This window comes from Castor canadensis, chromosome 4, assembly GCF_047511655.1.
Source record: "Castor canadensis chromosome 4, mCasCan1.hap1v2, whole genome shotgun sequence".
Lineage (NCBI taxonomy): Eukaryota > Metazoa > Chordata > Mammalia > Rodentia > Castoridae > Castor > Castor canadensis.
The window spans coordinates 6230467-6302555 of record NC_133389.1 but is presented as its reverse complement, the minus strand read 5'-3'; the positions used below and the strand labels follow the sequence as shown (position 1 = coordinate 6302555).

Here is a 72089-nt window from a genome sequence, read left to right as displayed (position 1 = left end):
TTTGTACTGTGAAGTTAATACTCACTCGTAGATAATAAAAAATAAGCAGATTGGTGACAGGTTACTATCTTGGGAAGGATTCTTTTTTGTGGTACTGGGGTTTGAACTCAGGGCTTTCTGCTTGCTCTACTCATGAGCTGTGCCCTAGCACTTTACTCTTTGGTTATTTTGTGATAAAGTCTCAAGGTAAGGCCAGAACCAGTCTGGATTTCCATATTCCTACTTACACTTCCCAGGAAGCTAGAAAGACAGTGCAAACCACCATACCCAGCTTTTATTATTAACATGTGGTGTCACAGACTTTGTGCCTAAGCTGTCCTCAAACCTCAATCTTCCAAATTAATCTCTGCCTCATGAGCAGGTAGAATTACAGACCTGAGCCACCACACCCAACCATGGGAGGGACTCTCTGAGCTTCCTTCTCTCTTTCCCCATGTTTCTGAATTCTTTTTCAGGACTTCATGCATTTCTACAAGGTCCTGAGCTGCTAACAAGTTGTAAAGTATAGAACAGGGAAGGGATAATGAGTAGTCAGGAACTGAGGTACTCTTTTTACTCCCACACATCCTTTTCCACTGAGCAATGTTTTGATTTGTATTTCTTTGCTCTGTTTGTCTTCTTTCTTTGAAGGTCTTCTCACCCTAAGCTCAGACTTTATAGGGAGATCTCACTGCCCTTCCCTAAGGAGAAGAAACTCTAATAATATACAAAACTGTTAGAATATCTTAATGCTATCATTTCTAGGTTTGATAATGCATTTTTCCACTTTTCCTAAAATGTTGCTCATCTTACTCTGACAAAAAAGCAGGAGAATCCTGTTTTCAGAAAGTTGTAGCAATGCTCTCCAGTCATGCTGACTCTTCTTTGGGGCCCAGTTGGACATCCCAACAGCCCTCAGCCTAATCATGCACCAGCTTGGGTTTCCTTTAGCATCTGTTTCCTCTTAAAGGGGTATGCCCTCGCCGTGGATTCTAGTCCCTTTGGCAGCTAGCAAAGCCATACTCATTTTGATTAAATGAATTGCCTTACATCATATGCTTACTTTTTATAGAGCTTTGCAAATGAGAACATTCAATGTGATTCTCACTGATGTCTTTCTCACCCATAGGCTCCAATAAATGCACAGTGACAGGAAGTTCCAAAGCTGAGAAAGCTCCCTGTCCACTCTACCCATCAATACTATGCACAATGCCTTATTAGCAAACATGAACCAATATCAGAGAAACTTAACATATGTTGTCTTTGTGATCTGGATGCTTAGGATAACTTGTGTTACACATTTCTTTCCTATTCCTTCCAACTTCTTTCTCAAATCCACTAAAAAAGCACACCTGTCTTTTTTCCAATGTACCCTAAGAAGCTAATAGTGAGTTATATCTTCTTTTCTTATTTTCCTCTTGTAATTCATCAACTTTTTTACAACATAATATATGTACAGTACTGTGTATAATGATTGACTAATTGGCAGGCCAAAATTAAATACATTGTTGCATCATTTATTTTATACTAAGTATGGTAACATCTTAACATCTTCTCAAGTGCACTTTACCATAGCTTTATACATAGAAAAGCAATTCAGCCAGCTAGCTGCAGTTTTAATTTTGCCTCTTGTGGCAAAACTAGGATTATTAAATAAATAACTTGCTAGCTTAGAATGGAAATTATAGTCAGCAGTTTATATTTCAATACGTGGACACGATAAATAACAAGACTGCATGGTCAAAGTCTTTTGATAATGAACTTTTATGACCAATAAACTCTATACTTGTGTAAAGTATTAGAAAATTCTGAGTGATTAACCATTAAAGTGCACATGGTGTAGGAGCAACACTGAATTAACCACTGTTTTTAGTGAAGGGCTTTATGGTTTCTGTGGTAGTTCAGGACAAATCAAGATTCAATTTACAATTTATTGTTTTAAATAAAAATTGATACACTGATTTAAAATTGTGCCAAGTAAGTCTTATTAAATTGAAGTAATGTAATTAAAAATGCAATTATTAAATTGTTTTTGTCAGAGGACTTTATATACCTATATGAAACAGAACTAAAAAACCTCTTGCAATTGCTTTAAGTGGGGTGGGGAGGGGTTGAGAGGGAGAGACAATGGGGGCAGTGCGAATAATGTACAATATAAGACTAATCAGAATTGTCACTGTGAATCTCCTCCCCGTACAATCAATGTATCCTAATTTTAAAATTTAGAATAAAAAATAAAGTTAAACAGGATAAAAAAGTCAAAAAATTAAATAAAATATATGACCACATTATTTTTAAGAGTTTAATGTCTAAAGAATAACATTGAGAAATATTTAATACCCAAATGACAAAATATTATTTTACAAATGAAAACTCTTTACCCAATATATTAATATACAAAATGAATAAGGATAGTTTTTTGTTGTTTATATTTTTGGTCATACTGAGGTTTGAACTCAGGGCTTAACACTTGCTAGGCAGGTGCTCTACATCTTGAGGCATGAAGTAGTCCTTATTACTCTGGTTGTTTTGGGGATCAGGCCTCACTTTTTGCCCAGGCCAGCATAGACTGAGATCCTCCTATATTAAGCTTCCTGCTGTGATGATAGGCAGTTGTCACAATGCCCAGCTATTGGTTGAGATGGGTCCTTGCCAACTCCTGCCCAGGCTAGCCTTAAACAAAGATCCTACTGATCTCAGCCTGCCAAGTGGCTAGGATTACAGATGTAATCCGCTACTCCTGACTAGGTTGTTTTTTAAAAAATACTTGTCTTTATTAATGTTATCTTGAAGTAACACATAAGGTTTTCTAGGTCCAAGACAGATTCATTAATAATAAGTTCATTACACATATACACACAATCACACAGGCACACACACACACACACACATACTGGGTCTTTGCCAGGAGAGTCAGGTCAACTGTGCTAAGGAAATAATAAGGAACTCCACACATAAGGACAAAGAATAATGATATTTTTCTCATAGCAGAGGGTATGGAGGCAGGAATACCCTTTCTTCTTGAAGGGGGTATACTTGGAAATAGAAGCGGTTTGAATTCTAGCCCTAGACCTCTGATGCTAATAAAGTCTGTTCAGGTTCAGATAGTCCCAGGTGCTCAGCTTCAAAACCTGAACATTCAGGGTGCTATCTTTGAACCTTCATCCACCAAGCATGAAAATGCTGTGCTCTGTGGTCTGCTGGCACTTGGTTCAAGCTGAACAAATTTGACTATATGTAGGGAAAAAGCGTTCGGCTACATATCCTGAGTTCAGAGCAATTAATTGTCCACATGGCTGCAGATAAAGTTCCAGTAATAAAGCAGCCTTGGAAGGTTGAGAACTTCTCAGGAGAAGTGAGAAACCAAGAGAGGTTTTATTTCCCCACAATATCCCTCCATATTAACTAATTCTACTTAACAGATCAAACTACATGGAAAGAAATAGAATGACAGCTCTTTAAAGTACTTCTTATATACAAAGAAGGTCAAATAGTTAGATATAAATTGCATACAGTATTTTCACTGAGTAGTCATTCACACATTTTAAGCAGCTGACATAGGTTTAAATCATACAAATATAACCAGACAACAGATTTTAAACATTACCTTGTTTTTCCTAAGTAAAAAACCTACTCCCGTTTTCTTTATTCATAATTCTATAGTTTTAAAGAAAGAACACAGATAACTATGTGGTGGGTGCAGATTAAGTGGAGTGCATTTAATTTCTCTGTGCTTTCTATATTAATGATTGAGATCATGCAATTATAATTTAAAATGAATGCTACCACAGGTATGCAGAAGTGCTTTTATGCTCAGGGTTCCTATCATTTGTTGACTAGCTATGTAAGTCTCCAATGACATGCCATAGAGAGCCATAATTTAGAATTTAGACATAGGCTGATGTCATAGATTTACCTAATATGCCCCTCACTAATTTCAAACTTTAGCACCAAATAGTCTATTTTAGCAGTCTTATGATGCTTCATCACTAGAGATAACATGTGTGGAGTAGCTGCACCTTGTCTGTTATATCATTAACACATAATAAATTGCAGCATTTGTTCAGGTATTGTTTACACAGGTCTTTTGCAAATCGAAGGGGAAAGTAAACCCATGTGTAGAGAAAGGAAAGTTTCTTTGTGGAAAAACATAGCTCAGGGTCTTAATGATATATCATCTAATTGGGTGAGTCATTAACACCTCATGATTCTAAGGCTTACCTACCTAAGTGTTGCATTTTTAAAAAGTAAGGCTGTTTTCTTCTATAGTAAGGTATGATAAGGAAGAAAATAGTTTAGAATTACCACATGCCAAAGTTGTCCTTAGTTGCTGAGTAGGATGCAGAAAATAACCTGGACATTCAGTACTGTATATCTGCAAACAAGCTCAATGAAAAGTCATCAGAGGGATTTAGATGTCATGTTTATGTTTTTAAGCTCATAACTGTCTACAGAACTGCAATTTGCCATTTGACAGGCACCTTTTTTGATATTAGACTGTCCTCCCTACTCCTGCTGCCATTTATCTGTTCTAGAAGTAGATGTTTAAAACTCCAAGGAGTTCTATTGGTTCTCTATTAACTGGCATTTTCAACAGAGTACATATTTTCAATTAACTCTTAAAAAATGTCTACTTATTAACCCCTAAACATGGATTATGTTTCTCAAATATAGAATTAGATACAAGAACATTTAGAGGTGCCTTTGAAGCTTTTTGAAATACTCAGCACACTCTCATTTTATCCCCCAAGTTGGCTATTGAACAGTTGGCCTAAATGCATCTGTCATGAAATTTGGGTTTTCTCACAGAGGACATGTCAAGGCAAGACCAACTGCAGATGTGGGCTTCACACCAGTGTGAAGTCATTATACCTGATGATTTTCTGCAGAATATTGCACACATTGGCACTGCTAGCTTCTATCTTGCCCACATCAATTGTTTTCAAAGATTGGGGAGAAAGATTTATTTTTAACAGGTGGATTTGCAGAGGCCTAGGAATAAAACACTAGTGGGTGCAACTCTACTAGTTATTCCAAGAAAATATTCTCAGTAGTTTTCTGAAACTACACACACACACACACACACACACACACACCCCTTATACCTTTTCTCCTGGGTCTTTGCCAGGAAGTCAGGTCAACTATGCTAAGGAAATAATAAGGAACTCCACACATAAGGGACAAAGAATAACGATATTTTTTTCATAGCAGAGGGTATGGAGGCAGGTATACCCTTTCTTCCTGAAAGGGGTAAACTTGGAAATAAAAGGGGTTTGAATTCTAATCCTAGCTGATCCTAAGATAATAAAATGACATTAACTGATACCTAGAAATTTTAATTAGCTGGCTAAATAGCACCATGTACTCCCAAAGGTAAAATCTGAACACAAAAGGGACCTCAAAGAAGGCAGAACATTCTTAAACACAACACCAAAAGTGTGATACATAGAAAGGAAAAATATCAAAAATGCATCCCTGGGATAAATTCCACTTGATCTTGGGGAATAATGCTTTTGAGGGACTGTTGGTTTTGATTTGCTAGTGTTTTGTTAAAAATTCTCATCATCAGGGAAAAATGAATCAAAACCACAATGAGATATCATCTTAGCCCAGCCACAATGCCAATTATCAATGAGATAAAAAATAATATATGCTGGAAAGGTTGAGGAGAAGGGGCTATGATACAGTGATAGTAGGAATGTAAATAGTACAGCCATTGTAAAAAACACGTGGATCACATGATAAGGGGAGAGCACACATGGGAGGTGTGGGGATAGGTAAGAAACCCAAAACATGAAAGTGTCTGATGTCCCCACAGCAGGGGAACTAATACAGAAACCTTAAAGTGACAAAGGTCAACAGAGAAGGGGATCAGGAACTGGTGTAAAGATCAGTTAGAGATGAATCAACTTGTATCATAACACGTTTGTACATGAAAGCAATGCTAGGAATCTCTCAGTATAGCTGTCCTTAACTTAACTACCAAAAATGCTTTGTCTTCCTTATTATGCTTATGTCTTCTTTTCAACAAAATTAGAGATAAGGGCAGAACAGGTTCTGCCTGGAAGCAAGGGGGAGGGGAGGAAGAGAAGGAGGTGGGGGTGGGGTGCAGGGGGGAGAAATGACCCAAACAATGTAAGCACATGTGAATAAATGAATTTAAAAAAAAAAAAAAAGAACACTATGGAGGTTTGTCAAAAAACTAAAAATAGATCTTCCATACAATCCTGCTATCCTAGTTCTGGGTGTATAAGAGGAAATGAAACCCGCAAACAATAGAAATACCTGAAACCCATGTTTATTGCAGCACTACTACAGAATCAACCTTCAAGCCCATCAAAGGGAGAATAGGATTAAGAGGAAAGGATAAAGAAAGTACTTTTATAAACAAAATGGAATATCATCTAACCACTAAAAAATCTTGCCAGATACAGTAAAATGAATGAAGCCAGAGGACTTTATATTCAGTGAAATAAGTCAGACCTAGAAAGATGAACATTGAACCTTCTCTTCCTTCTACAGAAGCTAAGGAAAAAGTCAATCAATGTAGAATAGTGATCACTGGAGGAAGGATTTGAGGGAAAGAGAATGGTGAATGGGTGCTAAAATGCAGTTAAGAGAGAATTAATAAGTTTCCACACTTTCTGCCATTGTGAACTACAGTTCACAATAACTTTTTACATATGTACAAAGAGCTCGGACAGAGGAGACCCAACCTCCACACACATAGAAATAAGGAGTTGGAAATGCTCATTACCTTGATTGATTATTACATGTTTATACATGTATCAAAATATCACACAGTACCCCATGATTATTTAAATTATTACATACTAATAAATATTCTAAAAAAAGAAATGAGCACTGATACACAGTGGTGTAGAAGAACCTTGAATACATTAAGCAAAGTGAACGAAGCCAGACTCAAAAGGCTACTTGTTGGAAGTTTCCATTCACACAATATTCTAGAAAAGGCAGAACTGTAAGACTGTGAAGAAATCCACCATGTCCAGAAGCTAAGCATGAAGGCAAGTCAACCATGCAAAGACATGAAGGATGGGGTGGGAGGCTGAACAGCTCTGCAGTGTCTTGACTGTAACAGTGGCTGAATTTGGAACTTGATCAAAGCTCAAAATTCTTCCCTGAGTGAGTGGGTTCTATTGTATGCAAATTATTTCTTAAAAATGGGAAGAGATTGAAATGCTCTGAGTATTTTAATGTCAACAAATCAAACATAAATCAAAATTCAACACGTAATGCATGCATTCATTTGCAAAAGTATTAGTTTATGCATTACTTCCAAGTTGTCTTAAAAATCAGGATATATTTGTGCCTTTCATAACATGGCCACATTTTCATTGAAAACTTTACATACTGTAGGTGAGAAACTACAGAAAGAGGGGAATGGTCATTGGGCATCTCTGTATGCTTCTGTGACAAATCAGCGTTCAATCACGGCACCATTTACTGATTTCTACAAGGAACTATGGTAAAAATATTGAAAAGGTTAAGTGTCAAAATCATATGATCCTGTTTCTCTCTGAAAGGTTTTATATGCATGGAATAGCAGTCACATCAGAGAGAGTTATGCTTAATCACACTTCCTAAAACTGTAGAAATTGACATTCAAATGAAATTAAACATTTTTCTTCACATTTGTTATGGTTTGAATGTCCCCACCTCAACTCACGTTGAAATTTACTCTCCATTATGAGGTATTCAAGGTGAAAGGAGTGAGACCGTTAAGAGATGGTCAAGCCAGGAACTGGTGACTCACACCTGTAATCCTAGCTACTCAGGAGGCAAAGATCAGGAGGATCATGATTCAGAGACAGCCCAGACAAATAGTTGGCAAGACCCTATCTCAAAAAAACCTTTACAAAAATAAGGCTGGTGGAGTGGCTTAAGGTGAAGCCCTGAGTTCAAACCCCAGTACCACAAAAAAAAGAGGTGGTCATGTCATGAGGGCTCTGCCCTCAGGGATGGATTAATCCATTCATGGACTATTAGGTTACATGTATTAATAGGCTACTTGAAGAGTGCAACAGTTATAAAAGTCTGTTTGGGCATGTCACTTGTATGTGCCTTTCTCACCACATGATGCTCTAGGCTGCCGCTGGACTCTGAAGAAAGTTTCCTTCATCTTATGCCCAGGGGTTACCTGTGGTGAAGACTCTTACCATAGTGATGCCTTGACCTCCAAGCCTCCTGAACCTCGAGCTGAATAAACCCTTATTCTTTACAAATTACACAGTCTGTATTGCAGTAATAGCAACAGAAAACAGACAAAAACCAACTCCTAACATGGTACTTCTTTTCCAACACCTCTACCTCTTCTTCTTTATCTCTGCTTCCTCCTTACAGACATATCCCTCCCAACTTTTGAGGAGTTTACCCTTCCTTCCCTCTCTAGTCTCCCCTAGGGCCAGGGCTTAGATATCTCTTGTGCATCTCTGCTCTGGAGACCTCTGAAGTCCCAACACCTTTGTACAGCATGGTAGTTCCAATATGTTTATCAATATCCCCCCCAAATTGCATGCTTGGTGAACTGGGATTATTTATGTCTTCACATCCCCAGCATCTAACCATAATTAATAAATGAGTAAACTAAGTCTTCTTGGAATATATATTAAGTCGTCAAGATAAGTATGTCAGTGCTTGGATTTAATTTAGCATTGCATACTCAGCCAAAAATATTATTAAATACATAAATTAAGTTCAACCTCAGAAATATTTGAAATTGCAAATGCAATGAATAATTGATTTATGAAGTAAAAAGGAAAACTTTTGCAAGATATGCATCTGGCCACAATGGCCAATTAGAAAAAAAAAGCTTTCAGTCTTTATTGAAATTTTTTGATGCTAGCGCTCAACACTGTATGATGTCATGATCTATTATTGCAAGGATTCCCGGCCAGTCAGGCTGGGCTCAGGAAAGCCAGCCTTGGGAGCGGGAACTAAACAGCTCATCTCTTGCTTCAGTTTCCTCAGCTGTAGTCTCTACAAAATGATAGTGTGTGGGTGAATAATTGAGGTAATATGAGTCAATGGCTTAGAATGGCACCTGGTTCATGGTCAGACTTCAGTAAGTATTAGTCATTTCTACCAGTGGCTGTTAATTAGCCTTGAAGTAACAGAATTCTGATATAGAAGTCAACACAAGTAAATCTCACTGTTAACACTTTGCTTTTATTTCCATACCTTTTAGGTATAGTCTGAAACCATTTTAGAATCTTATAAATGGAGGAAAACTTGAGATATGATCATTAGATTAAGATTTTAAAAGTGTTTTAATGCCATAAACAACCTATAGTCTCCATTTGTCTCTTAAGCATGGTATTAGAGGTTTCCTAGAAATGCATTTCATGAAACTTGATAGCTCCCTAGTTCCAAGATAGGGGCTCACAATCAGTCCTATCAATCATCAGATTAGCATCAAATTAGATTTGACAAGGAATATTAAATCCTCACTGTAGCCGATGCAGATTTATGTTGTGCATCTAAAATAGTAGTTAGTTAAATGCAAAAGCAAAACCCAGTAAGCATACATAATGGTTTAAAACCAAGTTGTCTTGACAGATGAAATTTGTTCATTTTGAATGCTTCACACAGAAAACCTAGATAAACCTCTTCTCTTTGCCTCCTCCAGCCACAGTGTCCACGGATTTGCCACCTGCTAGAGATGCCTCTTCCACACATCAGAACTTAAATATCACTAAAAAAAATTAGAAGACAAATTTTACTATCGAATAAATCACACAACACTCTGAATTTCCCCAATTTGTCAAAAGTACCATTATTTTGCAGTCATCTAAATCTACAAACTGTCCGCATCAGTCACCAAGATGTCCCCTTGCCCCGGGTCTCTTGCTTTGATCACTTTTTCTTATTCCCAGATTTTCTGTGTTCTTTTTGGGATGTCAGCCATCTGGAGACCTGCAGACATCTGCCATCCAGCCTCCTTTTCTTTGCGTTCTCTTGTTGCACACTTGCTGCACTCCACTGATGAATCGACTAGTCTACAACTCCATTTTTATTGTGTTTTTCATGGGAAATCATCCCCATTTGTTGATAGACTCTTCTCTGCACTTGCAAAAAAATAGAAAACTGAAGAGTGGCAGATGGCAGGGACGAGGAGGTATAGAGAACCCTTGTGCATTCTTGGAGGGCGCAGACTGGCATGGTTGCTCTGGACAAAAGACTTGTGCTAAATTAAATTTAGCATATCCATACACTGATCATGGGCATGCTAGCATATGTGTGTGTGTGTGTGCACATGGGGTGAGTACACATGCATATTTCTAGAATAATCTTATTCATGTATTCACCTAACTGAATTACACCCTTTCTATAATTCTTACCAGTTACTGGCTACTTAACTTTCAGAAAGCTGTTAATATCTTTATCTGAAAAAAGTAGAGAAAATGCCCAACCTGAAAACTTATTGGGATTATTATTTTAAGGATAAAAATACTTCAACATCATTGTTGTGGCTTTATAGACAATCATTGAAAACTGGAAGCAGCCTAAGATCCTTGAGCTGGCAAACAGTTAGCAAGTTGTGACTGGTCACAGGCCACTGCTCACGGGAAACAGGAAGAGAGGATTCACACCAGCAGTCACATGGAGGAATCTCAAATCTCAGCACACTGTGCTGAGGGCAACAGCCAGACTCAAGAGATCATATGTGGTTTACTCTGTACATGGTGCTCTGGAAATGTAGAACAGATTCCAAAATGTCAGGACTGGAAACAGTGGAGTTCAGTGATGGAGAGGTAGATAGAAACTTGACCTTCTTTGTGGTGGTGCCAATTGACTTCCTTGCGTAGCTTACTTTATCTCAAACAAGCAAAAATGGCATATTTTCTTTTTCCTCTACAAAATCGGAGAGCAGCTGGCCAAAACAGGTCCTGCAGGGTGAGAAAGGAGAGTTGGTACCTGTGGAAGGGGGAGGTGTTAGGAAAAGGGGGCAGAGGGGTGAACACTGTGCAAAAACTGTGTACACATGTATGTAAATGCAAAAATGATACCAGTGAAACTGCTCCAGGAATGGGGAGAGAGAGGGATAAAGGGGAGTGGTGGAGAGGGTGAACTCAAGTATGATGTATTTGATACATTGTAAGAACTTTTTGTTGTTGTTCATTTATTCACATGCGCATACATTGTTTGGTTCATTTCTCCACCCTGGCCACCTCCCCCACCCTTAACCCCCTCCCCTCCTCAGTTTCAGGCAGGTCCTGTTCTGCCCTTGTGACTGATTTTGTTGAAGAAAAGACATAAACATAATAAGAAAGACAAAGCGTTTTTGCTACTTAAGGATAGCTATACAGAAAGATTCCTACTATGATACATTGTAAGAACTTTTGTAAATGCTACAATGTACCCCAACCCAGCACAACAGCTGTAATAATAATAAACCCCAAGAACACAAAACAGGGCAACATTCAGTACATGGTATGTCTTGGTAAACCTGATAAAACAGGAAGTTAATTGAGCAGAATGTATAAAGTAAAACTTAAAGAAGTAAATAAGGCCAGGCACCAGTGGCTCGCACTGCTATCCTACCTACTCAGGAGGCAGAAATCATGGAGGATTGCAGTTCAAAGCCAGCCTGGGCAAATAGTTCGCAAGACCCTATCTCGAAAAAACCCTTCACAAGAAAAGGGTTGGTGGAGTGGCTCAAGGTGAAGGCCCTGAGTTCAAGCCCCAGTACCAACACACACAAAAAGAAGTAAATAAGGTACTTGTAAACTGCAGTGAGATGTTCAAATTCAAAGAAATTGTTCATTGGTTATTTAATAATTAATTGTGACTACATAAATATACAGTATGCAATAAATTGTTATTTCATAAACTTCTTGAAATACTTTCATAAAATGTCAAAGAAACATGATTACTAAAATTTTTCTAATTTGGGAATGTGAAACATTGAAGGAAATCAGAAATATTACTATATGCAGTTTTAGTGCAATTAGCTATTCATATATGTATATATTGTTGTAATAAATCAATTGTTCTTATTCTGTCTTGATGAATGAGACTAGCATTTCTAATATATTTTTGCCTCCTCTCTCTCTCTCTCTCTCTCTCTCTCTTTCTTCCTCACTGAATGGCTATTTTTCAAGTCCTTCCTAATACTTCTCTCTTTTCCATTCACATCGTTACATGACATTTTCTAAATCTGAATCCTGATAATTTCTGAGGTTTTTTTTCCAGTACTGGGTTTGAACTCTTACCAAGCAGGAGCTCTACCACTTGAGACATTCCTCCATCCTTTCACATTCTTAGGTAGTTTCAAATAAGATCTCACACTTTTTGCAGGGTGACTGTGATCCTCCTACTTATGCCTTTCCCATAGCTTGGATCACAGATGCACACCACCAAACTAGCCTTGTTTGTTGAGATGGAGTCTTGCTAGTTTTTTTTTTCTGTGCTGGCCTGAACTGCAGTCCTCCCAGTTTCAGCCTCCTGTGTAGCTGGGGTTACAGAAATGAGTCACCATATCCAAACCTAATCCTCATAATTTCTCATTAGATTACTGATAGAGTTTTCTATGAGACATGAGGTTTCTTTTTCAAGGGAAGTTTCTTCATCTTTATCTTATTAGAAACAGAAAAGTTCCCCAAAGACAGCATAGTGAAAGTGGTACTCACTGCTGGACAGATATAAAAAGGTGAAAGTACTAAGGAATCCAGGAACAAGAGATGTTTGGAAATCTGAGAAAAGACATGCACATAAGTGGGGAGGCCAATGCCCCTCCAATATTTGAAGTCTGTCAATTTGTAGCAGAGACTAAAACCTCAGAGGAAGAATCTCTGCTTAGGAAAATCAACACACAAGAGAAAAAGCAGAGCTGAATAAACCAGGCAAATTAGAAAAAATTAGCAATAATAAGACACATGCATGAGCACAAGGTCAGGACCTTGACTGTTAAAATGAGTCACAAGATGGAAACCAAGTGTCAGGGACACTTGGTTCCAAGCTGATACCAACCAGCACTCAAGGCTCAGCTTTAGTTGGACTGCAGTGTCTACATGGCACAGTGCAACTCATTTGACCCATGGACAATGGCTTCCACTTTGGGAAAATCAGCAATGCAATTCTGGGAAGTCAATGGAATATTTGATAGTGTTCCACTATTTTGGGGAAAGACTGAAATAATTTGCTAGAAATCCTCATGACTCAGGGGTTCACTGACACATTCAGCATTCAGGTTATGGTGTTTTGTGTTTACTCATTTTGGATATTAAAAAATTTTATTCAGCAATCAGAGTGATACAATCCATTTGCCATCTCTTGGAGCTCACTGCTTTAACTGTCCAGAGAGATTGGATAATGTGGTGGTTAGAAAACAGTATGGAATCAGACTATCTAGCATTGCATCATAACTCCTTGACTTATTCTCTGGCTTGGAAAAGTTATGTAAGTTCTTTTGTGTTTGTTGCATTAAGTTAGTATTTTATTAAACATTTTATTAGCACATAATAGTTATACAAAGGGGATACATTAGGATATTTACATATGTGCTTACAATATATCTTAATTAGATTCACCACCTCGTCATTCTCCCTCATCTCCTCTCCCCCCATTTTAGAACAATTTCAACAGGTTTCATTGTGCTATCTTGACACAAATACAAAATACATTTACCATGTTCACCTTACTTCACCCTCTCCTTTTGTCCTTCTGCCTTCCACTGGTATCATCTCTACACAGGACCTGTTTTACCTCCCTGTCCATCATTTTTAAGTGTATACTGATAGTTCAAGGGAAGGGTGTGTTGGTATTTCAGACATGTTACATTAAATCATCAGAAGCTACTGGATGCCTATGTCTCACATCTGTAATTGTAGCTATTTCGAATGTTGAGATCAGGAGAATAGTGGGGAAGGCCAGCCAAGGCAAATAGTTTGCAATACCTTATCAGTAAAGTAATCATAGTAAAATGGACTGCAGTTGTGGCTTAAGCTATAAAGTGCCTACTTTTTAAGTGCAAAGCCCTAAATTCAAATTCTACTCCCACCAAAAAATAATTGTCAAAAGTCAAGAAGATATACTAATAATACCTATATTATAGAGTGGATATAAGTAAATACAATTTAAATCACTTAGAATACTGGCAGGTACACAGTAAGTCCTACACAGTTGTTTGCTACACTCATCTGTGGGACTTCCTTGAGCTTTTGTCACATATAGCATAATTTCTCATGAAGAAGATTTCATGCATACTCTGAAATGAACATGTTGCATAATTATTTTGCAAAGATTTATTTCTCCTTCAGTGATTTTCTACCTTACTCTTTCTATCTTTTGTTTTCATATGTGTGATTATATACACATAAGACACACAGTTAAAATATATATTCTACCCATACGTATTTATCTAAATATATTTTACTTTTGCATACATTTTTTAACAAAACATTTGTCCTGCCACTTGTTACAATGACAAGACAAACTTTAATCAGAGCTCTTGCAAAAGGTACTAAGATTGCCTTAGTGGGGGAGAGACTGAGTCAGCTCAACTCTAACTGTAGCAAAGAAAATTTATATCCAAAAGGTAGAGTTAAGGAATCATTGAATAAAAATTATTAAGAGGAGACTTCAAGGGTAGGGGGATTCTTGCTAAACTGATTTAAAAGGATTCTTGCTAAAATTAAAGCCAGAATGACCAAATATCGACAGTGAGGAGTGAGGAGTTTTATCATACACAGAAGGTGTTCAGGAATTAAGGGAGAGGGAAATTTTCATAAACTAGACTTATCAAGATTATTGCTACCACTAGTGAGCAGTCTTAAAGACAAGACTCTCAAGATGAGATTGAGTTGAAAAGAGGACCCTGGGAAGCCTGTCTATAATTTTTCAAGAGCAGAGTCTTTGACAATCGCTCCTCTGTTCAAAGAATAGGCTTGCTTCTTAACGCTGAGCAATGAGTCCATCTCACCTTTAACTTCTTGTTCTTTTAGAACAAGCTGACCCTAAGTTAATACTTGGTAGTACAGTCAGTTGAGAATATTTCTAGATGTTGTTCTGGGAACTTCCAAAGGGACTCACATGCAGCCCCTACAGGCATCTTGCAGACTGTCTTTCACTTTCAGCTAACTGAGTTTCCTTATTGGGGGAGATCAGACATCCTAAAGACCCAATGAGTATTTAGGAAGTCGGGGTTCAGTTTTCAGTGACGATAAGTAAAAAGGGTGGAAGGAGAACTGGAAATGTTAATTTGGAGAATAGGGGCTAAATATTGAGGAAAGAGAAAAACTGAGACTTGGTAAGGACTGACAAAGTGCAAGATATAGAATCCATTCTATTTTACAGGTAAATAATGAAACTTCAAGGACAATGAACAAAACCATATCTGATAACCCATATTGGTGTGCTGCAGTTGTCTATGAAACAACATTTCTCTCTATAGCCAATAACCTTTTTAAAATCAAAAATAACCAAAGTAAGATTTTTCATACTTCTTAATTAAGTCTGGTTTCATTAGTTTTGGCCAGATCATTTATACAAATATAATGAAAGTGACAATTGACCACATGGGCTTTTTTCAAGTTTGTTTTCCCGAAACATCTCATAAGGAATCTAAGCATAGACTTCTAAAAGTTTCTTGAGATCAGGAGACCAAACCAGAAACTTAGTAACAGACTTCACCAGCAGTACTTATAGTTTTGGGTGAATTCCTCTCTTCTCAAGAGCCCACAAATATCCTAAGTTTCCAGAGCATGCCAGGAAAGGACTTTTCATACTTGCTTTCAGGGTAGGAAATATGAAAGTCAGGTAATAGGCTATTTTTTCATAAGAGGGTTTGCAAGCATTAACTGTGAAAAGTCAACCTTAGTTTCATAAGGCTGATCATATCTAGCTCTCTATATATTACTCCCAAATAGTATATTCTATCCAAAGCCTTATTATAACTGACTTTTGTAATTATGTCCTTATAAGGAAAGAGGACACATTCTTATTGAAGTATATACATAGTTGTATTACAAGAAAAAAGGAGAAGACTCAATAAAATTTTCCAAATTCTTGAGGGATCATCCAGGAAGAAAAAAAGATGTTTCATTTCTATTTACAGATACATAATCTACTAAATTTTATGAATCAAAGTTCAAGAAAAAAGCAGAAAGGTTTGTTATGTCCCAAATCTAGATCACTAAAGAATCAGAAATGTTCCAAACAAAACTCAGAAAAGTAGAAATGATTCTTCATCAGTTCATTCACTGTCATGTGATTTTTTCTCCATATGCTTGATCTTGAGTCAATAGTTCCCTTGGCTTCTCCTTTAGAGTCCTGGAGATCTTTGTTTAGTCTAGCATTATGGTCTCAATGATATTTAAAGGATGTCATCAAACCTCTGTGCCCCAGCACACCAGTTCCTGTCATAGTCTTTGCAGTGGTCTCTGAGATGGTTCCTTTTTGCTGGAGGCATAGCACTGTGGCCCTGTGACTGCAAATGCTTCTAGAAAAGAACCAGAGTGAAACAAAAACTGTCTATGGTGACAAAAGACCAAGTGATTAAAGATCTGTGGAGAACTCACTGGACAAAGAGAAGTGGATATTTCTGTGGCATATACATTTGCATATGTATGCTTATGTAAATATATATATACAATACACTTAAAGTAATAATTGGCCATAAAACTACACCATAGCTTATTGTGGAAAGTCAGAGTACTCTGTGAACATCACAAAGTTTCTGCAATCATTTATCAACAAATGGAACATAAAAGCAGTTAAGCATCTTTTATTTAATGTGTTCATACTGTGATTGACCATATGAAATAAACTTAATCATTTTTAACATCTCTATTTTTCCAATGTGAAAGGTCGAATCCTTTGAGATTTTTCAGGGGCTTCTGAGAAATCTCAAAGTCAGTTCCACTTCAAGAGAGTTCATTTGTGATTTGACTCTGATAAGGAAAAATATAAAATATATCATGAGACTTGATCCTTTGATCAGATAAGAACTCCCATCAATACCAAGCAATATTTAGAGTAATTCAAAAGTGAATATTGATGTTACTAAGACTATAAAAAAGAACATAACATAAAATTCCAGTTTTTCTATATAAGGTAAAAAGACTCTATTCCTTTAAATAACCAATACAGTGAAGTCAACATGAAGCACAAGAAATTGTTCTGTTATTTAAACAGACTACATAAAAGGCAACAAAGCTGGGGACTGGCAGCTCACATCTATAATCCTAGCTACTCAGGAAGCAGGGAGTAGTTCCACTGTTACAAACACATTCTGCCTCTGAGTTTGCATATGATCATGCTTGTTTTCTGTATATGTTTATCTTTGGATCTATCTTCCTCATATGAGAGAAAACATGCAACTTTTGTGTTCCTGATCCTGGCTAACTTCACTTAACATGATGTCCTCCAATTGTATCCATTTACCTTCCAACCCCATGTCATTATTCCTTATGGCTGAGTGATACTCCATTGTGTATTTACACTACATGTTCTTGATCCATTCATCAGTTGTAGGGTACCTGACTTGTTTCCCAACCTTGGCTATTGGGAATAGTGCTCCCATGAACATCAGTGTACAGGTGTCTCTGCCGTATCCTGACTTATGTTCCTTTGGGTAGGTGCCCAGGAGCAATATCACTGGATCATATGGCAGTTCTATCTTTAGCTTTGTGAGGAACCTTGATACTGCTTTCCATAGCGGTTGTAGTAATTTGCAATCCCACCAGCAGTGTATAAGAGTTCCTATTTTGCCACATCCTCACCAGCATTTCTTGTTGTTATTGCCCTTGATTATGGCCATTCTAACTGCAGTGAGATGAAATATAAGTGTTGTTTTGATTTGCATCTCTTTTATAACCAGGGAAGTCGAACACTTCTTCATGACTTTACTGGCCATTTGTACCTCTTCCTTTGAGAATTCCCTGTTTCATTCATGTGCCTATATCTTCATAGGGGTGTTGATTCTTTGGGGGCTGAGGTTTTTGATTTCCCTATAGATTCTGTATATTAGTCCCTTATGAGATGGGTAGCTGGTAAAGATTTTCTCCCATTCTGTGGGCTGTCTCTTCAGGCTGGTGACTGTTTCCTTTGCTGTGCAAAAGCTCTTTAGTTTGAGTCCCATTTGTTCATTCTTTCTCTTAGATGCTGAGCCTTTTGAGTTCTATTTAGGAAGCTGTTCCTTATACCTGTCTGTTCCAGTGTATTTCCTACTGCTTCCTGCAGTTGTTTCAAAGTTTCAGGCCTTATATTAAGGTCTTTGATCCACATTGAGTTGATTTTGGTGCAGGGTGAAAGACAGGGGTCTAGTTTCAGTTTTCTACATGTGGATATCCAGTTTTCCCAGCAGCATTTGTTGAAGATATACAAACTCAGATGTAGAATGTGTTTGTAACAGTGCAACTACTCTATGGAACTCAAGGAAAGAAGGAAAGGAAAAGAGAATGATAGAGCATCAGTAATATCATAAAACATAAGATGTGAAGGTAGAGGATATAAGGGTGTGCATTGAAAGCTGTTGAAAAATGGGGGGCGGGTGGGAAGTAAAGGGGTGAGGGAGAGTAATTGAAGGGGTTGAATGGACCAAAGTAAAGTATACCCACAGTGGGCATACATTGAGAAACCCTTTTGAACGTCAACTTAAATATTAATAACAAAGAACAGGACTGTAAAATAGATACTAGAGGGAAGAGGGAGGGTGAATGACGGAGGTTAAGGTGAGGGTATATGGTAGATAGACTTCATATGCCTATATGAAATAGAACTAAGAAGCCTCTTGCAATTGTTTTAAGTGGGGTAGGGAGGGGGTTGAGGGGGAGAGAAAATAGGGTAGATGTAACTAATGTACAATATAAGTCTAATCGGAATTCTCACTATGAATACCTCCTGAATAATGAATATGTTCTAATAAAAAATTTATTTTAAAAAAAAGGAAGCAGAGAATAGGAAGATCATGGCTTGAAGCCAGCCTGGAAAAATAATAAATAGCTCATGAGACTCTTTATCAGAAATACCCAGCCCAAAGCAGTGCAGGTGCAGTAGATCAAGTAGTAGAGTGCCAGCCTAGCAAATGTGAGGCCCTGAGTTCAAACCCCAGCACCACCAAAAAAAGGAGGGTTGTAAGAGCACACTAATAATCCAAAGAAAGGTTTGTCATTTCAAAGAAGAGAAAACCAAATTCTAAATTTGAATACATATGTTATCCATAATAAACCTTAAGAAGAAGAATATTATAAACAGATCTATCCAATCTTAGCCAGTTTTGGACCAAATAACATATTCCTTTCCAAAATTCTTTTCCTGCAAATTTTCTATAAATTTTTATATCTTCAAATTTTTTCTATTTTTTCCTACTTCTATTTCCTACAAATTACTCTTTACCCTTAGTAAATGTCCACCCTATGTACCTTTCATGCTTTGCATACAGTGTTGTTTTCCTGCATCTTAATGATTTTACAATTTTTGTATTGATTAAAATTTTTGAGCATTAGTAAATTTATTTCCCTTTTCCACAGAGAACACAGAAAGTCAGTTGTGACTTGCTTTTCACACACCGAGATTACACAGAAGAGTAGCAAAGTATATGGGTATATCTTCTTATTTTTATAGGTATGGGCTTGCTCATATTACAGCTTTTAATGTTGCAAAAGTAATGTGCTCATTTGTAGACCCATATATATTTAACTTCGCTTTACCACATATATTAGAATCTAAAATTATTTTTAAAAAACTTTTATTTAGCTTAATTAATGTTTTAGGAATTTGTCTTACATATTAACAAATGTCTATTGTTTGATTTCAAATAATTTAAAGATTGAAAGTTACCAAAAAGATTTTAGGAACTATTTCCAGCCAGATATGTTATAACTTTAAACATAATTTAAAGTTGAACATCATCTGAAATTATTTCTGTTAACTGTTGAATAGCACCTGCATATCAGACAAGTATCATAAAAACCAAAAACCCTAAAGTAGTCAAGTGTATGACTTTTTTTATTTCCTTGCTCCAATTGATATAAATGAAGGAATTCATTTTTTATTAACTCTTTACTTAAATGTTTGTTCATAGGTTGAAATAATAATCTTTATACTCTAACATATAGTAGATACAGTATTGTGCTATTTGATTAGCTTGATAAGGCAGAATAAAAATGTATTCTTATAATATACTTCATTCTGTAAGCTCAGAAAACATTTATTAAATCAATAATCCCAAACTGGTCTTTTAAATCAAGGATTTACTCAAATCCTGTGGACTTCTAAAACATTTGGACTAGTTACTATGTTTTTGAGAGTTTTCGAAATATTTATATAAGCACTTATTTATCTCTAAGGCATTTGAATAGGGTTCCATTGTAGAATTTTATGAATTAATTTGGTAATACTATCCAGAGACAGAAAAATATCATGCACATACATAAAATCCACATGTATAAATATACAAGTGCAAACACAGACCTTATAGCTTTAATCCTAAACTTATAACCATAAGTCAGATAATTATACTTATACAAAACTCACTGGTTTCTGTAAAATAACTGGCTCTGTCTTTGCTCCACTTTATACTTTTATCTGAATTGTGTTTCTGTTAGATGGTACACAATAAAGTTACTTGCTCAGTTTGACAGCTAAAGGTTTCTACAAACACCCATGAAGGACACTTCACGATGGTCCTTTGTCCTTTGGAGCGTCCAGAACCCTTGACAGCTCTTGATGAGGGGAGGGACAGCAGGGGTCCAGGGACTGGACTGGGAATGAAAAAAACAGGCAGGGGAGTTCATAAGGATGGAGGAAGTCTGTGGTCAAGAACTCAAGAACACTTAAGGGAAGACTGAAGGTAGTAGGAGGAGGAAGGTGAAGGGAAGGGAAAGAAACTGAGAAGCAGTTAAGGGGTATCTTAAATTTCCCAGAGAAGCCAGAATTTTCAAATTCTCTTTAGTAACATCATACTGATAAGAGAGAAAGTAGGCAGAACTGGCACTGTAGTGGTGGAGCAGACTGTCAGCAGGGATTTCAATGTGTGTGAGTGTTGGGGGCAGTGTAGAAGTGGGAAGGTCAAGGGGTCAGTCCACTGAGAAGCCACCAGATTCTTACCTCACAGAGCCTTTCACACACACAAGCCCCGGATTCTAACATCGCCTCTATAGCTTATGAATAGAGAAGCTGGGAGACTCTGATACAGTCTGTCTCCGTTATAAACCTGTGCCCTTAAACCAGCTGCTAAAGTAGAGACTTTACAAAGAAGTGAGAGATATCCTGCTAAAAGGCCAGAGAGTACATCCCCACTCCAAAAGAGCCAAGAAGATATCCAGACAGATCTTTCCCCAAATAGAGCTGGGGACCCTGACCCATCCTTGAGACTGCACTCAGAATCTTATAAAAAATGTTCCTATTGTGCCTCAAAGGAATGTGGCATTGCATGAGGAGTTGGACTTGCCTCTTGTGAAATGTTACACTGACTTCCCAGATTCTTCTTACAACTGGGACGGATAGATTTGAGGATAAGGCTTAGGGTGAAGCCTAGTCAAAAAAGGGCTCAAAGAAACTTCTTTATATTAGGTCAGGGAGAGAGTTTTGTCACTCTCAAATAATCATATATTTAAGTATCCATCCATAATCTATCAGTCTATCTATCTATCTATCCATCTATCATCATCTACTTATCATCTCTATTTAGCTATCCATCTATCTTCCTATTCTATTATTGTGTACATTTAAATCTTCATATCATCATCCTCTCAATATGCCCTGATACAGTGTTTCAAACATTTATGTCTAATGAACAAGAATTATTTTAATTCCTAAGTGTGTGTTCTTGGAATTAAAGCAAAGATGAACTGTTTTGTGCAAATCTGAGGAGGGAAATACCACAGCTTCCAAAAATGTGAACACAGCATTCCTGGTCCCACCTCCTTTTGTGGCTGTCCTTGACAAGACAGATTACCTACTATTGTATTATGAGAACTCTTAGGTGCTTTGTAACTAAAAGAAAAACCACCAGAGTTGGCATAAACACCAACTTCTATGATGCCAAAATATTATCAATAAACCACAGTTACATATTCTTTAAGTAACACCATTGTAGACTGATATTGATCACCTCAAATGCCAATAAACTCAACTTAACAATTTAATTGGAACTAACCTGTCCCAAGTAATCTACAGAAAAATATAGCTATTTTAGGAAAATTCAAATTAGCAAAAATCTAAATTTATCTTCTATCCATTTAGGATTTTACTTAAATACTTAATCTCATTGAAAAATAAAAGTTAAGTGTATTAAATTATTATACCTTGGATAATCTCCCTTAATGTCAATTGAACTAAGTGATGGAGTATCATTTTATGCCTTTTTACCTGGTAGTAGAGTCATTGGAAGACAAACAGCATTACACAAATAGGTATCTACTTCTCTTCTAATGCTGGTTCTTTTCTTTTTTTTTTTTTATTTCTTCACTTTTTTTTTTTTGATTATACATATGTGCATACAAGTCTTGGGTCATTTCTCCCCCTTGCTCCCACCCCCTCCCTTACCACCCACTCCGCCCCCTCCCTCTCCCCCCCACCCCCTCAATACCCAGCAGAAACTATTTTGCCCTTATTTCTAATTTTGTTGAAGAGAGAGTATATGAAATAATAGGAAGGAACAAGGGTTTTTGCTGGTTGAGATAAGGATAGCTATACAGGGCATTGACTCACATTGATTTCCTGTGTGGGGGTGTTACCTTCTAGGTTAATTCTTTTTGATCTAGCCTTTTCTCTAGTTCCTGGTCCCCTTTTCCTATTGGCCTCAGTTGCTTTTAAGGTATCTGCTTTAGTTTCTCTGCGTTAAGGGCAACAAATGCTAGCTAATTTTTTAGGTGTCTTACCTATCCTCACCCCTCCCTTGTGTGCTCTCACTTTTATCATGTGCTCAAAGTCCAATCCCATTGTTGTGTTTGCCCTTGATCTAATGTCCGCATATGAGGGAAAACATACGATTTTTGGTCTTTTGGGCCAGGCTAACCTCACTTAGAATGATGTTCTCCAATTCCATCCATTTACCAGAGAATGATAACATTTCGTTCTTCTTCATGGCTGCATAAAATTCCATTGTGTATAAATACAACATTTTCTTAATACATTCATCGGTGGTGGGGCATCTTGGCTGTTTCCATAACTTGGCTATTGTGAATAGTGCCGCAATAAACATGGATGTGCAGGTGCCTCTGGAGTAACCTGTGTCACAGTCTTTTGGGTATATCCCCAAGAGTGGTATTGCTGGATCAAATGGTAGATCAATGTTTAGATTTTTAAGTAGCCTCCAAATTTTTTTCCAGAGTGGTTGTACTAGTTTACATTCCCACCAACAGTGTAAGAGGGTTCCTTTTTCCCCACATCCTGGCCAACACCTGTTGTTGGTGGTGTTGCTGGTGATGGCTATTCTAACAGGGGTGAGGTGGAATCTTAGCGTGGTTTTAATTTGCATTTCCTTTATTGCTAGAGATGGTGAGCATTTTTTCATGTGTTTTTTGGCCATATGAATTTCTTCTTTTGAGAAAGTTCTGTTTAGTTCACTTGCCCATTTCTTTATTGGTTCATTAGTTTTGGGAGAATTTAGTTTTTTAAGTTCCCTATATATTCTGGTTATCAGTCCTTTGTCTGATGTATAGCTGGCAAGTATTTTCTCCCACTCTGTGGGTGTTCTCTTCAGTTTAGAGACCATTTCTTTTGATGAACAGAAGCTTTTTAGTTTTATGAGGTCCCATTTATCTATGCTATCTCCTAGTTGCTGTGCTGCTGGGGTTTAGTTGAGAAAGTTCTTACCTATACCTATTAATTCCAGAGCACTTTCTACTCTTTCCTGTATCAACTTTAGAGTTTGGGGTCTGATATTAAGATCGTTGATCCATTTTGAGTTGATATTGCTATAGAGTGTTATACATGGATCTAGGTTCAGTTTTTTGCAGACTGCTAACCAGTTTTCCCAGCAGTTTTTGTTGAAGAGGCTGCTATTTTTCCATCATATATTTTTAGCTCCTTTGTCAAAGATAAGTTGCTTATAGTTGTTTGGCTTCATATCTGGGTCCTCTATTCTGTTCCACTGGTCTTCATGTCTGTTTTTCTGCCAGTACCATGCTGTTTTTATCCTTATTTTGCTTTGTAATATAGTTTGAAGTCAGGTATTGTGATACCTCCTGCATTGTTCTTTTGACTGAGTATTGCCTTGGCTATTCGTGGCCTCTTGTGTTTCCATATAAATTTAACAGTAGATTTTTCAATCTCTTTAATGAAAATCATTGGAATTTTGATGGGAATTGCATTAAACATGTAGATTACTTTTGGGAGTATAGACATTTTTGCTATGTTGATTCTACCAATCCATGAGCATGGGAGATCTCTCCACTTTCTATAGTCTTCCTCAATCTCTTTCTTTAGAAGTGTATAGTTTTCCTTGTAGAGGTCTTTCACATCTTTTGTTAGGTTTACACCTAGGTATTTGATTTTTTTGAGGCTATTGTAAATGGAATTGTTTTCATACATTCGTTTTCCATTTGCTCATTGTTAGTTATAGAAATGCTAATGATTTTTCTATGTTGATTTTATATCCTGCTACCTTGCTATAGCTATTGATGATGTCTAGAAGCCTCTGAGTAGAGTTTTTTGGGACTTTAAGGTATAGGATCATGTCTTCTGCAAATAGGGATATTTTGACAGTTTCTTTACCTATTTGCATTCCTTTTATTCCTTCTTCTTGCCTAATTGCTCTGGCAAGGAATTCCAGTACTATGTTGAGTAGGAATAAAGATAGTGGGCATCCTTGTCTGGTTCCTGATTTTAGAGGGAATGGATTCAGTTTTTCTCCATTAAGTATAATGCTGGCTGTAGGTTTGTCATATATAGCTTTTATAATGTTGAGGAACTTTCCTTCTATTCCTAGTTTTCTTAGAGCTTTTATCATGAAATGATGTTGGATCTTATCAAAGGCTTTTTCTGCATCTATTGAGATGATCAAATGGTTTTTGTCTTTGCTTCTGTTAATGTGGTTTATTACGTTTATTGATTTTCGTATGTTGAACCACCCCTGCATCCCTGGGATGAAGCCTACTTAGTCGTGGTGAATAATCTTTTTGATATGTTGTTGAATTCAGTTTGCCATTATTTTGTTGAGGATTTTTGCGACAATGTTCATTAAGGAGATTGGCCTATAGTTCTCCTTTTTGGAGGTGTCTTTGCCTGGTTTTGGGATAAGTGTAATACTGGCTTCATAAAATGTGTTTGGTGGTTTTCCTTCCCTTTCTATTTCATGGAACAGTTTAAGGAGGGTTGGTATCAGCTCTTCTGTAAAGGTCTGAGAGAATTTAGCAGAGAATCCATCAGGTCCTGGACTTTTCTTTTTGGGGAGGCTCTTGATTGCTGCTTCAATTTCATTTTGTGTTATAGATCTATTCAGGTGATTAATTTCCTCTTGGTTCAGTTTTGGATGATCATATGTATCTAGAAATCTGTCCATTTCTTTTAGATTTTCAAATTTATTTGAATATAGGTTCTCAAAGTAGTCTCTGATGATTTCCTGGACTTCCATGGTGTTTGTTGTTATCTCCCCTTTTGCATTCCTGATTCTACTAATTTGGGTTTTTTTCTCTCTTCATTTTAGTCAGGTTTACCAGGGTCTATTGATCTTGTTTATTTTTTCAAAGAACCAACTTTTTGTTTCATTAATTCTTTGTATGGTTTTTTGGGTTTCTATTTCATTGATTTCAGCTCTTATTTTTATTATTTCTCTCCTATTTATTTTGGGATTTGCTTGTTCTTGTTTTTCTAGGAGTTTGAGATGTATCATTAGGTCATTGATTTGGGATCTTTCAATCTTTTTAATATATGCACTCATGGCTATAAACTTTCCTCTCAAGACTGCCTTAGCTGTGTCCCATAGGTTCCAGTAGGTTGTGTTTTCATTTTCATTGACTTCCAGGAACTTTTCAATTTCCTCTTTTATTGCATCAATGATCCATTCTTCATTAAGTAATGAATTATTTAGTTTCCAGCTGTTTGCATGTTTTTTGTCTTTATTTTTGTTGTTGAGTTCTACTTTTACTGCATTGTGATCAGATAGTATGCACGGTATAATTTCTATTTTCTTATATTTGCTGAGACTTGCTTTGTGCCCTAGGATATGATCTATTTTGGAGAAGGTTCCATGGGCTGCTGAGAAGAATGTATATTGTGTAGAAGTAGGATGTAATGTTGTGTAGACATCAAGTAGGTCCATTTGATCTATTGTATATTTTAGATCTTGGATTTCTTTATGGATTTTTTGTTTGGATGACCTATCTATTGATGATAATGGGGTGTTAAAGTCTCCCACGACCACTGTGTTGGAGTTAATATATGCTTTTAGGTCTTTCAGGGTATGTTTGATGAAATTGGGTGTGTTGACATTGGGTGTATACAGATTGATGATTATTATTTCCTTTTGGTCTATTTCCCCTTTTATTAGTATGGAATGTCCTTCTTTATCTCGTTTGATCAATGTAGCTTTGAAGTCTACTTTGTCAGAGATAAGTATTGCTACTCCTGCCTGTTTTCAGGGGCCATTGACTTGGTAAATCTTCTTCCAGTCTTTCATCCTAAGCCTATGCTTATTTCTGTTGGTGAGATGGGTCTCCTGTAAGCAACAGATTGTTGGATCTTCCTTTTTAATGCATTTAGTCGGTACCTTTTGATGGGTGAATTAAGTCCGTTAACATTAAGCATTAGTACTGATAGGTATGTGGTGATTTCTGTCATTTAGTGTCTTAATTGTTTGAAGATTTGATTGTGTGTACCTAAGTTGAGGTTACTCTCTACTGTCTTGCTTTTTTTTTTCCTGTGGTTTGGTGCTGCCTGTCTTTTCATGGTTAAGTTGGGTTTCACTTTCTGTGTGCAGAATCCCTTGAAGAATCTTTTGTAGTGGTGGCTTTGTGGTCACATATTGTTTTAGTTTCTGCTTATCATGGAAGACTTTTATTGCTCCATCTATTTTAAATGATCATTTTGCTGTGTAGAGTATCCTGGGGTTGAAGTTATTTTCATTCAGTGCCTGGAAGATCTGACCCCACGCTGTTCTTGCTTTTAATGTTTCTGTTGAGAAGTCTGCTGTGATTTTGATGGGTTTACCTTTGTATGTTACTTGTTTTTTCTCTCTTACAGCCTTCAATATTCTTTCCGTAGTTTCTGAACTTTTGTTTTAATGATGATATGTCGTGGGGTAGTTCTATTTTGATCTGGTCTGTTTGGTGTCCTGGAGGCCTCTTGCATCTGTATGGGAATATCTTTCTCCAGATTTGGGAAATTTTCCGTTATTATTTTGTTGAATATATTACGCATTCCCTTCGCTTGCACCTCTTCTCCTTCTTCAATGCCCATGATTCTCAAGTTTGGTCTTTTGATGGAGTCGGTGAGTTCTTGCATTTTCTTTTCACAGGTCTTGAGTTGTTTAATTAATAGTTCTTCAGTTTTTCCTTTAATTACCATTTCATCTTCAAGTTCTGAGATTCTGTCTTCTGTTTGTTCTATTCTGCTGGATTGGCCTTCCATTTTGTTTTGCAGTTCTGTTTTGTTCTTTTTTCTGAGGTTTTTCATATCCTGGGTGGTTTCCTCTTTAATGTTGTCTATTTTTGATCTGAGTTCATTCATCCGTTTATTAATCATGTTCTCTGTTTCACTTTGGTGTTTATACAGTGCTTCTATGGTTTCCTTTTGTTTCTTCTTTTGCTTTTTCAAATTCTCTATTTTTATTGTCTTGGAATTTCTTGAGTGTCTCCTGTACATTTTGGTTGACCCTATCCAGTATCATCTCCATAAAATTCTCATTGCATACTTGTAGTATGTCTTCTTTTAAATTATTCTTGTGGGCTTCATTGGGTCCTTTGGCATAGTTTATCTTCATTTTGTTGGAGTCTGTCTGGATCTGAGTACCTGTTTTCTTCATTCCCCTCTGGTTCCTGTACTAATTTTTTGCTGTGGGGTAAGTGGTTTCCCTGTTTTTTCTGTCTTCCCATCATTGTCCTTGGTGTTGTTACTGTCCCTGTGCTGTGTGCAAATAAGTATTTTCTAGCTTGTAATAATAACAATGGTAATATTTAGAATGGAAGGGTGAGCTAAGATGGAAAGCAAGAAGCTAAAGGAAAGGGAAAAACAAATACATAGACAAGTAGGAGAAAACAGAACAAGGTTTCAGACAAGAAAGTTTCAAAGGTATAAACAGGGAATGTTAGTGTACTAATTGACAGTAAGCTGAACAGACATTAGAGAGACGGAGAGAGGATTGAAAATAAAAAATAAAAAAAAGATAAGAATAAAAATAAAAAGTAAGTAAATAAAAGAAATATCTCTATATAAAAATAAATTAAAATAAAATGAAAAATAGAAAAATAAAAAAAAAACCCAAAAAACCAAAAAACCTCCAAGTTCAAATGCAATGAAGTTTCAGTCTTAATAATTTGGGTGTCCAATCCTGGAGATGGTGCCTCAGATGTTGTTCTGTAGTTGTCTCATCAAAGGGGATGCATAAAGTAGAACAAAACTACACACACACACACACACACACACACAAAAACCCCACCAAGTGTCCCAAGTTCAAATGCAATACAGTTTCAGTAAGTTTTTCAGCATACAGATGTAATTCGGTTGTTCTCTCATCAAAGGCAGTGAGAAAAAGAAAAAAAAAGAGTCTGGAGACAGTTCCGTGAATGGTATCTGAGGCTGTGGTTTGCCTGCTTGCTGCTGTCAGTCTGCCATTGCTGGAGGCGTTATTTATGCAGATCTCTGGGGTAAGCTTAGTACTCACCTGGCCCCACAGGCTTTGTTTACTCAGAGTTTTCCTGTGAGCCTCTGCTACAAGCTTTCCCCTTTCCAAGCACTGGGAAAGGTGACACTGCACCTGCATTCTCAGGCCTGTGTGTTTATTTACAGTTCATGTGGGAGGTGGGTCTTCCCCACTCTCCTCTGAAGTTTTCCTCCCACCACCACTTTCACAACCTTTCCTGCTCCTGATTACTGGGCGGTGCTGCTGCCAGCTGCCATGTTTGTTTACAGCTCATGTGGGAAGTGGGTCTTCCCTCCTCTCCTGTGGAATTTTCCTCCCTCCACCATTCTCACCAGCTTCCCCGCTCCTGGTTGCTGGGCATGCGCCCCAGCTCCCGCCAGAGCCTCTCCAGCCCACCTGGCTTGTTTATTTACAATCCCGGGAAGGATTCCCTTCCCCCAATCTTCGGCACTCAATCTGCCCCACTCTCTTTCCCGTGTGTCTTTATTGCTCTTATTGCTTATTAGTCAGTCTCTCCTTTTTTCCCCAGGTGGAGGTCAGTCTGTCCAGGAGGCTATGCTGCTCTGGCCCAGGCTTGTCTGTGGGAGTACCGCAGTACCACGAAGCTCACGTGGTCCACGTCTTCCCAAGCCATCTGGGTGCAGGCAACTGGCAGCGCGGGGCCCTCCTGGTTTCTCCGTTTAATGTGAAGTGGAAATTCTCTGTGCCGGCTGGAGGTGTGGAGGGGTCAAAGTTTTGCCTCTTCTCAGTGTTTATGCCTGCAAAGTGTGTCTCCAGCGTCTCTCCAAGATTTCACTATAGGAGGCTCGCTTTCTGCTTCCTCCCTGTAGCCACCATCTTGGAATCTCTAATGCTGGTTATTTTCCCATGAAGATCTATTCTATCACCTTAAATAAATAATGATTTTTGTTTGCCTTATGTTTTTGAATAGGAATGTGACTCTTTTATGAAAAGTACATTTAGCCATTTTAAAAAGTTTAAAATACAATGACAATACGTGCTATATAAAAATTCTTAGTAATTTTAGTTGCAACAGTTCCAAATGTAGGTGCTTTTCTATGACACATCTTTAAGGTAATAAATGTGTTATGGCAAACAAAGGTAATGACAGTAACAAAAAAGAAAAAGAAAAGCATTGAGAAACATCTTTTGTTTTGACTTTTTAGTCCCTAACTGAAGTTGGTCTTTCCTCTCATAAAAGAAATCACAGAGGACCGGGGGCATGGCTGAAGTGTACCTGTCTAGCAGGTGCAAGTCCTTGAGTTCAAACTCCAGTGTCAAAAACAACAACAACAAAAAACCACACAAAACATTTAATATAGCCAAATGCCATCCACTGTGTCTGAAATCTTCCTTTATTATGTAATTAATTTAAACTTGGCTTCCTGTGGCAAAGCATGTTATCTCCTAAGGAACTTCCTGGTTCTGAGAGCAATTTCTCCAGTCAGAGGTGGAGCTTAAATCTTCATAAGCAGCTCAGAAAAGAGTATGTGTTTCCTGAACTTGATTTCTTAGAGTTACTCTGGTCTACGTCCTTTATAAAATAAACAATATTGTTGGGAAATGAGCTATTTTTATTTGCATGTTTGAGTATTTTGAGTTTGTCTTTGCAAGGAGTTCTGGGAGGAGAAATACAGGGAAGAAAATGTTTCCCTTATGTTTTTCTTCATGGGGGTGGGGGTGATGAAAACTAAACAGTGAAAGCCCAAACTTGAGTGCTTCAATTGTAAGCAGTTCCAGAAATTTATATTTTATTGCAGCAGTTGGAATATTTCTAATATAATCATAATAAAGCAGTTTTCATGTTTGCAGCCTGTAAAATTAAATTGTCCTTTTTAAAACATTTAAACATAAACACAGTCATTTATTGAAATAACTGTGATGTAATTACATGATTAGTGATAGTAGATGGAGTCCTTATTTTACCAAAGGACTGATCACACTGACCCTTTCATATAGAGATGCAGTGAACTCAGTGCTTTATAAATATGTTCTGAAGTGAGAGAGCCCAAGATCCAAATCTTATTTCACAATTCATTTGCTGTGAGACCTTGACCATATGTATTATTTAGTCACTTTAAGACTTACAGTAATTATTTTGTAATGATGTCATAATGATCACATGGAAAGATAATTGCACAGTACTCAGTACTGTGACTATATGAAGTGGGTGTCATCAATGACAGTGTCAACACCATCCTACAACTGTGCTCCTTGAATGTGGAACTGTCCTCATGAATGTGAGGGAAGGAATCCATTACAATTTGCACTGTACAACCTTCTTGTCACGGATTTAACTGATTTAACTAAAAGACCCTTGAAACACTATGAGGGAAAACGATGAAGGCCATCAGCCCATTTTTGCTTGTGTTTGTTTCACACATATTTGAGATATGGACAATGGAGACGCAATGTGATTTCTTGACCTCAAAGCATCAAGACCTCTTTCTGAAGTTTTCCAATTACACAATTATGTCAATTTACATTTAGCAAAAATAAAGCCACATTTTTTTGTCTTTCTGTGACTTAATGTAAGCGAATTCCCTGGAGGCCTCTCCCTGGAGCTTTTTTGCATACTAATTATCCAGCAGCTTAAGTCACAGCAGCAGCACCATCTATTGGGGAATTTTTACTTTTTTTTAACTGAAATAAATGTTTCTGTAATTCTGGAAGAAAATATCACAAAATAAATTAAGGAGCATTAGAATTTTCCCTTAAGATAAAGAGAAAAATTTATCTTAGTGAACAATTTCTTCTGATGAGTATAGTCAGGAATTGGCAAGAATCATAAGTAAAAACTGTATGACATCCATGGTTTGCTACATTTTGAGACATTAAAAAAAGTATCAAAAACTAATAGGCCTTTAGGGAGAAAAGTCTCCCCTAATTATCACAGCTGATGCTTGCATGCCTTTCGCCTGCTAATCACTGGGGAGATGTGGAAATTTCTGTTAAAAATCCACCCCTCGTCATTCTTTTGTGCCAAGATAATTCAGATGCAGGGGATGGAGAGCAGATTAGGCCATGATCCACTGGTCATAACTTTCTGTTAGATTTATTGCACCAGATGGCCTAATTATTCTCAACAGTTCTCAATCTCTCTGTCAGGGAGACCAGATGTAATTTCTACCTTCTGGTGAAATAAATTCCTAAGATTGAACACAAGAAGTAAAATGCAAAACACAGACCAACCAAATAATTGAGATAGAAAGTCACAGAAGTGACTCCACAGACGCATGCGTGCTAAAGCACCTGGCCCATTGTCTCAACTATTGAGGGAAAGTTTTTAGAATCACATAGCTCAGAGGCACCCAGGAGGCACTTGACAGTGGGTACATTCCGACGGTAAATATTGCTTATATCCACACACTCACACACACACACACAAATACATGTGTGCATAACTGCACACAATTAAAATAAGCACAATTCACGTTTTCTACCAGTGCCATTTGGTCTCACACTTATCATTTTTTTTCTTAAGTTAAATCTTAATTTATTAAACTAATGTCTTGTAAGAAATGAATACCGAAGTGCTAGGCAGCCCCCCCACACTCAGGTCTTTCTCAGTTTTATCTTATTGCCTATGTGCTTCTAAGGATTTGATGGCTTCTAGCTGCCTTCTGTCATCCCAAATAACTTCCTACACAGAAGGCAAGAAGAAATAAGATGGCATTAAAGAGGCCACTAAAACTTCACATAAGAAGACAATGAAGACTCTGTACTTGCCTTTAGTCACTTTAACATCTTCAAGATTAGTTCATGAGCCCTAGTTTGGCATTAGTTTGCTAAATATCCCACCTTGTTCAGCATGGGAGGAAAAGTAACAAGGAAATATTTAGTTGGAAAATCAACTGATGTTCAACATCAATTTCAGTGCTGAAATAGCATTTGTATGTGAAAAATGTAAATTACATTATTCATGTCAGTAAACATGCATTAAAACTTCTAAGTTTCCTCCTATACCCACTATAGCCCATCCCCTTGCTATCACTTTATCTCCTTCAGACTACTTTCAACAATGACTATGAGATCCTGATACACACTGAGTGTGTCTTTACTTTTGTCTCAGGGTCGTCAGCTCACTGTCTGGCTGTTAGGCAACAATAAGTAAATGTCATAGGATAAAAAGGAAGTATCTTCACCTTGTTCCCAAAAGAATAGATCATGTTTTATAAGTAAAGTAATTGCTCTTTCATTGTCATTTTATAATTCCAGAAAAAAAAACATACTATGATATCCTGACCCTGTGATTAGGAATATGAAAAGAAGACACTGTCACATTTCCACATTATAAATGTTTTTCTATGATAGCCTACTCTCTGGAAGTACATATTTATGATCTAATAGTTATACGATAAAAATAGCATTTTAAAGATGAATGTTTCATAGAATAATCTTAAATAGAATAGAATATCCCTTATTTTTAGCAATATGAGAACTATGTTTAATTAACTTAGCTACATGTTAGATATTCTTTCTACTATGATTATTAACCCAGTTTCATGATAATAATGCACCCAGAATCACAATAAATGCTCATTTTTTCATATCAAATGACGGAAGTAATAGGATGCCTCCTTCTATGACCCTGTGAAGGCATAAAAGATTGGTTTAAGTATTTTTAAACCAGTAAGATTAAAGAGACAAGCAAAACAGAAGCTCAACATTCCAAAGTATTGCCAGCATTCTCAGACCTAATGTCTTTTTCACTCATGTAAGAAATCAAAAGGAGAAACCAGGCTTTCTGAAGAATGTAGGGAACAGTATCAAAAACTCAGGCATGGCTAATCCCGCTGCAAGACAGTAGTGACTCATTAATAAGGAGCTTCTGTTTGTTAGGCCAGCTCAGTTCAGTGCAGCATCCTAGCCCTGGGGAGTCTTGCAGTAGGCATAACAAAAAGGGAATGAAGATTTCTTTTCCAAATTAAGTTGTCAAGGAGCTCATTTACAAGACACAGTGAGTGCATGTTGGTGAGCTGATGAAGATGATGATTTATGATGCTATAGACACTGGAGTGATTCTAGTGATGGAAATCCACAGCAAAACCCACTTGGGAAGATGAAACAGAACTCCTATTATCTGTAGGAGGTAAAATTATATGACTTTTGCCCTTACAAATTTCAAGTTTCCCTACTGAGTCTGGGAGTGTAAGGAAAACTCATTTATTGAAGATTCATATTTTGGTATAATGTTATTATACAGATTCAGTGACATGACTGTTTTGAAGTTTATGTTCAAAGAATCTTTTAAAAGACCCTTGGAATGTGTTTTTTTTTGGGGGGAGGGACTGTGAGGTCTGTAAATCACATCACAGATAGCTGTGCAACACAGCAACATTTTAAAAAGTTTTAAAAACGAATTTGTAGCCTCCATCTGCAAAAGCAGTAAATACACTTTTTGGTGAATTCTGTCTGCAAAAAGTATGACATAAAATACACAGATACATAAACAAACTTGACTAGTGAACATGGCTGTCATCAGCTAATTTCTTCACAGTGAACCATAGAAAGGAATTGCAAAGCACAAGAAAAGCAAAACCAGCATTGAGATTGTATGTTAACCTACCTCAGTACGTTTAGGGTACTTGCTGCTTAAATGCCAAGAAAATTATTTTAATATCATGAGAATGTATAGGCTTTGTTCTTAAAACTTTTTAAATGTATTTGTGACATCCTATTTTACCAGCTTTGGAAATAGAATCTCAATGAAAAACAAATTTCCACATATGCAAGACAAAATAGCAAAACTCATTGCCACTTTACAGTTCATTTCTTGCTACATTTTTTACAGGTGTACTTACGGAGTGCACAATTAACTTTTAAAATAATTCAATGAAACCTTCTATGAGTTCCCATTTATTTTCATCATCTTAAAAATAATGTAAAAGAGCCTTTATTCATTTGCATATTTATATTAGATTTTTGTATACTTTTTATGTTGTAGAAATATAAATAATATTAACTATTTTATTCACAGCAACATTATCTTATTGCAACATTTGTTCCCTTATAAAAGATGGCAAAATATGGTCACACAAATCGACAACATTCTTTGCTCATTTTGCTATAGCTCAGGCATTATAAATCAACTCCTGCTTTTGTTTTACTTATAGAAAGTGAGTCATCAAATTTTGCTCTCAAATATTCCTAGGTTCCAGGAAAATGTAGCCAATCTATGTATTTTTATTATATCACCATGTGAACAGATCGTATATATTATGTATACATCACATATATATATATATATATACCATATCTATATACATCACACACACATATATATATATATACACCATATATCTATATATGATATATATCATATATGTGATGTATCTATATATCATATATATCATATATATCTATATATCATATATATCATATATATCTATATATCATATATATCATATATATCTATATATCATATATATCTATATATGGTATATATCATATATGTGATGTATACATCGCATAGTATATAGATATATATCTATATATGTTAGTGTGTTCACAGGCAAACAAGGTATATGTAGCCATTACTAAGTATGTGACCAGTAGAATTTCTTTGATATTAAGAAAATATCACAAGCAAAATTAAATATTGAGTAACGGTTTTGTTTTGCTTTGTACATATTTTAGAATTCTTCTGAGGCTCAATATAACTAGATTTAGCTATTTTTTTCAGATAAGTAAATCTATTTAATCTCTACTTTTCATGCTTATGTTTGATGGGTTATTTTTATCATCTTTGCTCTGAGCGGTCATAGAAAGCATACACTGTAAAAATGTAGCTAATTTCACTTTCATATGAACACATACATAAAAAATATGAGAATGCAGAAAGACTCAAGAATTATACACCTAGAGTTGAGTCATCATGGCTATGTTTCAAATTAGAATATATTTTAGGTTATGAAAATAGCCTTGTTTCAAAAGCATTTACATTTAGTAAGACTAACATTTATCAGGTAAAACAACTTACTACCAAAATGCCATAATATTAATTATACTGTGTTTTTGCCTAGGTCAGAAATATTAGTTGTGTATTTTATAAAATGTTGGCAGTATATACTGGGATACAGAGATGAGCATGAACCACACAAGAGAGCCAAATAGCACAACTGAGGATGGAATTAAAATGTATGGATTGTGACAACATCATCATCCTTAAAAATCAAATTGAGAAACTTCAATATCAATCTGCAGCTTGAGTAGTCTAGAGAAATATGGAAATGTACTTCTATGTAAATTTGCCCTCTTGCCAGATATTCATATTAAGTGGTCTTCATAAGCTGCATGTTGAAAAATCTATTTTCCTGAAAACCCCCTCCTCACTGTAACAACACCCCACGTTATCCCAGTGCTCTTAGTTCTCGAGTACTTCCCTTTTGGGCTCCTCACAATAGCTCTGATGGTGGGCCGACCATTTGGGTTTAATGGTCTCCACTCTTCAGACAAGAAAACCAAAGCTCAAAGCCAGAATACAGAGCTCTTCCGTGGGACCTTACAAATGGCTCTCATCTATCCAATAAGAGGGAAAATACATCTCAACTTTTCATCCAAACTATAGGATTTTGCAGATTATATAAGGAACTTCACAGCTCTCCACATGCTCAGCAATACAGCTGTGGCAGAAACTGGGGTAGGTGATAAACAACTTCATAGACACAGGGCTTCCTTCTAATACAGTGTTTGGCAATCATATCAAGGAAAAACAGAAAGTAGTAGAATCATCAGGATGAAGTTTTCTTCCTAATTATAAAATAAACTCCTGAAATAGACTTGTTTTTAGATTGGTCAATTTAATAACTTATTTAGCAGACAGTATAACCCAGCAACAATCTGCATGGAATAAAGGCACAGATACAAACAAGCACATGTATTATATATTATTTAGTGGAAAAAATAGTAAGTGCTTATGTGTCTTTCAATCTCTGAAGTACTCTAGTGAGGCTTCCTGTTTGCTTTAAATTGAGCATGAAGTCAAGGAAATGAGGGGAAGAAGATTAAAATAACTAAGAGCCATAGAATACAGGGGACACATATTCAGGTTTCTATTTATGCTATCAGCATTAATAAACAATGTCCAGGCTGAGCAGTATGTCTCCTAAACAGACTCACAGTACACTAAATGCTTTTTGGTTGATTTTTTTCCCCTGCAATAAAACAACAGTATTTTAATTTGAATTAAATTCTGCATGCTACTATGCTGTTCATTTATGGAGAGTAAAACTAAGACTTCAATAAAACTATGTTTTCTCATTTATAAAGCCCCACTACATTTTCTATTTGAAAACGTAATACAGGGATCCCCAATCTCACACACATAAAATTTGGAAACACGTCTAACTATCTCAAATTCTGGTGTTTTTGTATTCCTAGACGCTGACTGAAATGTTTGCTCTATGCTTGAACTACATGAAGGACAAGGTGTTCTAAAAGTAGATGGCTCCACCCACTCAGAAAATCTTAATGCTGATTTCTTCACGTCTCTCCAAAAACCTTCCACTTTGAAACATATATAAGTTGAGTGTATCTAAGTAGCCAATATCCATCCAGACCCATAGTTGCATCTGCACATGACTATCTGTGCATGTGCTTTTTTAAAAGTAGCACAACACAGATTTAACACCTTCGAGTTCTTGATACTTAGACTTTACTTTCTCACAATTTTGAGAGTTGGGAAAAATGTAGAGGGATAAGAGGCAAGCCAGACATCAAACCCATTTATTCTTAACCTTAAATTATATTTTTTCATCAATATTTTGGTTACATTATTACACAAAAGACAAATCAACATCCTGTTTGAGGTCTCATCTTTGATTGCTTTGGGATTAGTGACATTTCCTTGGCACACAAATCCTGCACCCACCAATTCTCAGCTAATGACATCGTTGTACAAGGTGTCAACACAAGAAAGGTTTGTAAAACCACTCCTGCGGTGCAGCAACTAATACCTGTAACCACAGTGACTTTCAGGTAGCTTCCCGCCAGGTGCACTTGGAAGAGTGTCAACACATCCTTCTCCTTGACAGATTCAAAAGAGATCCACAGGAAGAAGGACTGATCCTCGATCTTTTAAGCACCTATCTGTGCATCTACTCAGAGGTGGATGAAATAAAGTCTAACAACACCCCTGAGACTCACTCCTGGACAGTGTTTACAGGATTTGGTCATTACAGTTCCACTCTTAACTTATATGACAGGCCCACCCAGGAATGCCAAGTTTTTAAAAGATCCCCAAGTATAAATTAAATAAATCAATAAGTAAGTAAATAAATAAAAATCCAGGTTAAAAATTCTAATGGTGCATTTGAGAATCTCTTGAGAAGAAATAAGCAGAATCGTCCATTTCCACTGTTAACTTTGATAGATTGTTATTTTTTGGTTTGGCTTAGTCTCATCCTAAACAAAATATGCCAGTTTTTTGTTTTGTTTGATCTCATCCATGAACTCAATATACATTTTTTTTCCTCCAACCCCAGCATGAAAACTAATGTGGGAGGAGGGACAGCCAAGTGTGGTAAGAAAAAGAAAAAAAAATACAAAACAAAAGTGGCAGTCCAATCGTGCAAAATTTGCTTCCCTGGATAAAGTACTTCTTGACAGGTTCACAATGCCCAGGCCCCCTCCCCAGTGCCCCCATCCACCCAGGGGGAAAAAACAGAATGAAAGTGAAGCCATTCTTTTTCTTAAGGCTTTACAGACACACATAGAACACATGTCAAGGGCTGTCCGGCGGGTGGTTCTTTGCTGGGCTCTTGCTTTGAGTCCTGACTGCAGCTTGCAATCCATCCTGGAGTCAGCAGCACTTGTGCCATCAGGACAAGGATACAACATACAAACAAAAGAAGGGAAGTCAATGGTCCCAACAATAAAATCCGATATTGACTTTACAATCACGGTACAAATTGCTCAAATCGATAATTTCATTTCTCCTTAAGACCTTGTCTTCTAAAACTAATTAGAGGCCAGGTTCCCGAGGAATTGTCAATATTCAAAGAAAATACTGGCGCTTTAGAAAGAAATCATTCTTCTACAGCAACAGTCTGACGGAGGTTGGAGACAAGCTGTCCTATTCAGGCAACTTCAGGGTGTCATGAGGGGCAAATTCCTGGGTCCAGACTGCAACTTTCCCACTATCCAGAGGGCTCTGTGTCTATAGAGGAAAAACCAAGAAGCCCGAAAATGTGGAGTATTTCCAGCCGCCCATGAGGTTGCCCCTTTCCAGTTTGAGGTGCACTTTGTCTTCTCTTTCCATAAGTAACAGGACGCCATTGCTAGCTGCTTCTCTGGTAACATCCTGGTCTCCTGCAAACGCTGAGATCACTGGGTAGCCGTTCTGCATTAAACTGACCTACAAGGCAGAGGGAAAACTCAACAGACCATAGAGGAGCCCATTCCCCCAGACAGCTTGTTCTCTTTTTGTGCAACAAGCCCCTGTCTTTTCCTGGGAAACCATTCCCGTGGCCTGACAGACAGGACTTCCAACTGGTTCGGAGCCCAGCACTCCTGGAGAACCCTACAACCTGCTTTTGCAGCCTCCCAGAACAAGTGAATGGGCCCTCAGCAATGGGAAACTGCACTGAACTTAGAAAGGGTCCAGCTTCCAAAGCTACCCACCTGGATGGTTTGTCTGTTATACACTTTGACCACGTGGAAACTGAAGCTATAGATCCCCTTTCTTGGTGCTACAAATATGCTAGAAGCAAGATCAAAATGGTTGCCGATATTGACTAATACCTGAAAGAGAAGAGGGAATACAGCACTGACACAGCAAGCCCCACTTAGCCCAGGTTTTAATCACAGTCAGATAAACACCGATAACTGTTTGTTTGTTAGTGCCCAGCAGCCTGGATACCAACTCAGCACTCAGGACCAAAGCTAAACCATCTTATGGCAGGAGTGAATTACACAGGTGTTCTGAAAGATTCTAATTAGTGAGGATTTTTGAAAGTATATTTTATTTATGCATTCAAAAAGTGGATGGGAATTTGTATGTTGGAAAAGGTTGGGGAGGGGGGGTCAGAGCAGAGGGAAAGACCAGAGACGCAAAGTCAGGAAACAAACAGTAAATCTAGCCTGTTTCTGTGAGTCATGGGGACATCACCATGATGTTCTGTTTAACAAACACAGTTCTAAGCCTGAGAGAAAGGAGCATGGAGTAAGAATGAAATCACTTCTGTAAGATCATCCTAACTTCCTGTGCTCAAGGGGAGAATGGCCTCTGTGAGGTTTTTCTCTTCAGTGTATTCCAGCCTCTGGTTGCACACAATAGGTGCTCAATAATGGGTGCTGAGTGAAAGAGCTTTGCCAATAAACATTTGCTGCTTCTCTTTCTCCTCCTTTCCCCTGAGCTGTGGATTTGCTCCCTTGGCTGGGCTATGGTGTCATAAAAATACTCGAATAAATAAAGAGGACTGAAATGGTAGCATGGACACCCTTAGCTCAAACTAGGGAAATTCCACAGCATGCAAGATTAATGATAGAATTCATCACCTGAGAGGCGATCACATGACCTGCTCTTGGCTTTCCTCACATAAAGGGAGATGAGAATTACAACAACACAGCAGAACTGAAAGAATGGCAAGTTCTCCATCATTGCCCAATTTTCTTTTAGATGTTGAATACAGAATCTGGCCAGTTTGCCTAGATCCTGTCTTTGATCCTGTCCATGCACAAAGGACAACTCAGTTAAAATAATAAAATGGCTTACTAATGGTCTTGGCTTTTAACATCAAAATTCTGGATCTCTGATCTTGTCATGTAATCAGACAAATAAACCTTAATTTAAATACCTTTGCTGCTATTTCTTACACACTCACTGTGGATGAATACCATGCAACTCCCAAAGCACTGGGAGACACTGCCAGTAACAACAGCAGGCATAACTCAGGGAACACATAGGTGTCAGAAACTGATCAGCTGTAAGCATCACTTCAGCCCATTCAAGGGCAGGTGTCTCAGATACACACTCTGTGCTCCATTGTTGAGGACAAAGCACTTCAAATGGCAGTTCTCATACTCCCCAATGCCATATGCTCGCTCTGTCTTCCTCCCAACGTTTCAGAAAAGAAATAAGCGTTCTCCACTTATATCCTTGGAGATACTTCTTCCTTTCCCCTTCACTCCTTAGCCTCAGTTTTAAGCTCTGGAAACTGGTAAGTTCAAGGTCTTGTTGCAGATGAAAGGATACCCCTTCAAAAAATGGGGTTCACTTACTCCCTACATGGAACCAGGTAAACAGTTTATCCCACCCTGCTGTAGTCAGCTTCTGTAAATCAGAATCCAATATTGCATCCTGGTTTTCTGATATCCAAATGAAATGATGGATGTGAAAATGCTATGGAAACTGTGAAAGATAATGGTAGGTGAAAAATAATAATATTGTAATAATAGCACATAAAGAAAAACTTATTAATAGGCTGCAGTTCATGCCTACTTCATTGTTCTCTTCCATTATTGGGAAATAATGCCTTCTAAATAAAAAACATAATTGCAGAAAAGACACACAAAACTCCTCCGATAGGAGACTCTTAACAACGATTCTTAAAAAATGAATACATTGGCCTAAAAAGAAGCAAAGATGTGTGTGTCAATCTATGAAAACTGAGGTTTATGACATGGTTTAGGCGAAGCAAGGATGCTAAGGCCAGCAATGTTCAGTGCTCCATTTTGGCAAAAAGATTAGCTGATTACTTAAACTTTAGAAACTACTATCATCCTTTGGATTTGTTTCTGAAAAATAATAGAAATCAAAGGGGGGGGGGAGAGTGGAAGCACACAAAGAGGTCATATCCTTTGACCCTGAGCTCAGTAACCCAAACAAGGAATTGCCAACGTCGGACCATGACTCTGGAACTTCACAGAAGTTAGGTGGCAGAAGTTAAGTGGCTTACAGCAATTTAAGTCATTGCTCTTTGTTTTGTTATTTATACACTACAGTATACATTCATACCTTGTAAATACTGCATGAGCATATTGTGTGTATTTCAATTATTAAACATTGTATGCACATGGCAAGTTCATTTTAATATGTATATAACCATCCCTTCCATTTTCACCACACCCTTCCTCAGTTATTTTTCTTGAAAACAAACATGCTTTTTTCTAGTCCATCCCATAAAATAAGCAATAGGTACATATTTTCAGTGCTTGGGTTGAGTCCTTTGGAGTCCCCCCCCACAAAAAAACCCTCTTTTTTAACGTGGAGCGCTAAGTTGGCCACCTGGGTGACTGAAGTTCTTCAAGCACAAATCTTCCAGTACCCCCATTGAAAATTAAAACCTACAACTTTCCTTTTGAGAAATATATTTCAAACCTCACTTTCAGGACCCTCAGAAAGCTTAGAGGGCTTTCAGGGGCTCTCAGTAATCCAAGTGTCATGAAAGCAGGCAATTTAAAAATAAATGCGCTGCGATGTGGAAGAGGGGAACGGGAACGGCAAGACAGCATCATAGAAGGAGAAAGGCCAGCAAAAGGGAAAGCCGAGGAGATAAACCCCCTGGACCTGCACGTGGCAGAAGCTGGGAACCCAGTCCCGCCCTCTCCTCCCCGGGCGGGATGGGCAGGGTGGCTGGCTGACCTGGTCGAAGTAGATGGTCATGGTTCGGTTGCTCATCTCCGACGGTTCATGGTTGGTGCTCCGCGTGGCGGAGAAGGCCACCTTGGCACTGCCGGAGCGCACGGAGATGCCTAGGGAGGAGGTGACCGCGCCGTCCGCCGACGGGCTGGAGTCGCACACCACCAGGCACTTGCCCTCCAGTACGATGGGCTCCGTGTCGTTCTGTGCCCGCACCGGGCAGCAGACGGGCAGCAGCAGCAGCAGGGCCAGCGCCGCCCCCAGGCAGGAGCCGCAGTCGGCCGGCTCGCGCAGCGCCCCCCGGCGCCCGGGCATGGTCAGCGACGGCCCGCGGGGGGCCCGGCCCGGCGCCCACATCTGAGCCGGGGTCTGGGGTCGGTGCTCGGGAGCGGGAGGGGTACCGAGGGGCTCGTGGGGACGCGCGGGGCTGGGAGTAGTCTCTGGCCTAGGTCCTCGGCTCTGAAGGTCAAGGCCAGGGAGGTTCTCAGAAGGAAGGCGCCAGCGGACCTGTCAGAGCAAAGAACCCAAATCCTTAGGACAGGAGAAGAAGTAGGGGGAGGGGCAGCGGGGAGCTGGTAGCTGCACTCTCCGGACACCACCCTGAAGGCCATCCCTTTGCTCCCCGCTTTGCCACCCCCAGCCCTGATTTGGCCCAACAGGTCTGGATGCCCCGCGCACCAAGCAGAGCATCCCCGGAGGGTCCTGAGCCGCGCGCTCGGGGGATGAGTGGGGTTAGGGGCCCGTGACTCTGCAGGACCTCATCACTGAGACACGGTCGGGGACACTCGAGACTCCCTGCTCACTCAGGCAAAGGCGGGAGGGGGGTTACAATGCAGGCAAGGAGAAAAAAATATGAGGCTTTATCGACTTCATTTCAAACGTTATTTTCTTGAAAGCCACACCAAGAAACCTTTCTTCTTTGCCATCCCTTTCACCCTCTTTTTTTTTTTTCATCCCGGAACTATTTTTTTGGCAGTCCATTTCGTAAATCTTTTAAAAAAAGGTATCTTCCACTCAGTGCACAAACCCCAGGAAGCTTGTTAGGGTGAGTGAGATTACGAGGAGGAAAAAGGAAAGAGATTGCGAGAGTCACGGGGGAGGGGTCGCTAAAGCCACCCACTTTCCAACATCCCCTCAGCTACTAGCCAGTCCCCTTAGACAAACCCCTCGGATTCCTCTCTCTGGCAAAAGACAGAAGATGCCAACGACTGGAACCCCAGTCTTGGGCTATTTTCCAGGGTCTGTTTATGGACTCTGGTCCTCCCTTCCCCTACTGGGTGGCAATCTCTGTAGGTTTCTGCTAACTTAGACGCTGGTTGGCACTTGTGCCCCTTCCCCTCTTCTCCCACTAAACCGCCCAGGTCATCCCAAAGTCCAGCCCAGAAACAAAAAGCACAGAAGCCTCCTCAGCGCCCACAGTCTCCCAACAACTCTTCCAATAGCCTTTCTAAGAAGAGTTGTTTCTCAATAAATATCCTGTCTTCACCCCGGTTCAAGATGATTGAGATACGGTTCCCTCCCCACTCCTCACTTGCGCGCTCTCTCGGCCCCCAGTACAAAGACTCCTGGTGGTCCTCCTTAAAATACATGCAAGAAGGCAATTATCCTGGAGCCTAGGGTCGGGTTTGCCTACCTGGAACATCCATGATCGGCGAGCACTGCCGTCCGCGAAGTTGTTCTGCTTAGAGAAAATGAGGCGAGCGGGAGCTGGAGGGAGGACTCGGAGCGCGACCCTTCTCCCAGCGCGTGGCCAATAACCGCGCCGCCCCGCCCTGCCGCTTTCCCGCGCCTGCCGGCCCACTCCTGCTCCTGCTGCGGGTGCGCACCACGCCCCGGCTCCCGCGCGCCCAGCGCCCCGCACCGCGCGCCTCGCGCCCCGCTCGGCTCCCGGCAAACCCACACGTTTCGCGCCTGGCACTGAGCCGGCACCAAACACGAAGCCGCACCACGCGCAGCCCGGGGACCATCGGGGTCCCTTCAGCTCCTGCGCCCTGCGCGCGCGCAGCGAGGCTGTCCGGCCGGGCCCTGAGTCCCGGCTTTTTTTTTTTACCTCCAGTTTCCAGCGGGCACAGCCCAACGCTGCCCACGCCCTAAGGACTCCGCCAGCTTCGTCACCCCCCTCTATGCAACCCCGCCGCATTCTGCACCTCCCGGGTTCGGCTCTCACCCAAACACCCAGAGAGAGCGAAATCCTCCTGGGTGCCTTTTAAAACTAGGCACCCTCAGAACCACCAGTGCTGTCTCTTCTTTTTAGTTTCTCTTTTCTTTTCCAAATTCCCACCAAGTCTTAATCTTGAATAGCGTGACCACTTTCATAACGAGGAAGGAAAAACACTTTAAAAAAAGGAAAAAAGAAAAAGAAGAATGGGACGGAGCGAGAAAGCGGAGGAATTTGATGGTTTCAGGGCTGTGGTTCCAGAGTCTCCAGTTTGAGAAACGTCAGGTTCTGGCAGGGATTAAAGCGATGCCTCCTGCCTGGGTTTATGTGTCTGCTCCTCTGAACCTCGGGGCTAGCGGAGCGCTTTGGCACCGAGCTTATTTATTAAAACGCCGGCTCTGGGCTCTAATGACCTGGGGAGACGCGCGGGGTTCCGAGCGGAGCCTGGAGCGCGGGCGAGACGCGCAAGCACGGACGCGTGGCGCCACCTAGGGTCGATGGTGCCTTCCTGCCTCAGGCTGCGGACCAGAGACTGGCAGAAGTGTGTGGGAGTCCCTAGGGACAAGAATGAGGTTTGCCGAGAGATTGTCTTTTTTCACCCCCTCAAAAGCAGAAGTGGCCTCTGCAGAAAAACAAGAACAATAATTACCGGTCTTTCAATACCTCTTCCCCTGATGAGATGAAGCAGCACGCTTGATTTTTCAGATCTTTACCGCTCTAACAAACAACTCTGCCTAGACGCTATGTGCCGCAGTGAGGATGTCATCCGTTACTATTGGCAGCACAACGTTTGCAAGAGCCACTGAGCTCTGTAGTCTGTACCGTATTGTCTTGAGGAAAGACAATAAAGTGTTTAAATGTGCACTCTATAATCTGATTTTTAAAAGCACCGTTTAAAAATATTTTGCTTATCGACTTGCTTATTAATCCGTTTCTGATAGGCTGATCAAAAACAAATCTAAGCTGGCAATGTAGCTCATTAGCCCAGAGTGCATGCATTTCTTACAGCGCCAGACTTCACACTTAACCCTCTCTCCTTTGCAGATTTCAATAATGTTCTGGTTCCACCTTAGGAAAGACGTCCTGTCAGGTAAGGGATTTTGAAGTTCCTTTTTATTGGCGTTCTCGCGGCTATTGTCCTCATTTAGAACAGAGCTGTAACGCCTAACACTGGAGATGCACGTCCACTCAGTTCAACCGGAATGAAGGTGTCGAAGGTTAGGGCAAAGGGAACTGGCATTGCACATGGTTAGGTCAGAGATGTTTCTAGGAGTGAGGAAGAGTTAAAAGAGCCCAGAGTCAAAATGCATTCTGTTTAACATAGCATGCAAAACATTGCAAACTATAAAATAACTCCCAAATCCATCACTCTGCTCAACTGTTTTTGCTGAAAATTAGTACTGTATTTCAACATCTTTGTAACATGATGGCCTGTGTACTGGACTTTGCAGGGAAGCTTGTTCAGGGCTACCTTGGATTGCCATGTTTTACTGCAGTTTTTGTGAGTTTAACATAGTGGAAATAGTGCGTTCTTACTTCCAATTACTTCATCCTAATATTGCATCAGTTCGATAGTCTTTTAATGTCAGAATAACCTCAATTCTATCGTGCCATCATAGAGTACTGGTTTGGATGCAAGCTTAAAACACAGATGATATTAGACCCACAAAAGGAATGTGAGCAAAGACCAATTACTAGAGCAATTCCGGTATGCTAATTAGTAGTGATACCTTTTAGACATGTAAAAGTCTTTAAGTAATACCGCTGTTAAGCAGCTTTCTTAAACAAATTTCTCAAATTAATTTCTTAAATAAATTTCTTTTGACCCATATAAAGGCAAACATATATGTGCTAAATCATTATCATAACCTTTGGAATTAAGACAAACTTTTCTATTCGGCAGTGAAAATGTTTAAACAATACTAAAGGAAACCTTTCATCTAAATAACGGTCTAGATTATGGGAACAGAATGAAAACAGCATGTATTCTTATATAAAAAAGACACAGGCTAGGTTTGAATTTAAGCTTGAGGTTATTTTTGGAAAGGAGTTAGTAATGGTGAAATAAACCAGACTAACAGAGAAGTGGATTATATTCACTGAATAATTGGCTGCTCTACCTATTAGAGGGTGTTTGGTCAAGTGTTAGAAGTTTTTATTGTAAGCATGCTTTGACAGTTTTCAGAATATAACTAAGAATTAAAAGAAAATACTTTCTAGTTATCTCAGGGGTTACTTTCCTGTCCCATTTCCATGTGATGAGTAATTGTTGCTAGTGCTGCTAGAACATTTGTAGCATGTTCTATTCTCTTAAGTGTAGAGATTTCCCCATAAACAGTAATGCTAACAATGTCGGCCGTTAGTTGCACACTGGGATGAGTCAGATAGAATTGCACCATGTCCTTTACCCAGGATACAACATGCAGCTTAACACCCATGATCACCAATGTGGTAAAGACAGATGGACATGCAGAACTGATGGAGGAAGCATTCTAATGTTTAAAAAACAGTGGGAGAGAAGAAGATGGATAATTCAATTCCTCCTCCTTCCATTTGTCCAAAATATCTATCTCAGAGAGTTTAAATTTGTTTTCTTTTCCTAGAACTCATTCCTGAAATTCATCTTCAGCATGCGTTATGTCTGTTCTTGATTTTTAAACTACCTAATACATCCTATTTGTGATTTCATTGTATTTGACTCTTACATATTATCTATCATATATTCCATATGCTTGGATATTAAAGACATAAATGTTCTTTTACAAATGAGCATATGCATTAGTAAATAAAATAATTTCGAAAATTATTGGTAAATGTATTTTCAGTGTGTTGTAACCCTATCCTAGAGAGTTACTACCATATGGAATATACATAGTAATTCTAAATATTATGTACTCTGCAGTTACTTATAATTGACAAATTGTTTATGTGTCTTTATAGTTCTCAGTGATAAAAACACTATCAAAGTGTAGTGTATAACAGCAACAAATTACTATATTACAGGTATAAGTACTCAGGCATATATAGATACTTTTAGCTAATGAATTAATATCATAAGTAAAATTTTTTAAAAATTGGGATCAGTTCTGAATCAGTCACTGCTCAATAGAAAACAAAGAAATGTTTGTTTATGAGACTAACTGGTTTATATTTATTGATGAAATCAGTAAACATATTGTCCTGGTAAAATTAGATAAAAATTTGTTGACTCAGTTAAAACTCCAGACTTACTGCATTTAGGTCAATTCCAACAGTTTTCATCTGATAGTCCTATTCAAAAATATGGAGGTACCAGCTATTTTAATGGCACACATTTTAACATTCCATAAAAATTCTTTAAAAATGATTTTTTAAGTTTTGCTTTTATTAGCAATGTGACAAAATGTAAAGCAAAATGGGACCACAATGTGATACTTCTTCAGTATTGTAAAATGAGCATGCTTTATTATAAAATGACACTTTTAAAATTATTTTAGAGTGACTTTAAATTTTGGGGGGTTGTAATAGACTTTGAACTCCGTGCTTCCTGCTGAACAGGCACATTGCCTCTTTAGCCACACCTCTGGCCCTTTCTTCTCTGGCTCTTTTGGCAATAGCCAAAGCGGGCCTGGACTCAGAGCCTCCTATTTCATGTTTCCCACCATTGGTGGGATGACAGGGGAATGCCATCACCCCTGACCTTTTCCATTGAGATGAGGTCCCACAAACATTTTTGCCTGGCCTGTCCTGGAACAGTGATCCTCCACATCTCAGACTCCCAAGTATCTAGGTTTATGGGTGTGAGCCTCTGGCACCTGGCTTACAGTACATTTTGATCTTTTGTTTTTTAAATGTCTGGTCAGTATCTATTTTGCAGTAAATACTAAGATTTTGCAAATATACAATGTAAACTGTTTGTTGTTCCAATGCTCCCTGCTACTTAATTCTTAACATTGCATATCTTAAAATTTATATACAAGAAAAATTTACATACATGGAAAATTAATATCTTCATGGATTTCTACTATTTGAAGTATGGTACGCCAGCAGGCACAGAAACATTTGTTAGAACAGAAAGAATGCATCTTTATACTCTTGATTTATGTGGGACATTAGTCCTATTTAATCCTGCTATTTAGTTTCTACTGATTTACCATATTGGGTCAAGTGCCTAATGTCAGTCATTTCAATCTCCTCAAAATAAAAGAATGTAACAAGGAAAACATTTGCAAACTCTTACTTATCACTAAGATACAGTTATTGCTAATGAAGCATCCGTCTGCAAATTGTTTCTTATAAATAAATTCTGTTAGTCTAGAAAATAGTAGAAAATCATTAATATGTAGCAAAAGCATTTCCTAAATTTTTACTAGTATCATTTTTCTTTTAATGAATGTGTTTTTTCTTTTAATGTAATTCTGTAGTTTACTTTTATTGAATGAGCTACAGGTATGTATTCTGAATATCCAGAATAATTTGAATGCATTTAATATACATAAATCATATGTCATATCCAGAAACTAATTTCAAAATCAGAAAATGTATAATCAAAAGAAAAACTGGTTGATTTTCTACCTTCAGTAATTTTATGCCAGGTGATAAATCAGTATGTATTTCCATTTCCAGTGTTCAACTATAAGAATAAATCAAAAAATTTGTTGTATTTATAGTTGCTTAATAATGCTTTAAATACAAAAATTATGGAGCCATCTTTAAACAGATTTGAGAATAAGATGCATGTAACCATTTTTTTCCTATGTTTTATTTTCAGATCGCCTTTGCACACAGAGGCCATTGCTCTGTCTGTCTTTGCCTCCTCAAAAAGCAAGGAATCCTGGGATATGATGGAATTAAAGGCCTGAAAAGTGGGGAGTTTGGGGAAGAACCAACTGATCAGCTTTGTTTCAAGACAGTTATTGTTATTTTATTTTTAAAATAATTGCTTTAAATTTTTAAATTGTTATAAATTTATGGGATGCTGGGTGATAATTTGCTACATGTATACACAGTGAAATGATCCATCGGGGTGGTTAACAGTTCCACCTCCTCAAACACTTTACAGATTTTTGGTTCACATGTAATAATTATATATGTTTATTTGCACCATGGTGTGATAGTTCAGTAGATGCAATATGTAGAATGAGTATTGTTCTTGAAAGGATTGAGACCTGAATGTGGTGAGGGTCTCTGGTGGCATTGATCTGAAGTCTGCAGACTGCTTCGTGGCTTATTGCCATCTTAGGGTGAGTCTGAGTAAGCTACTTTCCATCACCTGAGTGGCTTGCAAATCCTCAAACTACAAGAAACTGGACTGCAGATGAGAATTGGAATCTTTTACTCTAACATAAAATAAACCTAATACCTTGCCCAGATCTGATTACAATTTTGCCGTTGCTCCAGAAGGCATGTGGCAGCACTGACTAAATTATTTCATGATTGAGATTAGTTCTTGATCTTGAGACTCTTCTTTGGAAGTAGAGCCCCCATAGGACTGTACTTAAGAGTGAGCAACTTGAGGATCCAGGCTGACAACTGCTTATCCCTCAGGAGCCATTCTTCTGACACAATCCACTATAAAAGCCACTTTATACCGATCATAAGTTTTAAGAGAAATCTGGTTATCCGCTGCACCGAAATCAAAGTTGAGGAACAAGTACATTTAAGAAATGATTCTAGGTCTGAAAGTGAAAGCTATGCTGCAGGTCACTTGAAGAAGCACCAAGCTGGCAAGTACCAAATCCTCTTCCTTACCATGCACCTGCAGCGTATGTGTTGAGTGGACATCCACTCCCTGCTCCCTTCACTGGTTTGCTTCACCGAAACTCACCACCTGAACTGACACCAACTCCACAGAGGAAAGAAGGAAATATAATTGAGGGAGAGGATCAGACATTCTCATAACTCCCAACCTGCAATGAGAATGGGAATCATCTGAAAATCCTGCTTAAAATTCTACAATGGGGGCTGGGATGTAGCTCGGTGGTACAGCGCTTGCCTAGCATGCGTGAGGCCCTGGGTTCGATCCCAGCACGAAGAAAGAAAAGACAAAGAGAAAAAAAAAAAAAAAAAACCTCTCCCCTAAAATTCAATGGACCCTGAAGTTCTGCATTTTGAACTCACTCACAGATGAGGGTGAGGCAGGCTGCACTGGAATAACAAAGATCCCAATTCGTCTGGGGACATTAATCAATACCTGAAACATATTTTGAAGGTTTACTACTAAGATATCCAGGAGGAAGTGAGCTTAAAGGAAACCCACTCCGATGGAAGAGTGGCCTGGTGATTCCAGTAGTGTGGCTGTGAAGGTGCTCTGTTGCACTGTCACCTGCTTTGCTTCAGGTTTGATGTGCTGCATTCTCTGCACAACATTTCTAAGAGAAAGGAAATCAGGTTCGTGCTAAAAACTTACAAAATCTTTTTTTTTTAATTTCTAAATGCAGTATGGACAAAAACAAATTAAGGATAAGCAAGAAAGCAGGAGAAAGAGCTTTTCTTAAGGCATTTTAGTTGAAACAGTTTATTGCTTGTGTTAAATTGTTCTAATAAAAGTCACTGCACAATTGTGATGCGAGGCATTTCAGTTCGTTTGCATATTACTAGCCAAATGCCTAGCTAGGGTTAAAGGTTTTATAATGTATTAGTTTTTGTGAAATGTGTGGTAGCCATTTGGCTACTGCGTCAAAAGATACTATGGTTTCTGAGAGCAATGTTGAAGACAGTAGTGAGGCTGATGTTTGGATCTTCTAAGAAGTAGCAGAAACAGAAAACTCGTATGCAAATACAAAAGCAAATATTCTCTTAGCTGCAATATCAAAATATTATTCTTTATATGAAATGAAGACTTTGGTTGCTCACTGCCAGAATGATAAGAAGTAAAAAGTTTACTTTAAAATCAGCATAATATGTGTGGCAATTTCATCCTTTAGGAGATGGGCTGGATTTGTGCTTGATAAATGTTGCACTGATTTCTTATGATAATCTACAAGAAAGTGTATTGATTTCCCTTCAGGAGCCTCATCATCTCCAATAAGTATAGGCATTTGTTAAATTTCTAATATATCTGAAACACAGCACCATCATTCTCCTGAGGAAGCTTTAGCCATGTATGGTTGTAAGGAAGAGCTCAATGGATCAAAATGCAAAACAAAAAACCATGGAAAGGATTGATTGTTAGTTGCTGACAGCTCAGAGAGTGAAGAGAGAGTCAAGTTTAAGGTCTGAAATTGTGTGGGATTTATGAAGAAGTTGGGCAGTAGAAAAAGAAAAATCCTTAAGCCTTTTCATTATTGAAGTGATATTTAGATTAAGTTTCCTCTACTCTAAACTCCAAGCAACTAGAAAAGTGTTTACAGAGCTCCCCCAAATACTAAAATAAAAAGTTTGCACTATGGCAAATATCATTACACAGATGCTTTACTTCATAGGGAGGATTTTTTTCAATAACTTTGCAAATCTTCTTTATGACTTCAGTTCCCTAAAATAATATGTGGCTGTATCCTTAATATTCACATGTCTTCTCCGTGCCTCCTTTATTGTGTTAATTCTTACATTAGGATTACTTATTTAAATGTCTTGCCCACATTCAAACTGTAAGTTTGCAAACAGGAAGCATGACTTTTGCTTGTTTGTTTGTTTGTTTGTTTTACTATTTTCCAATGCAAGCAGCATAACATCTTTGCTTATTGAAAGACCTATACTTGCTAATTGATAAATTGATTCTGCTGCTCATTAAATAGCAAATTCAGTATAGTCTCTCATTTTTCTTCACGCTCACCTTCAAAAATGCCTAATAACTAAAAAAAAAAAAAAGAAAAAGTGAAGATAAAATTGTTTTAAAAAATTAGTCCAAATAAGAACAGAGTGAAGTTTTTTTTTTTTTTTCTTAGTGTATTTTGTGGCTTGTAGGGATATCACATTGCTCCATCCTGGTCCATAAGATGCTGCCATGCAACTGTGAAATTGATGCATATTTTGATAGTGTGCTTCCAAAATTTTGTGACTTTTGCATTTCAGAATGGTCTTTGTCCTGCCTGAAATAGAATTGAATAAAAGATTACATAATTGGGGACACTGAAAATCTCACAAAACCATCAGAGATGGAAGTATGGCTATTCCATATGCCCTTCACTACACACTATAATTGAAATGTCTGTGTCATCATAGAAGCAGGATTGATGTATCAGTCACTGCATGTTTCCACAGTTGAAAGCTGTGTTTCACAGAAGAAATAAGAAAAAATTGCGTTCATTAACAGTGCAATGTGCTGAGGGTTTGCAGTTATGTAGATAGCATGAAATTATGTGAGTGCAACTCTCTAGGTAAAGGACGTATTTATCATATAGGTTAATATTTGTAGCTCAGTTCTTTATTACATTAAAGAAACAAATTCTCCTAATCTTGACTCACAATGGGAATGAATGCTTAACTGAAGTTCGGTTAAAAGAGTAACTTTCTGTCCTGTGATTAGATGGTTGTGCAACTGTGCTGACCTTTTATATTAAAAACTCAACATATATATATGTATATATATGTATAGTTTGGAATGCATCTTTATTGAAAAATATGAGCCAAATTTTCTTCTGATATAAACATATACTGGAACTTTGTGCAAAGCAGAGCTGAGAAGAACAGATTGTTTTCTACAGATCCTCTGCACTACAGCAGAAATTAAGGTTCATATAGGGGACCCTTACACATTACTGTTGTGGCCCACCTGTTCAGATGTGAATGGCTGAGATGGATCTCAGAGCCAGGAACTGAAAGGTGGCCTTGGGAAATACAACTACAGGGCAAGTATGGAGTAGGAATCTGTCTACTTTCCTCAGGGCTTCAAATCTGAAATAAGTAAACAAGAGAGAGAAGATGGTATGAATTTCTTCTGACAGACATAAAGGAAAAACAAATACAGCCTAGGAAAAATAGTAAGGGATATCAACAGATAAGGTAGCAAACTAGCAATTTGCAAGACAAGTAAGGAGATGATAAGGATTTATAGAAAGATGATAGATAAATAGATAGATAGGTAGATGATGTTATGATCTATCTATCTAAATAGATAGATAGGTAGATGATGTCACCCAAGTTCATATGTTAAAGGCTTGGTCACCAGTCTGTGACACTATTAGAAGGTGAAACCTTTTGCAGGTTGGACCCAGTGGAAAGAAGTTGGGTCATTGAGAACTTGACCTTGAAGGAGATGTTGAGACCCCAGCCCTGTCCTCTCTCCTCATTGTTTCCCAGGCACCACGAGGAGACAGTCTCCTCTGCCATGTGCTCCACACCATGGTGGTATACTTCATTATAGACCTAGAGGCAACAGTTCTAAGTGACCATCGACTGAAATCGCTGAAGCTATGAACCAAGATAAACCTTTCATCCTTTTAAGTTGCTCAAGTTGTTATCTCAACAGGAAGCTGAGTACTAAAGGTGGATTATGGATATGTGCACATAAGCATGTGGAGTGTGTGTGTGTGTGTGTGTGTGTGTGTGTGTCTAGGGTAAGGTTAACTCAATAGAAATTCCTGCGATAAATAACTTCATAGAAAATGTATTTTAATGATCTAAAGCACAGACAAATCTTTATGCTTGGATGATTTCAGTAAAGATAGCTAATTTACCACTTGGTAAATGCACTATCTAACTGCAAGAGAACTACTAAATCCAGGTCAAAGAATTCAGGATGTAATAGAGTAAGGAGAAGACTATGGGCCATAATTCAAGGCTAGAAATCTGAAAAAAAATCATAAATTGATAAAAAAAACAACCCACACCATTAATTCTGACTGATGTTATAAACTATAGTAGGAAGTCTGGATGGAGAGAAACTTGAACTACTTGGGTAAAATGAGATTTGAAGACAACTGCCAGATTCATTTTTCAGCTTCCTGCCTTTCCTTCATTACCATGCCTTGGTGCAGTTTGATTATATTACCAGGGAAGTGCATATTTCTGTAATGAAGAAGTATTATCACATCCCTTGGTTCTCAATTCTGCAGGGAAAGAATTAATAACTAATCACATAATCTCTTGTATAATTTATTCTAGATAGTCCTTAGAGTGTAACATGACTAATAATGTTGAAGCAACTAAAAGTAAGACTATTAATATTTGTTGTTTTCTTTTTTCACTTATTGCTTTGGATTGACTGTGATCAAAGAAGTCAACTTGAATTGTTTAATAAAATTTAAAAACCATTATGAGTAATTTATCTAGAGGATGCTCAGAGGAAAGTGACACAAATAAATTTAAAAAGAAAAATAAGCACCTTTGTTGCCAGTCTTTTGGATTTATGCCAAAACTCAAACCATAAAAAATATATAAACAATGAGCTTAAAAATGGTGATTTCTAACATTACTTTGTATGGGGATGTTCCCTTTCTTTTAATTAAGTCCTGGAGTCTAGAATTACTATTCGGAAGTGGCATTATTTTTACTCTGTTTGACTTGATCATTCTAAAATGAATGCATTTATGCTGACATTGTATCCTATAAAATATGTATAATTATTACTAGTCAATTTAAAATTTTTATAAAGTGGTACATATTAAAAAGTATATTAACCTGAGCATATTGAATAAGGAGACTGACAAAAGTTATTTTGAACTTAAGTAACTCTCCAAATAATGAAATTAACTTAGAAATTTTGAAAGGAAAAAAATTCATTAACAAAAAACTTCAGTGGCAAAAAGTTAAATATAACATCTATAACCTCTACCTACCGTAAGCTAAGCTGTCAGGCAAAATATTCAAGCAAAATTCAAGAAAAAATATATGAAAGCTCAATGCTTCCCACCAGAACCCAATTCATTCCCTTTTTCCTCAATATCAATGAAAAACAGAAAGAACTAAAGACAAAATGGGGGGTTACTTCCCCTTAACCTTTAATTAGTACATAAACAAAGATCTGCATGCTGGAGTGCTTTTTTTTTTCCTCCAAACACACCATCTCTGTCAGGAAGGCTGCCCTGACCAGAGAACCCAGAAAGGTCAAGCTCCTGCTTCCAGTTTATAAGAAAAACAGGCAAACAAAGGAACAAAAACAGCCTGTCCTTGTTATTTAAAGTCTCCATTTAAGAAAGCTAGCTATTTTGGAATTGGGGAAGCTCTCCTACTGATGAATATCCAAGAAAGTTTCCATGAACATGTGTTTGAGTGAGTGCATGAGTGTGTTTGTGTATGTGTGTATAGAGTGAGGTATAAGTATAATCTTATTTTACAAATTCCAGAATTACTTTTTTATATTATATTTAATAATATACTTTTTCCATTTAACTCATATGGGCATTTTTAAAAGCATTTAAGTTTAAGTCTGAAATTAAATAGCAATAACAACAATTTAGAATTCTCTCCCTCCACAGAAACAAGAGCTGAAGTCAAGTAGTGTGACTTGTCCACAGTCTTGAGGCAAAGCCGCACCATGTTATATAAGACTCAGTTAGCAAGCATTACGAGCTGAGCAGTATTGGAAGACGGCCTTGTCAGTAACTACAGGCAGTAAGCAGATGCTCTGAGCACAAGATGAGCTTGCACTTCCCGGGCCCTTTGGATTGTGTGAGATAGAACCAAGACTGCTTCAGCTGAGCCAATGCCTCCTGGTTAATGAGAATCGAATCAGCCCAGAGCTGAGCTGTTTCTTCTCTCAAAGTCAGCACAGTGTTAGGGATAGCTACTGCTCCATCAGCCTGGGTTCCAGGAGCAGGACGATACAGAACAGAACTTCTAACTGCCATGAGCGTGGAGCACAGGTGAGATACCATCCGCGTGTGATGAGTTACTATGGTTCTGGGTTGTTGGATATTGCAGCACACCTGAGCCTGTAATGACTAGAACACATTCCCCCATTTATTCAAGTTAACAAATTTGCAATTCTGATACTATTCCACCCTATACTAAATGAGGCAGACAAAAAAGAAAAAAAAATGAGAGAACTTAGGAAAATAGAGTAACTTGTTCAGCCTGGAAATGCTAGCTCAGTAATTCTGAAGCTGATCTGATTATTATCAACTTTCTATTCGTCAATCAGTGAATTTTTCCCACATCTGTAACTTTTGATTAGTAATAGGAAGATATAAAGAGACTAAGGATATAGCTAAGTTACAGACCTCTTGCCAACAGGTGCAAGGACCTGGGTTCAACCCCAGCACAGCCAAAAAATGTTTTTTATACCTGTTTTGAGGGCCCATTTACTGTGGGTTGGTGTGGTTTGAGGCAAGGCAGTAATCACTGAGCATAAAATAGTCTTTTCTGTCTCTATTTCAGTGGCACAGCAGCAAACACACAGGAGTGTTGGGGTAATGAAGATGTTACCAGTGAAACTACTGGTTCTGAGACTAAAGATAACTGATGGTGATGCATGGAACTATTTTGAAGAAAAGGAAAAAAGAGAAAATTAAGTCAACTTATAGAAAATTACTGACAGGTGGGCTCTAAGTGCTTTGTGAAGCTCAGATACTGAAGGTACAGAATCATAATGACAGTGGGACACCAAGCAGAGGACAGAAAGGAATCTTAAAACTAACATAGAGTAATAGTTTAAGATTTGAGATAAAAGAAGCAAATTATATACAGATGTATGCTTTTAAACCACCTCCATAAAAAATGGAAATGTTTTCCTCCTTCTTATACTGACATCCAAAGAGTCATTGAAGTAGGAAAATATGTTATTTTCTATCCCCAACACTGCAGTGTTTTGAGAGATATTAGTTTTCCTCCTGCAATAGTAGCAATGTAAGACTTATCATTGCTGCCATATAAACCAATAAAAATATGACAAGTGTAGCCATTTATTTTAACTTTTAATTTGATTTTTAAAAATAACATTTTGTTTTCTCTTAAATGAATTCCAGTTAAATGAAAACCACAGGTAAAATAAGAACAAGACAGAACATGGGAAGAGGAACAAGCACATTTCAAGAGCATGAAACCTGTGAGGGAGGGGCTTTTTCAGGAGCAGAGGGACTCAGAGTCAGGACCTATGACTCCTCCGACGACTGCGGGACTCTGACAACTTTTAAAGCCCTCACAAAAATTGGACATGGTGACAAACACCTATGATACCAACACTAAAGCAGGATACTAAGGCAGGAGGAGTACAAGTTCAAGGCCCAGCTCAAGCCTACATATCAAGACAAGGTGTCAGAAAAAAGGAAAGAAATAAAAAGATCCTCAAAGAAAATCTATGCTGAGAATGTGATTCACAATGGAGTCCTTGGGCCTGTTGGTATCAGTTGACTCTGGAAGGTCCAGAAAATAAGGTTAGACATGTAGGAGATGACCCATGTCTATGTGTCCAAGTCTCAGAAAAATAAAAATGAGTATCCCCAGTTGGCAATACCCATGGATATTGTCACACGTTGCTAGGAATCCACTAGAGTAAGACTACCAGAAGCTCCACATCTCCATCTCGGCTTCCCAGCTCCTGCCAAATAGTTTTTCCTGTTGGCGACGCTACTGTGTGTTCTCTATCCATAATAAACTACCTTTGAGTGCAGCAGGCTGCTTAAGTTCTTTGAGTCCTTCTAGTGAATCTCCCTACCTGAGGGTTACCTTGGGGGCCTTCCACACACTCACAGATGTTAACAAGGAGAATGCGTGAGGCTTCCACCTCTTGCTCCAGCAACTGTCCTAATACATCTCTACCCATGTCTTACAACAATATAGCTTTTTGAGGGAGCAGCAGTGAGTGACACAGTCACAAGGAAGAGATCCTAGAGAAAGCATGGAACACTCTAGGACCAAAAGTCACTTTGTAAACCAGGCGCCGGTGGCTCACCTCCGGCATCCTAGCTACTTGAGAGGTTCAGATCTGAAGGATCACAGTTTGAGGCCACCCTGGGCAAATAGTTCACGAGGCCCCATTTCCAAAATAACCAGAGCAAAATGGGCTGGAGTTGTGGCTCAAGCAGTAGAGCACCTGCTTTGTAAGTGCGAAGCCCTGAGTTAAAACACCGATCCCATAAAAAAGGTCACTTCCTAAGTAACCCTACAAAATTTTCTCTGTGTATCATATATGCACAGAAAGTTATAAAACATCACTAGAAATAAAAGATACAATCAGTGCAATATTCTACCACCCACCGTTACTCCCTGGGTCAGAACAGTCACCTGTCACTTGTCGTTGATGTGATTCAGGTCCCCAACAATAATGCATTAGTTACTTTCTGAGCTACAGCATGGTCAGCAGTAGGACACCAGCTGATTTCCCTTGGAAAAGCTCCCTTTCTATGGGGGAAAATGACAGTTCCCCAGAAGCCTGTGTGGTTCAGGTGAAATGAGTGTTCAATCCATCTGAAAAGCATCCTCTTTTCTCATCCATCAGGATCTTCAGAGCAAGACTTGCACCAGGCTGTAAGCCCCACCCTGTGGATTTGAGAGTTTATGAGTTTGTTGTTTGTTTTCATTGTACTATAAAACATATCAAATATTTAAATAAGATACAGCATTTCATTAATAATCACAGTAGAGGTTGGCATGAGAGACAAGTTGGTAAAGTGTCTTGATCAATATGGGGTTGAATGTATGTTTAAAAAGAGATTCTGAGAAAGCACCTTTCATTACCAGCTGCCAGCCTGCATTCAGAATAACACCCATTTGACTTTTGTGAGGATAATGCAAAGCTCAGTGACACACAGACACAGGTGACATTATTTTGTTTAGCCTTCTAAAGGGCATTTCACATGGCATTGGAGATAAAAAGCCATTTGGAAATGCAGACTCTTGGAGTTACTGAAATCAAACAAAGTGCATTGAAAAATGGTTAAAAGAAAGACACAAAGCACCTTGACTTTGTTGTCAGTCCACTTCCCCATGGCATTTGTTAAATTTTTATATATGCATTGATCAAATATCTATCATTTTAATCCTTTTCTCCATGGAAATAATAGTGTCAGCCCTCATCATGCTGTACGCAGGCAGGAGCTCCCCAAAAGATAATGGGCAGAGGAAGTGACTTTGTGTCCTGGCTCCTGGTGCTTTCTGGTTGCCACTGTTTCATGAGTGAGAGGGCTGGGTGCATATACATCCAACTGGCGCTAGCAAGATGGATGCTGTTCACCTCTTGCACACAGAGGTAAGATCTGTCTCAGATAATGACTACCTGTGCACACGGGAAAGGACACGCCTCTAATGTGGTATGTGAGCAATCACGTGATATGAAGAGTCCCAGGCTACCTTGATGCCCCTCCAGTGTGAATGTTGCCTGCTCTTTCAGCCTACAATGGAGAATTTCCTAAGGCATAAAATGTACTACAGTAACTTAGAGAATTTTGAGGAAAAATTTGGAATAAGCTTTGTTTTAGATCAAGTTTTCCTCGGTTAAGTGTTTGACTATGAGTCACAAATCAATGCACAGGAGTCCTGGCTCTTTTGTGCATTCACCACTGATTTTCTTCTCAGCAGAGAACTGAGTTGGTGGAACAAAGATCACAGGACCTGAGAACCTAAAGGAATTGCTATTCAAATCCTTTTTCTATAGAAAAAGTTTGCTGATCCCTGTTCTATATGATACATGTACACATTCTGAAGGTTTACATCAGTATGAGTTTAAAAAAGAAACACTACTGGAAACAATGACTGTGTATATAATATTGTCAGAGGTGTCAGTAGCTCTTAGATGAAATACAGACTTGATAAGTCATCAAAGATATATATGTGCATATATATAGTGTATATTTTCATTAAGTTAAAATATAAATTAGAAGTTACACCCTCAAAGTAAACAAAATCACAGATACTTAAATTTACTTTTATTGAAGTTATGAGGAATATGAAAAAATAATTTTCAAACCAGAAAAGAAATAAAATTAAATAATTAAGAATACTTAATGCTCAAAACTAAATTTTGACTACTTGAAATGTAAAAATAGCATCTATTACTTTAAAACATCTGTATTTTCTTCTTTTTCCTTTGCTCCCTCTCTTCACCTCTGCCCCTCCCCCTCTTTCTTTCTCCAGCCCATTTAATATAGCACTTCTCTGATGATTTGGCACAATTTCTCTCAGGAACTTAAGCTTTTGGATCTATTAACAGTGAATACATTATTTATTAATTTGCATCAGGACTAATCTTGCAAATGGCAGGCTCAGAAAGCTGCAGAAAATTACCATACTGCCACCACAGTATGTGTCACTTCTCTGCAGTCCATGACAGATAAAAACATTACAAAGGCAGCCTTCTGTTCTGACAGTTAGATATGGAAGGGATAACCAATTGCTTGTTTCATTCATAATTTCCCCTCTGCCCATGGAGCAGTAATGTGTGCATTAGCGTGAAGGCTCACAAGCACATACATTAATCTCAAAATGCTCTGTGGGGCTCATATGAATTATTATCGCATCAGTCAGGGGGAAATAAAAAGCTGTCCCCAAAACACCATCTGTAATTTTGTACACTTTGGCAGGTGGTCCATAGTGCTAAGTCACAGAGCGATTGTTAGGTTACACAGTTCACCTGCGATAACTGATTACAAACAGAAGTAACTCATAGCACTGCACCTACAAATTGCCTCCTTGTTTTATGTGCCTGCGACTACCCTTCAGGGAGCAGTAAGCAAGGCACACGTTTGAGACTTCATTTACAACAGATGACAGCTGTCTGGGAGAAGTGATGCATCAGATAAATTGAGTACATGTGTGGGATAGGTAAGCATGGATATAGTGTGTGAATATCATGACTAGGGCTGGGGATGACAATGTAGGAGATACAAGGATGAAAATGTGATTGAGAAAAGGATGATGAACTGACAGAGTGTGTCTCCAACTCGGGAATGAAATCATTTAAGAAGAACCATGAAGTGAGTGAATTTAGAGAGAGTGTTTCCTCTCCCCAGGGGTTAAGTCCATATTTTCTATTTAATCATAATTCCTCAATCATTTATTTTATTAAAGTAACAAGAACACATTCAACCTATTTGACTGATGTGTTTAGACAGTTCTCTTTGACTTAACTTTGATAAAAACAGGGAAAGGTTATTTTGTCTTACTATTTCGTTTTATTTGGGTGTTAAAAAGAAACCAGTGCAGTACAAATGCTGAATGCATATTTAGAGTCTTTGGAAACAGACAATAGTGGAAAATGAATCCTACTTTTAGGTGGCAATTTAAAATTTTAGTCTGCCAAGTATAATTTAGTTTTGATATTATATAAAAATGCCTTCATGATTCACAGGGTTTTTAAGAAGCTGGTTACCTTAGTGATTTTATTTGTCCCTCTGATTCGGTCTGACAGTTGAAATGTGCTCTGGTACACCTGCGGGCAGGTGCTAGTATTAAACTAGGGGAAATTGAAAGCAGGTTACTCTTAGGATATTGAACTTAGTATTCCTTTTCTATTTCTGCAAGTGGTGATCAAACAATCCCATTGTAAGGTTTTTGCCTTAAAATTTAGAGATGCCTTACATTAAAGTCACCACTCTTAGGTAGTTGCATAAATTTAGATGCAGACATAGAAATACACAGATCAAAACCGATATACACATGCACACACATCTTTAAAAATGATATATGTCATGTCCATGACTTAAATCAAATTAAAGCCAGAGTTACATTATGAAAAGGTTTACATTGTATTATAAAACCTAAAGGTGCTATAACCTCAATTAAATTAAAGGGAGTAATGATGGTCAAAGTGTTATTAACCATGACAATTTAATAAGTTATTAATATTTACATTTTTATATAAGCCTGGAGGGATGAATAGGAAATATTTCTGAACCAACAAAAAACAAAAAAGCAAAAGTCAGACTATGAAAGGGGAAAGGGGAGAGGAAAAGGGGGTGCAGAAAGAGTAATGAAAGGGGTCAACACAAGCAAAGAACATTATATGTATCATGGAAATGTCATAATGGAACCCATTGCTGTGTTCAACTGATATACACTAGGAAAAAAACTTTAGAAAGGGGAAAAATGAAGTTTAGGTTTCTTTAAACTAAGGAACCTTTACTCATGGAGATTAAAATATGAATTCTCTACCAAAACTCTGTTCCCTGGTGTCTGGAAGTTCAAAGCTGTTCTATAATTGCTGTTATTGTTTGGAAATGTAGAATCTGGCAGTCACAGTTTATTCTCAATTCTTTCCCGTACAGAATTATTGTAACCCAAGTTCGTCCCTCAGGTACATCCACACTCACATCTACACATGTGAGTACATGCACACCTACATACACCTGCACACACACACTAGTGCACACGAAATATGAGGATGTGCAAGACCAGGGCAGAGGATTGAGGGCCACATGAACAGGGCAACTTCAAACCTCATTTTCCATGTCCCAGTGCTCTACATCCCAGGCTGCCTGATCTCCATTCCTTCTTCCCTTGTCTTCTCTCCTCTTCTTCCTGGATTACTTTCAGAATTCCAAAATCTCTGCTACACAAGGGCTGCCCCATGCCTTCAGGCTCAGCTTACACTTATTTTGCATTTCAAACCTCTCAAGAAGTTTAGCAGATCAAAAGGACTCTCTTGTAATAAGATCTTAGAAAGCAGTTGTTATTATACTTTGCTTTCATGTATAGTCATTGCACAGGGTAACATCAACCCAAGAAACAAACATTTTTCCATTAGAAATGAAAGGCTATAGCAAAATTATTGTTAGAATTGAGATGACCCATCTCAGTTATTTTTTTAAACAAATTTATTTCCACTTTTTCTTACCCAGAATAACTTTATTTCAGTTTGAATCATGTTTTACTTTGTTTTCTCATACTCGGCTCCTCTGTCAAGCCCTGTGTCTATTATGCTGTGTAAGTGCGACTTACTGTTTGACCATCCACATTCTACCCCTCTGGGCAATCACCAGGGGTCCTCACACTGGCTCCGACTTGGACTTGCATTTCTCCCATTCCAGTCTTGAGATCCTTCAACCATTTTAGGGTCAATGGAGACCCTTGAGGAGTTTCTGTTTATGGAGGTTACCTCTGGCGATGTGCTGGTGGTGATGAGCACACTCTCCAAACCGACTCTGAACATTCACTCCTGTCTTTGCTTCCTGTGGCCTCATGTTGATAGCTTGAAAATGGACACAGTGAGGGGAGTATTTCAGTGGTGTGGTAGAACTGCTGGCCAGAATGATTCTTATATTTTCAGAAATTTTGCAACCAGTCTTTTAGAAGATTTGTTATTAAAAATTACATAAACTTATAGCTGAAATTATATTAAAGACAAAGTTAATAAATACCCAAAACTCAACATTTTTCAAATTATTTATTTCTATTATTTTGAGATTGTGACTGCTATGTTTGCATGGTGGGAATGCTAGGTAATACTGAACTGTCCTGCATTTCCTTAATACACCCTGTTCCATGAGGTTGGGCTGGTCTTTTGAAAGAGGACATGGTAAGAAATGACAGAGATTGGCAAATGCTTCAAAGCCAGGTTTCATTTGTTGTCGTTAATTTGAAAAAAGTTGATAATACATTTTAAATCTAAAGTATGTTGAATCTGTCGCTTTTATGTTAAAAACTGTAAGATATCTGAGGAAATGCCCCACTACTCAAAAATTATTTCTTGATTCAACTTAAAGGTCACTCATAAAAATGAATGGTGTTCCAACTGGTGGATTTGTTGCTTCACAATTGTCTCAATTTTAATGTGGAACTTCTGTAGGAGAACTAGTTATTAAATATTTACCTTTATATTACTGGAGTCTTTAACATGAGGAAATCAGGATTTATTTTTATTTTTAAGAGAGTCAATTTAATCTGACATCACCATTCATATTCTTTATAAGTAGACATACCTTGTAATACTTTAAAAACAATAAATCCTTCCAATGTTAACATGAATAATATTTTTAACAAATAAAGTTATAATAAAAACATCACGAATAGAATTTTGTGACAATTAAGATGATAATGCAAGTATTGCTCTAATAATTTAGATCTGGCATGTCCCCTGAAGGCACATGTGCTAAAGGCTTGGCCCCAGTCTGGTGCTACCAGGAGATGGGGCCTTGTGGGAAGGTTTAGGTCTTTGGTGCATGCTAGGAAAGGGGTGCTGAGACTCCAGCTCTTTCCTCACTCTCTTTTACTTCCTGCCTATGAGGTGGGCAGTTTTGCTCCACCACCCATTCCCATAAAGGCGTGCAACCGCATGTGCAATGCAGTGAAAGCAACCATCCTTAGACGAAACCCATAAAGTGTGAGCCACGCCTGGCACCGGTGGCTTACTCCTATAATCTTTGCTACTCAGAAGGCAGAGATCAGGAGGATAGCGACTCCAAGCTAGCCCAGGCAAATATAAATAGTTCGTGAGACCTTATCTCCAAAAACTCTTCACAAAAATAGAGGTGGTGGAGTGGCTAAAGGTGAAGGCCCTGAGTTCAAGCTCCAGTACCACATACACACACACAAAGTATAAACAAAAACCCCTTTTCTCTTTAATAATTGATTATCTAAGGTAGTCATTATTGTGACAGAAAGCTAACACAATCATTTAAAGGAAATAAACTATATTTTCCAAAACAAAAAAAAACAGTTCAGTGAAAAGAATGATACTGTTTTATATCCTTGTAATTATCCTTAATGCCTAGTTTAATTAAAGAGATAGATTTCTGTGATGGATCAATGATCAATCTGTTGAATGAATCACATTACATATATGAAGCTATTGGTCTCACCCAGACATGGGGTTTAAAAAGAGAGGACTTTGAGGTGCTGTACCAGGTCTCAGAAACTGTGACATCCTTACACGGCACTTTGAGAACTACTGATCTAGCGAAGAGAAGACGGAAGGCTTATGTTTGGGTTTAGAACACTCATGAATTGACATTAAATTTCCACATATGATTTTCATTAAATTCTGGGTGTTTATGTAAAGTTGATTTTTGTGAAATTTCTCTGAATTCTGAATTAGCCAATCTTGAACTGCTCATTCTGAGGAAAACTCCATTTCCTGAAAACTACTGTCCACATTTTCCCAAACTGATAGGAACGTAGCATTGTGTTATATCTGTATCTGTTTAAAGATAGTTTTAAAAATATGTACTTTTTGATTCACTCACAATGAACTCTTGGCAAACAGCATGTAACTTAGGCCTGCATGAGGGGTACACAAAACATGTGCTTTCTCCATGAGGCACCCTCACCCTCTTCTGCTTAAGAACACCAAACAACACATCAGCACCGTGCTTGGGGAACATCCTGCACAGCCAAATCACCAGCAAAAACCAATTGCAATTACATGGAAATGTGGCACAAATAAACTGAAAAAGGAGCCTATTTTACCATAAGAGAACTAAAGCAAAAAAGCTAACACTTCGCTGAACCTCAGCTGACATTAGCAAGGAACATCAGGCCTGGCTGGGAATGATTGCAACACAGCCATTAAGCATTGGTCTGGGTGGGGAGGGGTTATAGATATATGTTAATGATTAGGTGAGCTCATTGATAGAGAATTCACAAATAATGAGGATTATGTCTATGTACTTGCTTTTATCTTATATGTGTATATATATATATATATATATATATATATATATATATAAAACGTGTATGTATATGATATATCCATATATTATAGCTATATAGTTTGTTTGTCTTTTTGTTTTTGAGAGAGAGTTTCAGGCTGGCCTTGAACTCACCATGTTGCTCAGGCTGGACTTCAGTTCATGATCCTTTTGCCTGAGCCTCCTCATTGATGGAATAACAGACATGTGACACCATACCTAGTCTATGTGACATATACTTTAAGAAATAGAAGGTAAATGTATGATTATATATGTGACACAACCACATGCATGAACACAGATTGTGTTGCTGGGAATGGAACCCAGCACCTTGTGTGTGCTAGGGAAGCACTTTACCACTGACATATATTCCCAGTCCATTCTTAATTTCTTAAAATAAGAGAAAAACATATTTTCAAGAAGGTAATTTATGTTGTTTAAAACAAATATAGACTTTAAAGTCTGCAATGTTAGTACTCTAAAAAAATTTTAGACACAAAATTTAGTAAGGAAGCCTAAACACATAAACACTATAAATAATTAACAAGCAGTCACACTAAACTTAAACTACAGTGCTGACTGGTCAGCTCTTCAATCAAAATCAAGGTATATGCTCTGTGGCTGAATATGGGTGCAAGGCCCAAGCTAGTTCATGGCAGATCCTAGGAATGTGGGAGAAGCCAGAACAAAAAGGGGGAAAATAAGTGAAGACCATCACCCAGAAGGTGGTAAGCAACACAAGAAACCAAAAATGCTATAAAGAATAGGAAAATTAAGATAAGTACAAATCAGAAGAGCAAACTGTAAGGACAAAGAAAATTCATGAAATCGTTGATGCCTTGGCAGTTAATTCTGATTCTACAAGCAGCAGCTCTGATAAAAAGCATCACATCAACTGCTTTGTTCCACACCTTCTATGGAGACTCAGCACAGAACAACAGCGAAATTAACTACAAGTTCTGTACCTCATTTGGTTATAGACAGAAAAATATCAGATTGCATCTAAGTGAATTGTAGCAGAATGCCAACCATGTGGAATTTTATCGTAAAATAAGCAGGAAAAGAAGTTTGGCAAAGCAGGATCAGACGTAAGCGACAGTATTGACATCTTAAGTAGAAGGGCTGAAAGTAGTTTTCAAATATCTTATTGATTTAACATGAGAGTCACATTATCACAGGATGTGGAAACCAGGAACTACCTTCTACATCATTTTAAATGAATCTCTCATATTTTATTTATTTAGTCACACAAAGAGGGAATGAGACCTGATAGAACACAGACTACTGACTTAACACTAATCCTGCTCCCTAAATCTTGTCATAGAGGATTTCACATTGATTATTATTGTTGAACCAACAATGTCTGTTATGTTGTCTGAAGATATGGAGGTTCTGCATGTATGGAGGTCATTGCTCCCATATTCTGCATTACACTCAGCCTTGACACCAGTAGCGTGATGGATCAAAGTTTTTCCATTGATAAGACTTGAGGATACATTGTCTGAGAGGATCATACAAAAGAAAATTATTAAAAATCTTATGGAAAGCTATAATTTAAGATTGTTTTAGATAAGATAATTCTGATGATTACAGGAATCTTGAAAAGTTTTCCAATGTCAATTTAACTTCTTGCTTTCGGAATGTTTGTAAACCTGTCCAGTAACAACTGAATTATTTGTAACTTGAATAAGAATAGTTTTACTCTTTCTGAAGAGATAAAATTAATAAATTTCATTTTTAATGTGTGTGTCTATTAGAATATCATTATAGCTTTTGAATTTAGCAAGTACTGTGTTTATTATAAAACAGACATGCATTGCTATACGTGGAAAACAAAAGTGAAATAAATTTTCTTGGTGTAGGCATACCAAGGTATAGGAGAGTGACAAGCTATTCAGGAACGGGAGGAAGGAGAATAAAGGAGAATGATGGAGGGGGTGAATTCAATGTGATATATTGTAAGAAACTTTGTAAATGTTACGTAATATGATAATAAGAAAATAAATGTAAAACAAGCAAAAAGGGCTGAGGGTGTAGCGCAAGTGCCAAAGCAGCTGCCTAGCAAGCATGAGGGCTCAGTTATCCCCTTTACTGCCAATAAATAAGTACAAAAGAACAAAAAATTATACAACTTACTTGAATGAAGTAATTTGGGTACTTTTAAAACTAGTTCTTATTTTTTTTACATTCACAAGATCATGTGAAACTAAAAGGTTTCATCGAAGATCTTCCATGGGATGCTGGATTCACCACAAATACTCCACAAAGGACTTGTGACTTTACAAGAGTCTGGTATATTTGTTGCCGGCAACACTTACTATTCTATCAATGACAACAACACACAAATGCTTAGTGTTTCAGTTTGGAAAATGTTTATATTTTTTCTTTCAGAAAGACCAAACAGATTATCCTGCTTAGCAAATAACTTCTCTTGTAGGCTGTAACTCAAAGATCCAGATTCTGTGTCTATTTTGTGGCTTCAACAAAGTTACCACACTTGTCTTCAAAAATTCTTAGAAGGGGGCTGGAATGTAGCTCGGTGGTACAGCGCCTGCCTAGCATACATGAGGTCTTCGGTTTGATACCAGCACCAAAAAAGAAAACACAACAAAAAAAAAATTCTTGGAAGATGAAAACTTAAGACAGAAGCATGCACACCTTAATACATGGGGAAAACACACACCTGTCTGCTCAGATTCCATAGCTAAAAGCTGCTCAATTGACCCAAATGATGGCAAGAGCCACCAGCAACTCTAGTTCAAGTTTTTTAGCTGATATCTAAAATGATCTGCATTATTTAAAAGAAATATTTTAGGGCTAAGACAGATGATTCTGTAACAAATGAACTGTAGAAAGTTTGTACTTAAATTTGGTAGTCTACTCCAAAGTGAGAGGAAGAGGAAAGGACAGATGGAGAAGACTGAACAATGGGTAGTAAGTTACAGTTGGATGGGAGCCAGAAGGTCTGTGTGCAGTAGATGACTATAGCTTGCAACAGCGTGAGGGTATGTTTCAAAGAGCTAGAAGAAAAGATTCTGAGTTTTTTCACCATGAATAAATGATAAATGTTCAAGGAAGTATGTATATTTAACCTGATTTAAACACTATGCAATTTATACACACACTCCATCAATATCTATGTGCAATTTTTATGTATCAGCTAAATACAGAAAAAATTTGAAGTGAAATATTAAACAAAAGAGCATGAGTACCACACAGAATAATTTCACTATTCTAAAAGCCTCTGTTTTCTGCTTATTTATACCTCTTTCCCAATGCTCAGCAACAACTGTTTAATTTTCTTCTTCAACAGTCTGCATAGTATTGCTTTTCCCAGGTCATATACTTGGAATCATACAGAATGCAACCATTCTCTCTTCTAATGACATGCATTTCAGTTTCCTCTATGTCTTTCCATGATTTGATTGTGAATGACATCCCATCCCCTGTTGTATCACAGTTTATTCATCCACCCCCCCCAACCACAACTGAAGGACATATTGGCGACTTCCTTGTTTTGGCAATTGTGGATAAAGATGGTCTAAGCATCCAAGTGTAGTTTTTGTGTAGACTTGTTTTCAAATCATTTGGATAACTACTAGTAAGTGGGATTGCCACATCTTACGGTGAGAATGTATTTCATTTTGCAAGAAACCAAAAACATCTTCATGGTGCTAATACCACTTTGTACATCCTAGCAATGGGTAAGGGAGTTCTTGTAGCCCCAAATCCTCATACTATTCGCTGTTGTCATTATTTTGGATTTTCATCATTTTAACAAGCAAATGGTGATATTTCATTATTACTTTATTTTTCACTTCCTAAGTGGAATGTGAAGTTGGCCATCCTTTCATATGCCTATTTGTCATCTTTATACACTAATTGTTGAGGTGTCTGTTCAGGTCTTTGGCTCATTTTATAATCCAGTTGTTCTTTTTCTTATTGAGTTTTAAGAGTGCTTTGAATATTTGGAAAACAGTCATTTATCAGATATGTGTATTGCAAATACTTTTTTTCCAGTCTGTGGTTTGCCATCCATTCTCTTGACAGTGTCTTCATAGAGCAGAAATTTTTTTTTTATTTCAATGAAATTTCTTAGATTGTGCATTGGGTGCCATATTTAAAAACATTATCACCATCACCACATCCAGGGTCATTTAGATTTTTTTCCTATCTTTTGTGTTTAGTTAGTTTAGATACCTCTTTGGGGATTCTAGCTAACAAGGGAACAAAGAAATGAAGTGATAGCTGGAAGGGGGTAAGGATAAGAAGAAAATTGATTACAGTGATTATGTCAAAGGCAGGGGCTTGCTGAAATATATCCTGTGCATGTGGGAGGTAGTGGAATCAGAGCACAGATGGAAGGGACAGCCTCAGATAGGATCACAGCTCATCGTGTGCTCATATGTGAACAGCAGGAACACAAAGTATGTGGGTGCATACTGGAAAGTGAATGGATGTGACAGGGGGAGGCTGCAAAGTTCTATTCTAAAGCCTACTTTTCTCAGTGAATAGAAAATTGAGAATAAAAATGGGAAAGTGGTGCTAGAGAGTTGGAGAGTGAAGGACAGAAAATGGAGGAGTAAAAATACTGGGGAAATATGACAAGGTTGCTATGAGTTATTTATGACCCAGTGATGAATTTAAAGGGTGGGTTCAGTCCTCATGGTTATGTATATTTCTTGGGTTATGTTCTCTGTAGAGAAGTAGGCAAAAACATGTGAATTGTGCCAGGTTGTGGTGTTATCAAATGAGTACTGTAAAGCAAGAGGGAGCAAGGGGGTGGACAACGGATGTAGAGGAGGAATTATATTATTGAGAAACAGATTTCAGTGATCTAGTTAAGGAAAGAAGGTCACTGAGATGTGAGATCAAAAGATTAGAGATCTTGATGAGTTGAAGGACGGTTGAACTGAGTTAGAGAAAGGGATGGCCAAGTAGGGGATGTGAAGCCCAACAGTGAAGAAATGGGGGCCTGCCACTGGTGATGGCAAAGCCAACCAATGGCCAAGGGAGTGAGCGATGGAAGTTGGGTGTGTATGTCAAGAATAACAGAGAAAGGATTTCAAATAACTTACAGTTAGAGTGTTTGGAAGATCATCTACATGAACAGGCAAACCATTACAAACGTAAGACAGGGATATTTTGGGCAAAGTGGTAGTGAGTCAGCAGCTAAAAGCATCATGAAATGAGAGCGAATCACTGGGGCTAAGCACATGACAGCAACAGACAGATTCAAAACTACAGATTTTCAGGAAGAAGGGAGGTGATCCGGAACCCACAATGAATAGAAGGCAGGTTCTTTCCTTAGGGTCCAATAGTGAAATTGTTATGGGCAAAAAAGCCATCATCTCAGAAAGCTGCAGAGCAAGTAGAGCCCTTTGTAGAGCCCTTCACAGAGGTGATGAGAGCTAGGGGTTGAAGGGCTGACTCTGGAGAGGCTGAGGACACAGGTGATTCCGATGTTGCTGATGCTGGACCACGATTTTCAGAAAGCCAGAGTTAGAATTCACAGTTTGTGAAGAGTGAGAGAAGGAAAGGAAATCAGAGATGTGATGATGCAGTCACTATTCCTAGAAGGTTAATTTTATTTGCTGATTGATGGAACTGAAGCACTTAATTCTAAAGCATACCACTGGAATAAAAATAAATGAGGCAAATTTAAAGGAAAGCACTCCTTGCCTGGATTATAGCACCCATTTGTCCTTGACACCATTAATCTGAGCCTGATCTTTCCACTTTTTTTTTTCCAGCTGTTAGTTCTGTTATTCACTCAATAATAGGCTGGTAGACTGGACTTCATACTTGTGGTTTATCAATGGGACTTTGCTTTTTTCTTTTTCTCCAATAATGTAAGTCTCCTGATATGTATAACCTAAAGAATAAGCAGATACAAAGTGGCCAGGCATGTGTTTTGCCTTAAATACCTTGCACAGCCGCATACTAAGTTCACAAGTGTTGTCACTGAGGCTGTAACATCTCAGCACAGAGGTCACAGCATGTGCTGAGCTTCTGTCAAAACTCAAAGTGCACATTCGGATAAGAAAGCACAGATGCTTCACAAACATTTCAGTGTGTTCGTTCCCACCTTTAACGAAGGTTATGCAACATGAAATGAGAGGTTGCGAGGCTTGACATTCTGAGTGTTTTAAGTGGCTCCTGAATGCTTCTGCAGTGGAGTTT

At 38.0% G+C, this 72089-nt stretch overlaps 1 protein-coding gene and 1 long non-coding RNA gene across 4 annotated transcripts; one reads left to right on the top strand and one right to left on the bottom strand.

Moving 5' to 3' along the window:
• Positions 1 to 37457: 37457 nt before the first annotated feature.
• Positions 37458 to 45238, bottom strand: Cbln2 (cerebellin 2 precursor). 3 transcript variants are annotated; one of them, XM_020153360.2, is made up of 5 exons: positions 44497 to 44911; positions 43963 to 44007; positions 42333 to 42836; positions 39371 to 39490; positions 37458 to 39104 (listed from the first exon to the last, which is right to left on the bottom strand). In XM_020153360.2, the coding sequence occupies exons 2-5, from the start codon at positions 43969 to 43971 to the stop codon at positions 38907 to 38909; spliced, it is 831 nt and encodes a 276-aa protein (XP_020008949.1). In that variant the 5' UTR covers positions 43972 to 44007; positions 44497 to 44911; the 3' UTR covers positions 37458 to 38906. The 3 variants fall into 3 exon arrangements, with proteins under 3 accessions (XP_020008949.1, XP_073925750.1, XP_073925751.1); XM_074069649.1 differs by lacking the exon at positions 44497 to 44911 and adding an exon at positions 44380 to 44460; XM_074069650.1 differs by lacking the exons at positions 43963 to 44007; positions 44497 to 44911 and adding an exon at positions 45137 to 45238.
• Positions 45239 to 55826: 10588 nt separating this feature from the next.
• Positions 55827 to 57943, top strand: LOC141422325 (uncharacterized). Its single transcript, XR_012446878.1, has 3 exons — positions 55827 to 56210; positions 56725 to 56884; positions 57312 to 57943. It is a non-coding gene; the product is annotated as an uncharacterized lncRNA (long non-coding RNA).
• The last annotated feature ends 14146 nt before the right edge of the window (positions 57944 to 72089 follow it).

Excerpts from the sequence above, each read along its gene's own strand:
- Cbln2 (XM_020153360.2), bottom strand. Across the intron at positions 39,491-42,332 it reads TGACCATCTACTTCGACCAG|GTATTAGTCAATATCGGCAA; the intron begins GTCAGCCAGCCA and ends CTTCTCTTTCAG. Across the intron at positions 39,105-39,370 it reads ATAACAGACAAACCATCCAG|GTCAGTTTAATGCAGAACGG; the intron begins GTGGGTAGCTTT and ends TCTGCCTTGTAG.